The sequence below is a fragment of the Bidens hawaiensis genome, unplaced genomic scaffold (assembly GCF_021521415.1).
Source record: "Bidens hawaiensis isolate Kalapana, Puna unplaced genomic scaffold, B.hawaiensis_p1.1 tig00037272_1, whole genome shotgun sequence".
Taxonomy (NCBI): Eukaryota; Viridiplantae; Streptophyta; class Magnoliopsida; order Asterales; family Asteraceae; genus Bidens; species Bidens hawaiensis.
The window spans coordinates 1-72,089 of record NW_027496509.1 but is presented as its reverse complement, the minus strand read 5'-3'; the positions used below and the strand labels follow the sequence as shown (position 1 = coordinate 72,089).

Genomic DNA, 72,089 nt, shown 5'->3' with positions numbered 1-72,089 from the left:
CAAAATTTAGTTCAAGTTCAAGTTCAAAGTCAGAATCATCTGCTTAGCACTCAAAGGGAGACTCAAGCTCAAACTCAACTCATGATGGTCATGTGACTCTCAACATGGATGGTGATGTATGTTTCGTAGCTGCTGGAAATAATTCTTCAAAACCTCAACCACAACTGGTAACTTTTCATCAAATGCCCAAACCAACAAATACTCACAGATGCCCATGAGTGTTAAATCAGCTGAATAGCAGTTTGCCCTCTATGCATCTTTCATTGCATCTTATGAAAATTACATCAAAGGTAAAATAGTCGATCCCGCAAGTTTGGATGAAGACTATGATCAGATTGATGTTGATGATCTGGAAGAGATGGATCTGCAGTGGCAGATGGCGATGATAGTAAGAAGAGTTAAAAGGTTCATGAAGAAAACGGGTAGAAAGTTCGTTGGTGAAAGACCAGGGTTTGACAAGTCAAAGGTTCGATGCTATAACTGTCAACAAAATGGTCACTTTGCCAAGGAATGTACAAATGAGAGAGTCGAACGCAGCCAGAACAGGCCTGCACAACAGAATGGGGGAGATAGTGAGAATAAGGCTATGGTATCTAGACACAATAGTGGGTATAACTGGAATCTACAGGTTGAGGAAGTCTTCGAACAGACAAATTTAGTTAACATCGAAACTGGAGGAAGCGAGAGGGAGAAGGGGGAAAATCAAGCTTACATGGCAGAAGTGAATGATCAGCTTTCTGAGGTAAGTTCTGAACTCCCTTGTATGCAATGCGAAAATCTGTCTGAACAATGGAAAACAATAACTGATCAGTTTGTTAGTTTGGACGCCCAATTTAAAACGTTAAAAGAAGATCATCATTACACTAAAACTAGAGAAAACAGTTACTCAGTAAAAATAAAATCTAGTGAAAAAGATATCAGAAGTCTTAAAGCAAGTCTAGCTGAAAAAATACAAGTAATTGATCTTAGTTATGAAGTGTTAGAAGAAAAAACAAACTAATTGCTGACAGGGATAAACAGATAGCTGATTACCAGGAAAAAGTGGTGGAATTAAACAGAAAAATTGAACAATTTAGAAACTCCTCAGCAATGCTTGATCACATCGTAAGTGTTCAACGTTCCCTAGTTAAAAAAGGGGGAATTGGATATTCTGAAGTTCCACCACCATATAATCATAACTATACGTATAATCCTAGTAATCAGAAATCTGTTGATGATGAGATTAGTCAGACCGTTCCTGTCGTAGTTACGATTAAAGAACCTGAAGTTAGTCAAAGCGAAACAAGTAAGCCTGTTTCGAATGTTAAGATTTATGTTCCTAGTTCTGTCTCATCAAATTCGGACAAGACATCCGAATCTAGTGAGATAAAAGAAGAGGTAGTATTACTAAAACGTGGGGAGGAATATAAGCAAACTGAAAAGATTTCTCCCCTAAACCCGTTTGTCCCACCATATGTTAGACAAACGAATAGTAATGCAACCTCAACATCTGAAACAACTGTTGAGACGAAAGTTGAACACAGGAGTTGTTTCAGATGCAATCAAATCGGACACCTAATTGCTAATTGCCCTCTAAATCAGAGATTCAGAGGTATGAGGCCTCCGAAAACTGAGAATAAAACTAATAGTAATTACTATAATGGTAAGAATGCTAACTCTCCAAAATTTAGACATTGGACTAATCCAAGATTTCAAAGAAATCGATCTCAGTTTTTCCCAGTAAACAACCGAACCAACAATTATAATTCAGTTAATTCACTAAGGTTTGGATGGCCTCATAGTCAATTCTCAAGAAGGTATCCTTATAGAACTTATAGAAATTATTCTCAAACTGACTTTGAACAGCCAAAGTACGGGATGCCGTTTAACAGATTTAATCGACCCAAGACCAATAGGTCTTGGGTCCCCAGATTTTAATCCTTTGCTTTAATCGTGCAGGAACAGTTGAACAGGACTGTAAACAATCGGTGGGTTGTGGATAGTGGCTGTTCTCGGCACATGACTGGTAACAAGAATTTGTTAAATGAATGGAAACCTGTTCAAGGAGGAAGGGTTAGTTTCGCTGGAGAGAGCGGAGGTAGAATCACCGGTATTGGAACCGTTACAAATGGAAAAATGAAATTGGAAAAGGTGAATTTTGTAGAAGAGTTGAAGCATAATTTGTTGAGCGTATCTCAGATTTGTGACAAAGAGTACACAGTGCACTTTACTAAAGATGAAGCAATTGTTCTATATCCTGGTATCAAGATACCAGAGGCATGGGTGGTGATGAAAGCTCCAAGAGAAAAGAACACATACGTCATGGATATGAGGTCAACTGAGATGGCAACAGAAGAATCATGTCTTATGTCAAAGGCAACTGAATCGGAGTCTGAATTATGGCATCGAAGAATGGGGCATATACATCTTCGAAAAATGAACTACATTGTCAAGAATGGGCTGGTGCTTGGTGTCCCCTTGAAGAATTTCAACTTTGAAGACCAATGCTTCTCGTGCAAGAAGGGAAAGCAACACAAGAAACCTCATCACACCAAGAAGTTTAATTCAATTGTCGGTACCCTAGACCTGGTTCACATGGTTCTCTTCGGTCCCGTGAATGTAAAAAGTCTAGGTGGAACATCGTACTGCTTGGTAATAACCGATGATTACTCTCAATATTCTTGGGTATATTTCCTGAAGACAAAAGATGAGACGGTACAGTTGGTAATGAACTTGATTACCAAGGTTGAGAATATTATGGGGAGAAAGGTTAAGTATATCAGGACTGACAATGGGACAGAGTTCAAAAACTACCAGATGGAGATGTTTTGCTTACAGAAAAGGATAGACCACCAGTACAGCGCCCCGTATACTCCGCAACAAAAGGGGGTGGCTGAGAGGAAGAACAGGACGCTAATTGAAGGAGCCAGAACCATGCTGGCTGATGCTAAACTTCCCGTGGTGTTCTGGGCTGAAGCAGTTGCCACAGCCTGTTATATCCTTAATCATGTTTTAACTGTTAAAAGGCTAAATAAAACTTGTTATGAACTTATGCATGGTCGAAAGCTAAACTTGAATGGTCTCGAACCATTCGGGTCCCCATGTACGATATTAAAGACAAACTCTAAATTTGGTGAGAAAGCCGACGAAGGTATTTAGTCGGATATGTTGTTGGGACACCCAATAGAAGAGTCTTTAATTTATCGAACAGCAAGGTTGAAGTGGTATGTAACACCGACATCACGAGTTACAAACCACCAATGCCCAGCACGGGACCCGCTGAAGTTTTTGACTATGATAAACTGTTCAAATCCTTTAATATGCCTTACTTGGATTTTGCAGAAGTTGATGAGAAAATTGCTTCACAGATTTTGTATGATGAGGAGGAAAATATTGTGCAACTTCCACGATACGACGAAAGTCAACCTTCCACGTCAAGTGCCATTAATGCACCTGCCGCCTCTACTGAAGAAGAATTTTACAACCCTTTTCACTCTCAACAACAATCACCCATTGATGAACTCTCTTCGAACCTGGAAGACAATCTGCAAGTCAGTTCGGTTCCGACTACTGGAGTTCACAAAAATCACCCTTTAGAGAACGTGATAGGTGATCTGTCTGACGGTGTACAAACAAGACGAAGCTTGAATGAGCACACCTGTGTTTACGCAAGCATTAAAGAAACATGTATCATTAACGAGTGCTTGTACACCTACTTCATCAGCCAGATTGAACCAAAGAACTATCAAATGGCTCTAAAAGACAGCTCGTGGGTCGAAGCCATGCAAGAAGAGTTAGCCCAGTTCGAGAAGATGGAGGTATGGAAATTGGTTGCAAAACCGAAGAATGTGCATGCGATTGGCACTAAATGGGTTTTCAAATGTAAGAGAGATGAGAAAGGAATAATCATCAGGAACAAGGCGAGGCTGGTCGTAAAAGGGTTTAATCAGCAAGAAGGGATCGACTACAATGAAGTGTTTGCTCATATGGCAAGATTGGAAGCGATTCGTTTGTTTTTGGCATTTGCTGCACACAATGAGTTGAAGGTGTTCCAGTTAGATGTGAAAAGTGCGTTTCTTAATGGTAAAATCGATGAGGTTGTGTACGTTGAGCAACCTCCAGGTTTTCCTGACCCAGACTTTCCTGATCACGTGTACAAGTAAAGTAAAGCGCTATATGGACTACATCAGGCCCCTCGTGCCTGGTATGCAACCTTGTCTGATTACTTACTTAAGAATGGGTTCGAAAGAGGAAAGATCAACAGCACGCTGTTTGTCAAGAAAAAGGGGGGAGACTTTCTCCTAGTTCAAGTCTACGTGGACGACATCATCTTTGCTGCTTCAAAAGTCGCCATGTGTCAGGATTGCAGGTTGATCAGAAGAAGGAGGGTATGTTCATCCATCAAACTAAATATGTCCAAGACGTTCTCAAACGCTTCAAGATGGAGGACAGCACTCCATTTGATACTCCAGTTTGTGTCAACCACAAGCTGGGTGCTGATTCAGACAGTGACGCAGATGTGGACCCCACCCAATATCGAGCAATCATAGGTTCTTTAATGTATTTAACTGCATCTAGACCTGACATTATGTTTGCAGTTTGTCTCTGTGCTCGATTTCAGGCAAGCCCAAAGGAATCTCACATGAAGGGAGTGAAGAGAATACTGCGGTATCTCAAAGGCAAGCCTAAGCTGGGATTGTGGTACACGAAAGGAGGAAACTTGGATTTGGTCGCTTATACAATTCTGACTATGGAGGTTGCAATCAGAACAGGAAGTCGACGACCGGTGGATGTCAGTTTCTGGGAGGAAGATTGGTTTCATGACAGTGCAAGAAGCAGACCTCTGTAGCCATTTCTACCTGTGAAGCAGAATACATGGCAGCATCAAACTGCTGCTCCCAGGTTCTTTGGATACAACAGCAATTGCGCGATTACGGTCTGAATTTCACTCAAACTCCTATTTGTATTGATAACACTGCTGCAATCTCAGTAACTAACAATCCCGTAAAACATAGCAAAACTAAACACATTGACATTCGTCATCATTTTATACGGGATTGCGCTGAGAAGAAATTAATAGTGCTCGAAAAGGTTGATTCGTTAGATAATTTCGCTGATCTTTTTACTAAAGTGTTTGACAAAACTCGTTTTCAAAACCTTGTTGAGCTTTATGGGATGATCAATCCCGAGTAACCGTATTTTTCGTTTTTACTTAAAAAAAAACGTCACTATCGCTTAGAATTATGTCGGTTGCTTCAGTTTGAAGGACATATCTTCGATTGTGTTTGGTCCTCACTTCTACCAGTAGATTATGAGGATAGCCATTAATTAGATGACAGAAAGCGACTGGGGCGGTTTATGATGTGTTTTTATTCTGTCTCTAAAAAATAGTCGTTCATACTTAGTTAAAAGGACGCATATTCGTATGTAGTCGGTCCAGCTGATCCATTGGATCTTCAGGATAGCCGTTTACCTGATGACTTTGACTTGATCGGGGCGATAGAATTTTAATTCTTTTAGGGAAATGATATAATTTTTCAAGTCTACAACTTCGTAAGAAGTTTCTATACAATGTTTCTAAGAAAATTGATCCAACCTTGGAAAGTGATACTCAAACTATTTCTGTGTGCTTAACTAGTGAAGTTATTAGGCCTAAAAGACTCTAGAACAGTCATTGTATGTTATGGTAGCTTTTTATGGTGCGTAAAAGTAGAAGTGATACTAACTAAATCTTCTCGATTTAAAGGGACAACTCATTAAAAGTTGTGTATGTCTCCATATATATCTTTCCAAATGATAGGCAGAAAAGCGATTACCCAGTCATACACGAGCCCGTGAGTGTTCTGATTCCCGAGAAGATAGTGTGTCAAGAAACTGCAGTGATCCAGATTCGGGACTTGCAGTAGTCTACTGTTTGAAGCTATGTAAATCGTTATTAAAAAAAAATTATTAAGCCTTCTGAAGTCTATTATGTAATACTTATCAATCAAGAGGCAAGAACGAGAACAGGACGAAGACTATAAAAGATCATGATGTATTTACAGTTTAATCAGACACTACGGGTCGAGGTTAACTCGGGGTGACTTGGGGAAAGCCTAATACGCTTTGAGAATAGATAGGAGACATCACTTCTCTGATGTGTTGTACGTTTATATTTTGAGCTAAATTGAACCGAATCCGTATCACAGAAGCAATGAAAACCATACTAAGTTGTGTACATGCTTACAACCTGTTCTTTATGTCTTAATATAGCTGAACATGGATCTATGTGACAGATATTAAATTAGTATGATTCCTGTTCGGATCTTTTCTAAAACATGATGGTTCCTGACAAGACTGAAATTTGATCCCGTTTACTTTATTTCTAAAATTATCATTGCTTATGTCGTTTTTTGGTTCAAAACTTGGTTACTTGGTCTTTGATCATAACATTTAAATCTTTACAGGTAGTTTTAAAAGACTATTGCATAATGTTCAAATTTATAAGGGACTATTGTGTAAATTTGTAACACTAAGCGAAGTTGTTTAAAGGCGAACTTGTTAACAAGCGAAGTTAAGGGTTAAGCGAAGTTAACCCTAACTTCGCCTGTATAATTCTGCTCTATATAAGGGTCAACTTGGTCAAACTTTTTATTATTTTCCATAACCCAGCGAAGTTATAACGGCGAGGTTATCATCTCATAACCCTCGGCGAAGTTATATCTCGAATCAATTCGTGTTGTTAATCTCAATTTCAACCCTTGTTAAAGGTGTGTAGAGTCGGGATAACGTATAATTCGTGTCGATCATGCTAATCAGATGCCGTTTTGTCCGATTTGAGACCGCGTTCATGCAAACCTTAAACACCCGCTTTTCAAACTCGTTTTAACGTGGTCGTAACCAACTTGATCGTCTAGATATCCATAAAAACATGTCATTAGAGTTCACAATCATCAAATTCTCCAAATTACATCTCGTCTGGCCTTCTGAACTGCCGTCGTTTCAGTTCAGGCGAAGTTAAAGTTTAGGCGAAGTTGTGAACAACTTTGCCTTAGGCTTAACTTCGCCTGCTCCTTTATTTTTTATATAATCAGGGGCGAAGTTAGGGTTAGGCGAAGTTATCCTCAACTTCGCCTAATATTTAACTTCGCCTGATGATTTATTTTATTTAAATTTCTGATGTGTTATTAGACGAAGTTATTGTATAGGCGAAGTTGTGCTCAACTTCGCCCTATGTCTAACTTCGCCTGTACACTAAAGTTTATCTTAACTTCGCTCATGGTAATAGGCGAATTTATGATCTGCTTTTATGATTTTCTAACTTAGACCGTTTGTGATGCAGATATGGCAGCTGTAGCAGGAGCCGGTGGTGCTGGTGGTGACGAAGTTGGTGACAACAACCGCCAATTCTTTCAGGGGCACAATATGTACATAACACTAGACCCGGATGCTAGCGGTGTTGATGATTATCGCGAGATCATCACTTTTCTGATTCACTCGCGTATCTTCCATGCTATTACTACAACTCTGCCCATTTCTCTGCCGAACATAGAAGACTTCTGGCAGACGGTTGAGTATGATTGCAGAGTCGAGCCCCCAGTAATGAGCGCCACCGTTAACAATCAGGTGGTGCAGTTCTCTTCTGAGCAGATAAGGGTTGCCTTGCAGTTCGGGAACGAAACGAGAGATGATCCTACAGACTTTGTTGCTCCATTCAGAGACGGTGCTTTTTTAAGAATGGGCTATTCTGGTCCATTGGGTGATACTCAGAGACATAAAGGATTCTTGTTGGATCAATGGCGCTTTCTCATGCACGTGATGATCGTGTGCATGTCGAGTAGAAAGGCTGGTACGGACGGGATGGGTGCGACGATGCAGTCGGCAATGACAGCACTGACTTACAACAAGCGTTACAGCCTCAGTCAGATGGTGTTCTATGAAATAGACCGTCAGAGACGAGCGGTGGCTCGTGAAAGATTCTTGATGTATCCTCGGTTTTTACAAATGATCTTGAATCATGTAGCTCCTACGCTACCTCAGCGCCGTCCGATTCGTTATGTGGAGAGTGTCAGCAAGAGAATTTTTGCACAGTGCAGAGCGTCGAGTGCTAGAAGTAAACCAGAGCTTCGTCCTCGACATACTCCGCTATTTGGGTATTTGATAAACCCAGCGTATGTGCTCCTAGTGGAGACGAGTTTCGGGATCCGGCACCGCAACAGGATGCTGTTTCTCAACCACCACCTGTGGTACAGCAAGCACTACCTGCTGCTCCTGTTGTGGCACCGGAGGATCAAGTAGACCTTGAAGCTGCTTTTGGTGGCCAAGGATTTTTCGATATGGAACGTGTTGATCCTGAGGAAGAGGTTAAGGTTTCAGTTGCACAGGTTTCTAGTATGGATGTGCCGTTGGTAGCTACGTCAGTAGCTGATTCTGAAAGAACCGACTCTGACTCCTCAGCTGATGATGTTGCTGAAGCAAGACAAATACTGGTCGCTCAAGAAAGGATTCATGGGAAAAGAAAGAAAGATACAGATGACAGTGAATCTGATTTTGAGGAGGAGTTGGGTCGTTTGATTCGTCGATCTAAGAGGTCAAGAACGGGTGAAGGATCGGGAGCTGGTGAAAGCTCGAGGGTGGTTCGTTTCTCTCCACCTGCTCTATCTGGTATGACTATGGGCCCTGCATCGTTGCCTGTGACAGGACCGATCACCTCAGGTGCCCCCGTTTTGACAACATCATCTTCTTTTGGCATTCCACCTACCACATTTTAGCTTTCGGCGCCAGAAATTGTTTCCTTGCCACCTCCTACACTTACTCCATCGGAGGTGGTTGCTAGATTCGTTGAGTCGACGCTGGTTGCCACTGCAGGATTATCTGTTACAATACCACCTGCGGTTACTTTTCAACCTGTTTCAGATGTCCCGGCTACTTTGGGAATCCCTTCACCATATGCTCAAGACACCTCTCGTATGAGTTTTGATTTTGATGCAACCTTAACTGACTCGGACAGAATAGCAACTCTTGAAAGGGTCGTAGCAGAACATTTGAGAATAAATCTGATCCAGACTCACGCTATTCAGAGCCTTGTTGCAGAGAATCAGATTCAGTCGTCCCTCCTGATTGATCACGGTAAACTTTTTGACGCCTTGAAACAGTTCTTGGCATCTCAAGGGGAGACGAGCTGCAAAGGCGACGAGTTGAGGACGAAGAAGAGGAATGATCGAGACGATGATCCCAATGCATCGAAAGGTTCAGGTGGTGAGTTGCCAAGAACTGAACAAGCTCTTGGGACTTCCACATCTCAGGGGGGAGTCTACTGGTGCAACTGGTGAATCGGGGGGTGATGATGTAGTGGTAGTGGATGATATGGAAAGTTTGGATGTTGATATTGCAGGTGACGACGATGTGTTACCGATTGAAGAGATTGAAAAGATAGGGGCTGATATTGTAATTGATAGTGAGATTGAAGAGGGAGAGATTGTGGAAGAAAACGTTGAGCATGAAATTCCCGAAGTTGATAAGTCAGATATGGGCCAAGATATGGGAAGCGATGAGACTGAATGGGAAGAGCAGCCGAGATGGAAAGAAGGCTACGCTCAATGGTTCGTAAAGACAAAGAAACCGGCGGTTCCTACTATGTTCAAGAAGAGTTACAACATCAAAGGATATGCTGAATAGAAGAAGGGGATTATATGCTGGTTATATGATGAGCAGTTGAGGCTGTTTGTGATTAAACGTTTTGACGGAGTTCAGTATTTCAAGAGATTGTTGAGATCGTTGAATACCTTGCCGGAGTGTGAGGTGAAGGACTTAGCCAAATTGGGGTTGATAAACAGGAGTGATGATAATATGGCTAGGATTATTGGGAAGATCGTTTGGAAAGAAACTATAAAAGATAAAAAGTTCAAGTTATTAAAGCCGCAGAAAGGAAAGCTCATTGAAGATAAAGGAAGAGGTATGAGAGCTGATGGCAAACCTTGGATGATAATGAAGTATAAGCCGATCCGGTGTTTAAAAGAAGTACCGATGAAACCAATGCCCAAGGATGTCTTAAAGGAACTGAAATGGTGGTATGCCGATAGTGAAACAGCTGAAGTGGTAATGGAGGATGAAGATGAACAAGAGTTGCTGAGAGTGTATGATCCTATGCACTTGGTGAATTTGTCTCAAGCTGACTTGCAGGTGCTGAAAGAGAAAAAGATATTCTATATTCCGGCATGGAAAGAAGAAGCCAAGAAATATCATAGAGTAGTTTCCGTTTGTGTCAGAGAAGGAGTTCATGCTTGAAGACGGGTGACTTGAGTTTTGGGATTACAAGACACGTGATTGAAGTTAGAGATATGAAGCTACTGCCAAGGGGGAGTCTGTTGGTACATGATGTCAGTAGTTTGGTATCTAGTGTCTGTAATCGCGTTAGTTTGTTTTGGTTTTGGTTTGTAAAGGTTGTCCCACAAGTTCGCCTGTTATAAGCGAACTTGTGGAACAAGCAAAGTTATTGACAACTTCGCCTAGCATGTTAGGCGAAGTTGTCGAAGGGTATTTATGTTTAGGCTACGGCCTGTTTAGAAAACAGTGGTTCAGTAAGTGTAATTGTGATTTGGCTATCACGTGTAAAAGGAGTTGCAATACAACGTGTCTATTGAGTATTGTAACGTGTCTTTGTACTTGTGTTTAACGTATATCGTGTCTAACACTCGTATCGTCTTACGTAAGGATTCCGCACTTACGTAATACGAGATATTTCCGTGTAGATCCGGCTAGGAACCTACAGGATCCCATGCCATGGTGATCTCAGAGGTCGAATCTTAGATGAAGCTCATAAACCGAGAAACTCGATTCATCCTGGAGCTACAAAGACGTATCAAGATTTGAAAAGAGATTACTGGTGGCCTGGAATGAAGAACGATGTAATAGATTATGTTTGTAAGTGCTTAACTTGTTTACAAGTCAAAGCCGAACATCAGAAGCCTTATGGGAAAATGCAACCGCTTGAGATACCTGACTGTAAATGGGAACACATCACCATGGATTTCATAACTAAGCTACCTCGTACAGCTAAGCACCATGATACCATATGGGTGATTGTGGACCGTTTGACCAAGAGTGCTCACTTTCTGCCCATACGAGAGGCTATCTCGTCAGAAACGTTAGCAAGATTGTTCATCAAAGAGGTTGTAACCAAGCATGGAGTACCGTTATCAATCGTGTCTGATAGAGATACTCGGTTTACTTCGAGGATTTGGAAGAAGTTCCATGAATCTATGGGAATAATATTGAACATCGGCACGGCGTATCATCCTCAAACAGATGGGCAGTCTAAAAGGACAATCCAAACCCTTGAGGATATGCTACGTGCTTGTGTTTTAGACTTTGGTGGAAGTTGGGATGATCACCTGCATCTGGCAGAGTTCTCATATAACAACAGTTACCATTCAAGTATTGGTATGCCACCATTTGAGATGCTTTATGGAAGACGATGTAGGACTCCCGTGTGTTGGGGAGAGATTGGCTAGAAAGAAATGGGGAGTCTAGAAGTGGTTCAAGAGACATCTTCAAAGTTTGATCAGATTAAGGCAAGAATGAAAGCTGCTCAAGACAGACAAAAGTCGTATGCTGAGAAGTGGCGACGACCGATTGAGTTTAACATTGGCGACAATGTGATGCTCAAGGTCTCGCCTTGGAAAGGAATTATTCATTTTAGGAAGAGAGGGAAGTTGAGTCCGAGATACATTAGACCATTCAAAATTTTAGATCGAGTGGGTGAAGTAGCTTATAAGCTGGATTTGCCTGAAGAGTTAGAAGGAATTCAATCAACCTTCCATGTTTCTCACCTGAGAAAGTGTCTGGCTGATGACACGTCGCACGTGCCATTGATGGACATTGAGGTTGATGAACAGTTGAATTTTCAAGGAGGGAAGACCTGTAACATACCGAATTTTCAAATATTAATATTTTACATATTATTTTTATAATGGAAAGTTACTTGAGTAAATAGATAAATAGTAAAAAGGTAAAAAGGGAAAGATAGGGAGGTTAATTAAAGATATTTAATCATGGACTAAAAGGGAAAGATGGGCCTTAGGTCCATGGGCTTAAGGGAGTATAAATACCCCTTAAACCCTAAATCTTTCCATTTCCATCCATCTTATCCATCTTATTCTCCCTACACCTCCATAACACACACAAACCTTTTCCTTTTACGGCCGCGAGCTAGAGGAAGGCATTCAAGACCGAAATCAAGCCAAACATAGATTAGATCTTCATATACAAGATAGATACAAGATCATAGTTCATAAACAAGCTAACCCAAAGCCTAAATACGCTTAAAGGTATGTTCTTTACGTTAAAGGTTACATTTTTGTGAACGGTTTGCTATGAAACTTGACCCTAGAGTAGATTGGGTCCAGATACTTCATAAAAACGCAAACTTGATGATTAAAATGAACTCCATAGAACTATGGTTATGTACGGCTCATATATGCGCCCTAGATCTAGCCTAGAACGTTTTAAACCTATAAAGGTCCAACCTTTATGCCTAAAACGGGTTAGATCTAGAATGATATAGTGACAGTGAAAAACGGTTATGAATAATGTTATATAGGGGTTAAAGGTTCATGATTTGAACTATAGAACAGTTAATTGGGAGGTTAATTAAAGATAATTAATCATGGACTAAAAGGGAAAGATGGGCCTTAGGTCCATGGGCTTAAGGGAGTATAAATACCCCTTAAACCCTAAATCTTTCCATTTTCATCCATCTTATCCATCTTATTCTCCCTACACCTCCATAACACACACAAACCCTTTCCTTTTACGGCCGCGAGCTAGAGGAAGGCATTCAAGACCGAAATCAAGCCAAACATAGATAAGATCTTCATATACAAGATAGATACAAGATCATAGTTCATAAACAAGCTAACCCGAAGCCTAAATAAGCTTAAAGGTATGTTCTTTACGTTAAAGGTTACTTTTTTTTGAACGGTTTGCTATGAAACTTGACCCTAGAGTAGATTGGGTCCAGATACTTCATAAAAATGCAAACTTGATGATTAAAATGAACTCCATAGACCTATGGTTATGTACGGCTCATATATGAGCCCTAGATCTAGCCTAGAACGTTTTAAACCTATAAAGGTCCAACCTTTATGCCTAAAACGGGTTAGATCTAGATAATGATATAGTGATGAGTGAAAAATGGTTATGAATAATGTTATATATGGGCTAAAGCTTCATGATTTGAACCGTCGAACAGTTAATTGGGCTAAGAAGGAAATGAAAAAGATAGAAGGATGAACTGAGCTGGGGTACTCGGCCAGGATTGAGAATCCCTGGTCAAACCTTATGGTTCTCGGTCAAACCAGCAGTTCTCGGCCATGAGTTCTCTGTCTTGGGTTCTCGGCCAAGAAGGTTCTCGGTGACCAAGAGTTCTCGTTCACTTAAAGATTTCGGTGGCCATATGTTCTCGGTCAACATACGAGTTTTCGGTTACACCTCATGGGTTCTCTGCCTTGGGGTTCTCAGCCATTTAATGAATTAATATGGTCTGTGGGCTTGGCCCAGCTAGACCCAGAAGCCAAATGAACAGTGGGCCTCAAGCGAACTAGTTGGCCCATCTCGATAAGTTAAATAAATGAGCCCAATTTAGATAGTTGTTGGGTTAACTAAAATACCAACTTAAGTAATAATGCGGTTAATTAACAAAGGTAAATATATTCAACAGTTAGCCGTGCTCAATTAAAGAAGGGGATTACGATTAACGGCGTGTGCAACAGGATCCAGGTGAGTTTCTAGCCCCATTTCCTTGATATGTTTTCGGGGCTGTGTGCATACTCGATGTGATTAGTTAAGACACTTACCTTAAGTGGTAAGTGTATGCCTTATATGATTTATGTATGAATGAATGCTTGACGATGCATGAACGATCTTCGGATATTGCATGTGCCGTCAAGGGATAGTATAAAGATATGAAAGACATATATATGATGTATAGATGATGTTTGGACGTATAAATGTTTTAATCATGAATGTATAGAAAGGTACGAAAGGTATAGATAGAATGAGGGAACTGACCCTAATAATGTCGGCGAATGTAGGGAACCGACCCTAATAATATCGGCGAAGGTTATAGGGCGTAAGGCTCTTTAAAATGTATGTGTATGAATAAAAGTATGTATGTTAATATGAAAGAAAGAATGAAAGTACGTAAGTATGTAAGTATGTAAGTATGTAAGATAATAGGAAGGTATGTACCTTCGGGTGCATATATAGATATGAGAATGAATCATACGTTGCCTAATTAACTAGAACTCACTCAGCGTAGCTGACTTTTAGTATGCACGCAGGATAATCGACTGAGGTAGCTGGCTTGAGGGAAACACATGGCAAAATCTGGGGTCCTATCGCGGTATGCGACGAGTACCAAAGATCCCGTCGCGTAGCGCGACGTAGCCCAAATGAGTCACAATGTAGGTCTGCCACGTGTCGCCACGTGGCAGAAGCTGTGCCACGTGTTAACACGTGGCGGACGACGTGCCAAGTGTGGCCACGTGTCGGGACACGTGGCGACCGGTGTGCCACATGTGGACAAGTGTTGAAAAGGTGTCAGACGTGTCAGGCCACGTCATCGCGGTACGCGATGACGTAGGTTCAACAGCGATAGCGTATCGCCGTTGACCTCTTCTAGAATCTTTGACCGATGGGGCTTGTCTTTTGTCCCGTCGCTTAGCGCGAAAGGACAAGAAAACAAAATTTATATTTTCACCTTTGGAGTTTGGATTTTTAGCAGATTCGGTCCCTTAACTTTGAAAAGTTGACATTTTTGGCTCGAAATTTCCTTGATGTTACAGCAGTTATTCCTGAGGCTGCTGTTGATAATAAAGTTGCCTTTGCTTCTGCTGATAAACATGCTGATGCAGTTGGTGAGGTAGCTGTTGGTGACAAAGCGATACATCAGCCTGATGCAGATGGGGACAGCCAAAAACAAGGTAACAAAAACTTTCTATTTTCATCTAAAAAACTCTCTAATGTGTATTTCTTCTAATGATACATTTATAACATAACATCTATCAGGGATGGATGGTGGAAGCGAAACAGAAACAGATAATGCCGATCACAATGCCGAAGACGAATTTGATGATGATGATGATGATGATGATGATGATTATGATGATGATGAAATGCCATTGGGAACACACATGCAAGAGTTGGTTGACTTTTATCTACCCCCACCTCAACTATCTGGGATGTCTGCTTACCTACTACCAAAAGAAACGAAGGAAGAGAATGCGTTACATTTAATTTATTGAAAATATATTAAATCAGTCAATAACTATATTTTCATTTTACAGTCTTGGAATAAGGAAATAGATAAAAAGATGGAGAAATTTGAAAAACTTTGCTTAGAGATCAATGAATTGGTCCGTGAAGGAAAGAACAAGCATATATCTAATTACAAGATCATTGAAAGATGTTATGAATGGGAAGAAAGATTCAACATAAATGTGGTTCCCAAAACCCAAGAAGGCGAGACCATGAAAACACACTCCTTAATTTAGGTGAGGAAACAATCTAATTCTCTTTCAAATTTCAACCGTATGCACTTCTTTAAAAATATATATTTGTATATGTTTGAAAGTTCCCACTTCTTATACAACTGCAGTAATTGATTCAGTTCATTCAGATGTTGTAGTTGGTGATGCATTGGTTGGTAAAGAAGGTAGTGGTACTATTCTATACACTTCTACTATAAACGCTCAACAAACTCTGATCTAAAATTTTGAATCCAGATATTCCTGAAGTTTATAATCTATCTAAAGAAAATAAAAAATCTGGGGAAACTGTTGGTGATGCAGTGGTTATTGATGCCAGGGTTGCAAGGGTTGGTGATGCAGAGGTTGCTAATGCAAGGGTTGGTGATGGTGATGTAGGAGTTGGTAATGAGTTGGTAAATAAAGGGGTTAAGGAGGCTCAAAAAGGTATAAAACTTATTTTATACAACTTTAAAAGCTCAGCAAACGCTCAAATTATTATTTATATAACGGATGCAGCTGTCAATGGTAATGATTCTGAAGTAAACAATGATGAAGACATTATAGTAACTGAACTAGAAGGGAATAATAAACTTGACTCAGTTGTTACTACCGTACTTGCATGGGCTAAGGAAGGTATTAAACGCTCATCAAACGCTCATGTTAAAAAAAAGTTAAATTTATCTTCATAAAACTTGAACGCTCATCAAACGCTCATGTTAAAAATGTTTATATTTTTTACGAAAGATACACAAGTTGGATGAAAGAGGACAAGATGGTACACACTGTTGCAAAAAGTCCAGTGTGTACTGAAATTCCAAAAGAAGCTGAAGGTAAATAAATTTTATTTAATAAGATAAATAAAAATGCTTATTAAACGCTCACACGTTATTGCTTCACAGCTATCTCACTTGGAGCAGATATGGTGCATGTTCATACAAATGCTCAGGAGTCTAGTGAACAAAAAGGAGGTGAAACCAGAGATGATGTTAATCTCATAAACACTGATGGGACTCTAGAAGATATCATAGGTAAAGACACAAAAAAAATGCATTGGTTTATAAAAAATTTTTTAGTAAAATGCTACAGTCACTTGTCCTTATTGTTTTCCAGTTAGTAAATTAGAAGAGAAAAACCAGGAATCAAAAGCTAACACTGGTTTGTCACCAAGTGAAAATATTATAACACCGACATCAACTTCAAAGATGATACCCAAAATTACATCTCTAGTATCATTATTACAAGAAAATAAAGACAAAGAGTTGGTGAAAGAAGGAAGAAAGAGAAAGTTAGCTCCCGTGTTGAAATCACCATATCTTTTTAGAGAGGTTGAGATGGGCACAAATGTCACTGAGGATGAAAGAGTAATTTCAGAGTATATATTTTTTTGTCTTAAACACATATGGGAAGAGGTTTTCAAGTCTACTTACACAGATTCATTTAAAGTGATTTTTGAGAGTTTTTGTCCTGGTTTGTATTTAACAACAAATGCAATGGATGCATTCTGTGAACTGATGATTTATGAAGAGTAGAAAAAATCTGCGGAATATCCATTCCGGCTCTTCGGTACAAGCACACTACTGGTATGGTATAATCTAACTAATATCTTTAAACGCTTGTTAAACTCTTGAACATCTATTATTTGAAATCTACCTATTATCTTTAAACGCTTATTAAATGTTTGAAGATCAATAATTTGAATACTTATGCAGACAAGTGACCATTATAATGAGGCACTTGGTCACACAAACGAACAAAGACTCGAAGTGTTTACAGACAACATTGAAACACCAATAAAGAGGATTGGGCTCAAAACAATGAAGTAAGTTGCTATATTCCTCGTGCCAATTCTGCAAAAGGATCACTTCTATGTGATGGCTTTCAACCTTCAAACATGAGTGATAGAGTTGCTTGACAACAGTGTACATCAGGAAGTACCGGTTGATAAAAAGTTTAAAAAGCCAGAGCACAAAAAAGAAGTAATCAGAAGGCTTTTTGAAGAAAGATACAACAAGAATTCTCAAATCCTGGTAAACGCTTATCAAACTCTCAACAATGTCTATTATAAATTCGAGAAATACTTAAGTGCTTTTAATTTTTTTTAGAGAACCGTCTTATACATGTATCTTAAGAAAATTAATCACCCCATTGCTAATCAAATCCAAAAGGCTACAATCACAAGATTAAGGATGGCATGGAGAACAACCGAAAATGGGGTAGATTGTGGGGTTTTTTCTATGAGACACATGGAGAAATATGATGGGAAGAACTCGTGGACGGGCGGATTTTACAAGGAATGCCCTAAACAGGTGAATCAGCTAAAAAGGTTGGGGTCAAAATATTTGGGCAAAATCCTTCTGTCAGATATAAACAAGAACATAGATTCTCTTATCCAGAAGGCGCAGGAATTTAGTGAAAATAACGACACTACTTTTCTGAGGATGAGTTGATTGAAGAACTCCAAAAAAGGCAACAACTAATTTGAATTCTTCCAAAACTTTGTTATCTATTTTAATCAATGGCTTTATGTTAATGTAACTCAACTAACAAAACATTGGAAATTTATTATTAGCAAAGCACACAGAAAATACTACATGATAAAATTATTAAAAAAGCATTACAGACGCTCATCAAACTCTCAAATACATCATGACACTATCCACTACTCTAATAGTGAATTGAGAAAATCCAACTTAATTTTATTGAGCAGTTTAGTTCAAGAATAGCCTTTGATAATACTTTGAACTGTTCAAACTCATTCTTCCCTATATCAACCATAAACAAAACCACAAGATCTCGGATAGTACTAGCAGGCATTTTGACAAGAACATTCTTAATAAAATACCTGTAATCCATATTATTGTTAAGCATCACAAACTCATGTGTTAGCTTATCACGGCAAGCTTTGTCTGCGGCGACCTACTCCACAATCTTCATATTCAAAGCTTCCTTGAAAGATGATAATGATGATGATGATGATGATGATGATAATGATGATGATGATGATGATGCATCCATTGTAACTGATTTTGTAATGTGTGGATATAAGTGTAACAAAATATAGCATATATATATAAAAAGATCACGGACCAAATAGTAAAAAAATGACAAAAGGACAAAAAAGAACTGCAGGTTCACGGACCAAAAATAAATAAATACAAAACGCTTAAGCAACGCTCAAAAACTGTATACTCACGGGCGAACATAGAAACAGGGTGAGCACGTAGCTATTATACGCTCGTTATACACTCACATAGGGTTGTAATACGCTAGCCACTGTATCAGGTTAAAAACTAATTTTTAATCTAGTTTAATTACATTTATTACTACTCACCTGTCAAAAATTGGAAAAAGATTTTTGTAATGATAGCCTACATCAAATCAATTAAATTAAATTACACTATCTCAACTACCAAAAAAATTAGTAAGTATTAATACTACGCCTATCACACGCTTGTGTGATGATGATAGCCTACATCTAAATTAATATAACATTTGCATGATGATGATTGCCTACATCAAAATTATTATAACATTGAATAACTCTATCTCAACTACCCACAATTAATACAAAATTATGTCTATATATTTCACATCTCTTCTTGTTACTCAGATCACACAAAAAAACAATCATAAAACACACACAAAAATGTTTTCATGTGATAAAACTGTGAAAAGCATAGTGAAAGCCATGTTAGACCATGAGAAAGAAAAGGATGAGAAGTTTCTCACCGCCATTCAACACTCACAGGCCTACATGCTTCAAGAGAAATCAAAAACTCTTGATGCATATAAGGAACTCATGAAGCTACCAGACAGTGAGTTCAAGGCACAAACTGTTGAGTTCCTGAAACAACAGACTACATGCTACCACTCCGTGTATGGTATTTTCCTAGACACTGTTCCAAAAGTTTCAACCAACATGGAGCTCAAGGAAGATGGGCGTGAGATCATCAAGAAACAGGGAGTGATGGGGTCTGATGATGTTATATTTTTTTCTTTTATTTATCTTGTAAGTTTGCATGGTCTGATGATGATGGTGTCTGATGGTCTGATGATGATGGGTGTAACCCCGCATGTTTTAAAGATATAAATAAATAAAAATGTAACATCCTAAAATTTCAATAAATAATATTTTATATATTATCTCTTTTGATGGACAAGTTTACTTAAGGTGGTATATAAAATAACAATAATAGGAGGAAAGATAAGTAGTCTAATTAAATAGAATTAATCATGGACCAAAAAGGAAAGATGGGCCTTAGGTCCATGGACCTAAGGGAGTATAAACACCCCTTAAACCCTAAATCTTTCCATTTCCATCCATCTTATCCATAATATCCTCTACACCTCCATAACACACACAAACCCTTTCCATTTCGGCCGCAAACAAGAAAAAGAAACCGAGATCAAAAATCAAGCCTCCTATTGATAGATCTTTGGGGTGCAAGCTAAATACAAGGTCAAGGTTCATAGCTAAAGCAATCCGTAACCGAGAAACGTCAAAAAGGTACGTTCTTTACAATAAAGGTTACGTTTTTATGAAAGTTTTGCCACGAAACTTGACCCTAGAGTATATGGGATCTAGATACATCATAAAAATACAAACTTGATGATTAAAATGAACTCCATAGACCTATGGTTATGTACGGCTCATATATGAGCCCTAGATCTAGCCTAGAACGTTTTTAATCTATAAAGGTCCAAACTTTATGCCTAAAACGGGATAGATCTTGAAGCTGTGATAAGTAATGGGTGTTAACGGGTTTGAATGATGATGATAAAGGGTTAACAGTTCAGATTTGAACCATGAATCAAGTAATCTGGGCAAGGCAGAATCATAAGATAGAAAAAATGAGTGAGCTGGGTGTTCTCGGCCAAGATTGAGGGTTTTCGGCCAACCCATGTCCTGGGCCAGATACAGGATCTCGGTCAACGAGAGTTCTCGGTGACCTGGGTTCTCGGTGACTGGGGTTCTCAGTCAACGCGAGATCTTGGTCAAACCTGAGTTCTCGGTCAGACCATATTTCTCGGTCATGAGCTGGGTTCTCGGCTGGCCAGTTCTCGGTTGGGTTTTGGGCCCAACCCAGTTGGGCCCAGATGGACAGTTGGGCCCAGGTAGTGAACAGTTGGGCCTGAATTAACTAAATACATAAATGTTAAGCCCATTATCTTGGCTTGGTAAATAAGCCCAACTTAGAAGATAACTTAAAATTTTAATGGAAAATGTGTTAAGACAGCTTAACCCAGCCAGGGGCTCTGTCCCTTGGACCCCGCTAGGGGCTGCCGCCCCTAGAACTATGCTGCCAGGGGCGCTACCCCCGGACCCCCGTTCGTTGTGGGTTATATAAAGATAGAAATACAATATGAGTAGCGATAGTTAATTGATACATGTAAATATTATACCGTTAGCCGTGCATAACTCAAGAAAGGGATAACCATAAACGGTGAACGTAGCCGCATTCAGGTGAGTTTCTAGCCTCATTTTCTTGTTATGTTTTCGGGGTTGTGTGCATACTCGATGTGATATTTAATACACTTACCTTAACTGGTAAGTGTATGCCTGTATGTTTTATATATTATGTATGTATATCTTAAATGTAAATGAAAGCTTGTCGGATGTGAACGATCTTCAGATATTGTGCATGCTAACAAGGGAGGTATGCTTATGATAGATGAATGTGTATGATAGATATAAGTACAATATATGGATATGAATGAATAATTAAAGAAAGTATGTATGTTATGGGTATGTAAAGACAGTATGTACAAAGATGAAGAAAGAGGGACCAGACCCTAATAATATCTGAGATAGAGAAGTAAAAAGGGATCAGACCCTAATAATATCTGAGATAGACAAGAAAGGGACCCAACCCTAATAATATCTGAGATAGACAAAGGAAAGAGGAACCGGACCCTAATAATATCTGAGATAGAATGGACAGTAATTATATGAAAGTAATAAAGTATGAATGTATGTATGAAATTATGTAATGAAAATAAGTTAGTAAAGTAATTATTATGCATCCTCGGATGCATAATGGAAGGTAAGTGTATGTATTGTGTTATGTGTGATTAACTAGAACTCACTCAGCGTAGCTGACTTTTAGTATGCACGCAGGTGAGTAGAATGAGGCAGTTCGCTTGACGAGGACACATAGCATCGAATTGAAGACACTGGCATCTCAAGGAAATGTTATGATGTTTTAAAGACTATGTTTTGTTTTTAAATGACTATGAATGTTTGGTAAGACAAGAAATTGAAAGTTATGTAGTGTTTTATGGTTGAAGTCTTATATTCCGCGTAAAGTTTTAATTAACTCTGATATTTAGAACTGCGTTTATGAGTAAATCCAACACCAAAGTAGGGCTACCGGTAACGGGGCCTTACAAGTTGGTATCAGAGCAAAGTTCGAGAGATTTAAGCATCCTACATGCTTAGACTCGAACAGAGAATGGGATTTTAAGTAAGAAAAGAAAGAAGGTGCCAGTTCAGGAATGCCATGTGTTGCTCAAGCAAGCTCAGTAAAGGTAAGAGGTATGATTAAATGATGTATGTTAAATAATAATGGAAGGATATGTGAACGATAGGGATAGGATTAATTGATTGTTTTGATTGACTAACTGTTTAGGTAGAACCAGCACAAATAGACTCATAATGGGAAGTGTATAGGACACGGAAAGTAACGTGATCAGCTAATCACAGCTGGCCACTGTTATTACCTATTAGCCTTACTATCCTTGTACTAAATAGTTCCCTGAGTGATGATGTTTGTGTTTTCCCTTTTTAGAATACGATGGCTGGAACGGAAGGAAATGCGAGAGCGGGAGGAAATGTGGGAGCGGGAGGTCGCACTGGACGACGTGGCAGGCCTCGTCGTGCCCAGCAACCTTCGGTTGAGACAGCTTCCAATACCGGAGATGAAGGGAGTGCAGCTGGAGGAGGTCCGGTCAACAACGAAGGGGTTCAGCTGGATCCCGCAATTCAGGCAGCTATTATCCAAGATGTAGCCACTGCGGTGAAGAATATTACTCCGGGAGGGTCTGCTGGAAGCCGTGAAAGAACTGCTTGAGGGGCAGGTGGTGATGGTAGGAAAGATGAGGAAGAAGAGAGGGAGGCCTCGAGTGGGGTTAATTCTGTGAAATCCGGTGACAGGAAAAGAGGCCTAGGTGGGTGCATTTATAAGTCTTTCAAGGGTTGTGAGCCACCGAAGCTGACTGGTTTGGGAGACGCAATCGCTACCCTTCAATGGATAACTGCCATGGATAAAATTATCCGCATTAGCGAGTGTCGTCCCGATCAAGATGTCTGTTATGCCACTCAATCGTTTGAAGAGGAGGCGATGTATTGGTGGGAAAGTGTGGAGCAGAGGAAGACTCGGGAGGAGATTAAGGCCATGAATTGGGAGGATCTGAAGGAAATGGTTATAAAGAAATTATGTGCTGACGCCGAAGTTGAGAGGGCGGAGATGAAGTTCCTAAACTTGAAGGCTGGATCGATGACTCATCGTGAGTATACCACCGAGTTCAATCGAATGTCTAGGTTGGTACCCGATATGGTTAACACTGAGGCTAAGAGGATCAAGTGTTATGTGTGGGGACTACCACAGAAAGTCCGCACACTAGTCAGGACAAGTAAACCTACTACCTTTGGCTCTGCGGTCGAGCTCGCAGAGATGGTTTATGAAGACCTGGTTGCGGATGATATTGAGGTGGAAGAAGAGAAGAAATATAATAAGTGGGTCAATGTCAAACGACCCGGTACTCAGTTGTGGAACTAAAAGGAAAAGAAGCAGAAAGTGTGGGAGAAGAGACCGTGCAAGACGTGTGGTAAAATGCACGATGGTGAGTGCAAGTGGGGGGGATCTGATGTGTGCCATAAGTGTGGTAAGACTCATGGAGGAGAGTGCAGGCTAGGGTCGAATGCCTGTTATAAGTGTGAAAAAGCGGGACATTATGCCCCAGATTGTACCGACAAGCCCGCATGTTATAAGTGTGGTAAGACGGCCCACTTTGCTAGAGAATGCACCGAGGGTGAAGCTGAAGGTAGTGGGAAGAAGGATGTTGATCAAGCTAGGCCAATGACTAGAGCCTACATGCTGACCCAAGAACAAGCCAAGCAGATTCCCGATGTCGTCACAGGTACGTTTCTAGTAAATAGTATTTCTGCTTCAGTATTATTTGATTCAGGTGCAAACAAAAGTTTCGTAGCCACGCCATTTACTAAATTAGCTAAAATGAAATGTAGCCGAATGTCTGAAACTTTTATAATAGAAACCGCTAGTGACACTTCGGTTAAAATAATGAGAATGGTTAAGGACTGTAAGATAGAGTTAGAGGGACGTGAGTTCCCTGTTACCTTGTATGTTATGACCTTAGGAGGGTTCGATGTGGTTTTGGGAATGGATTGGCTGTCTGAGTATGAAACTCAGATAGTATGTAAGAGTAGGAAAATAAGGTTAAAGTCCTTGGATGGTAGTACGGTGTCGGTTTATGGTGATAAGAAAAGTTCTGGGCTTAACGTCATTTCGATTATAAAAGCCGAGGAATTATTGAGGCGAGGGTGCGGTGCCTACCTGGCGTATGTTGTCAACGCTACGGCTGAAACGAAAGAAATGAAAGATGTTCCTATAGTGCGTGATTACCCAGAAGTCTTCCCTGAGGATCTTCCGGGGTTGCCGCCGGAGCGAGAGATAGAATTTCAGATAGATTTAGTACCAGGAGCCCAACCCGTCGCGAAAGCACCTTACCGTCTAGCACCGTACGAGATGAAAGAACTAATGTCCCAATTGCAAGAACTCCTCGACAATGGTTTCATAAGACCAAGTGTTTCCCCGTGGGGCGCACCGGTGTTGTTCGTGAAAAAGAAGGATGGAAGTATGAGAATGTGCATAGACTATCGCGAGTTGAACAAACTTACGGTAAGAATAGATATCCTTCGCCAAGGATTGATGATCTATTTGACCAACTGCAAGGTTCAAGTTGGTTCTCACGGATAGATCTCAGATCAGGCTATCATCAGTTGAAGGTGAAAGAGGCAGGCATCCCTAAGACAGCGTTTCGAACGCGGTACGGGCACTACTAGTTCCTCGTAATGTCATTCGGTCTAACGAATGCTCCTGAAGCATTTATGGACATGATGAATAGGGTGTGTCGGCCAATGTTGGACAAGTCAGTTATCGTCTTCATCGATGATATATTGATTTATTCTAAGAACGAGTCTCATCATGCCGAGCATCTGAGGGAAGTATTGGAGACTCTGAAGAAAGAGAAGTTGTATGCTAATTTTTAGAAATGCGCGTTCTGGTTGCGGAAGTGCAATTCCTATGTCATGTGATTAACCCAGAAGGGATTATGGTGGACCCCGCAAAGATTGAAGCGATAACAAATTGGAAGGCTCCGCAGAATCCGACTGACATACGAAGCTTCCTAGGGTTAGCTGGCTACTATAGGAGATTCATCGAAGGTTTCTCTAAGATAGCCGCACCGCTGACCGGTATGACCCGAAAGTCGATAGTATTCAGTTGGGGTAAGTTTCAAGAAGAGGCTTTTCAGGAGCTAAAGAAGAGACTCATGCAATCCCCAATCCTTGCGTTACCCGATGGTGATGAGGATCTGGTTGTTTGTACCGATGCTTCGCATCGCGGGTTAGGTTGCGTGTTGATGCAGTGTGGAAAAGTGATAGCTTACGCATCTAGACAGTTGAAAGTCCACGAGAGTACTTATCCGACGCATGACTTAGAACTAGCAGCTGTAATGCATGCTCTTAAGATTTGGAGATATTACCAGTATGGTACTAAGTGTACCATCTATACAAATCATAAAAGCCTAAAGTACTTCTTCGAGCAGACAGAGCTGAAAATGAGGCAGAGAAGATGGCTGGAGTTGATTAAAGATTACGACTGCAATATTAAGTACTATCCTGGTAAAGCTAACGTGGTCGCTGACGCGCTAAGTCGTAAGAATGAGGAAGTTCTTGCAACAGTAAAGTCATACCAGCTGATTATGAATTCAAGTCTTTTCGAAGAAATCATCAAAGCATAGTTAGAGGTATTAGTAGATGAAGGGTTAGTGAAGAAAGAGAGAGTTTACGGCTAGCAAGATGAGCTGATGGAAAACACTCATGGTGTTAAGACTAGATTTGACCGCATGTGGATCCCACGCCATGGAAATCTTAGAGGTCGAATCTTAGATGAAGCTCACAAGTCAAGATACTCGATTCATCTAGGAGCTACAAAGATGTACCAAGACTTGAAAAGAGACTACTGGTGGCCAGGAATGAAGAATGATGTAGTAAATTATGTCAGTAAGTGCTTAACTTGCTTGCAAGTCAAAGCAGAGCACCAGAAGCCTTATGGGAAAATGCAACCGCTTGAGATACCAGAATGGAAATGGGAACACGTCACCATGGATTTCATAACTAAGCTGCCTCGTACAGCTAAGCAACATGATACCATCTGGGTGATAGTGGACCGTTTGACCAAAAGTGCTCACTTTCTGCCTATACGAGAGGCTATCTCGTCAAAAACGTTAGCAAGTTTGTTCATCAAAGAGGTTGTGTCCAAGCATGGAGTGCCGTTATCGATTGTGTCTGATAGGGATACTAGGTTTACTTCGAGGTTTTGGAAGAAGTCCCACGAAGCTATGAGAACAAGATTAAACATCAGTACGGCATATCATCCTCAAACCGATGGACAGTCTGAAAGGACAATCCAAACCCTTGAGGATATGCTACGTGGATGTTTTTTAGACTTTGGTGGGAGTTGGGATGATCATCTGCATCTAGCAGAGTTCTCCTATAACAACAGTTACCATTCGAGCATTGGTATGCCACCGTTTAAGACGCTTTACAGTAGACGATGTAGAACCCCGGTGTGTTGGGGTGAGATTGGACAGAAGGAGATGGTTAGCCTAGAGGTTGTGCAAGAAACCTCATCAAAGTTAGATCAGATCAAAGCAAGGATGAAAGCCTCTCAAGACAGACAAAAGTCGTATGCTGACAAGCGGCGACGACCGATCAAGTTTAACGTTGGTGACAATGTGATGCTCAAGGTCTCGCCTTGGAAGGGAATTATTCAAATTAGAAAGAGAGGGAAGTTGAGTCCAAGGTACATTGGACCGTTTAAAATCTTAGATCGTGTGGGTGAAGTAGCTTACAAGCTGGATTTACCCGATGAGTTAGAAGGAATTCATTCAACCTTCCATGTTTCTCACCTGAGAAAGTGTCTGGCTGATGACACTTCGCATGTGCCATTGATGGACATTAAGGTTGACGAACAGTTGAACTATATTGAACAACCGATCGAGATAGTGGACCGCAAAGAGAAGCAACTTCGTCATAAGGTTATACCCTAAGTAAAGGTGATATGGAAGCACCGCAAGGGATCTGATGCCACTTGGGAAGCTGAGGATGAGATGCGCAAGTTTTACCCTAATCTGTTTATGTAATAGTTAGGTTTCGGGGACGAAACCTCTTTAAGGAGGGAAGACTTGTAACATCCCAAAATTTCAATAAATAATATTTTATAAATTATCTCTTTTGATGTACAAGTTTACTTAAGGTGGTATATAAAATAACAATAATAGGAGGAAAGATAAGTAGTCTAATTAAATAGAATTAATCATGGACCAAAAAGGAAAGATGGGCCTTAGGTCCATGGGCTTAAGGGAGTATAAATACCCCTTAAACCCTAAATCTTTCCATTTCCATCCATCTTATCCATAATATCCCCTACACCTCCATAACACACACAAACCCTTTCCATTTCGACCGCAAACAAGAAAAAGAAACCGAGATAAAAAAATCAAGCCTCCTATTGATAGATCTTTGGGTTGCAAGCTAAATACAAGGTCAAGGTTCATAGCTAAAGCAAGCCGTAACCGAGAAACGTCAAAAAGGTATGTTCTTTACGATAAAGGTTTTTATGAACGCTTTGCCACGAAACTTGACCCTAGACTAGATGGGATCTAGATACATCATAAAAATACAAACTTGATGATTAAAATGAATTCTATAGACCTATGGTTATGTACGGCTCATATATGAGCCCTAGATCTAGCCTAGAACGTTTTTAATCTATAAAGGTCCAAACTTTATGCCTAAAACGAGATAGATCTTGAAGCTGTGATAAGTAATGGGTGTTAACGGGTATGAATGATGATGATAAAGGGTTAAAATTTCATATTTTAACCATGAATCAAGTAATCTGGGCAAGGCAGAATCATAAGACAGAAAAAATGAGTGAGCTGGGTGTTCTCGGCCAACCCATGTCCTCGGCCAGATACAGGATCTCGGTCAACGAGAGTTCTCGGTGACCTGGGTTCTTGGTGACTGGGGTTCTCGGTCAAAGCGAGATCTCGGTCAAACCTGAGTTCTCGGTCAGACCATATTTCTCGGTCATGAGCTGGGTTCTCGGCTGGCCAGTTCTCGGTTAGGTTTTGGTCCTGAATCCAGTTGGGCCCATATGGACAGTTGGGCCCAGGTAGTGAACAGTTGGGCCTGAATTAACTAAATCCATAAATGTTAAGCCTATTATCTTGGCTTAGTAAATAAGCCCAACTTAGAAGATAACTTAAAATGTTGAAAATGTGTTAAGACAGATTAACCCCAGCCAGGTGCTCTGCCCCTTGGACCCCACTAGGGGTTGCCGCCCCTAGAACCCCGCTGCCAGGGGCGCTGCCCCCGGACCCCCATTCGTTGTGGGTTATATAAAAATAAAAATACAATATGAGTAGCGATAGTTAATTGATACATGTAAATATTATACAGTTAGCCGTGCACAACTCAGGAAAGGGATAACCATAAACGGTGAACGTAACCGCATTCAGGTGAGTTTCTAGCCCCATTTTCTTGTTATGTTTTAGGGGCTATGTGCATACTCGATGTGATAGTTAATACACTTACCTTAACTGGTAAGTGTGTGCCTGTATGGTTTATATGTTATGTGTGTATATCATAAATGTGAATGAAATCTTGTCGGTATGTGAACGATCTTTGGATATTGCACATGCTAACAAGGGAGGTATGCTTATGATAGATGAATGTTTATGATAGATATACGTACAATATATGGATATGAATGAATAATTAATGAAAGTATGTATGTTATGGGTATGTAAAGACAGTATGTACGAAGATGAAGAAAGAGGGACCAGACCCTAATAATACCGTAAGTGGCACAACATTGATTCGTTGCTTACCGCAGCCAACACCGTTTCTTGGTCTTTCACTTTTAAAGGAAAAGTGTTGTTCTTTGACATGGGAATTTTACACACAATCTCCCCTGACTTTTTATACGTCATCACACAAGCATTATCATCAAATAACAGGGAGTATCAAGACCTCATTAACTGACCGACACTTAAGAGGTTATATCCTAACTCGGGTGAGTATTGAACATCATTGAGTATCTTATATTTCCCCATTTGAACTTCAATCTTGATCGGCCCTTTTCCTTCTATCCGAATAGCTTCTCCATTTCCCATTCGAACATTCAGTCTAGTGTTGTCCAGACTTTTGAATTTTGTATGTTAACCTGTCATGTGATTGGAACACCCACTATTCATGAACCTGGTTTCACTATCCTTGCCTTTCTTTTCCACTGGTTCCACATCATTGCCTTGAATTGCCATATATAGATTCCCTTCCTCTTCTTCTAGTTCGTGTTCATCACCCACTGCAGCTTAGGCTTGTGGTTCACTCCAACAGTCGGCTCGGACGTGGCCATATTTCTTGTAATTATGGCATTGTATTGTGGACCTACCACGACCTCTTCCACGTCCATACCCACGACCAAAGGAGAAACCCCGTCCTCTCCCATGATACACGCCTGAGTCTCATCTTCTTTGGCTTGAAGTGCTTGTTCTTCTTCTATTGGTTCAACCTTTCTATTGACACGAGGTTCATGGGCTTGAAGAGAACCCATTAACTAATCGAATGTCAATCTAGAGAGGTCCTTTGATTCTTCTATAGTTGTCACCACATGATCCCATCGAGGTGGTAAGCTTCTTAACACCTTTTCCACAACCAATTGATCTGAAACCTCCTCTCCATAAGCTCTCTTCTGGTTCACGTTCTTCATAACTTTTGACAAAAAAATCAGCTACACTCTCCCCTTCCTTCATCTGAAGTGTTTCAAACTCCCGTCGTAGGTTTTGCCATTTCACTTTTCTCACTTTGTACCCTCCTTGATATTCAGTCATTAAGAGAGTCCATGCTTGTTTAGCCGTTGAGGCTGCAGCAATTCTTGAGAACACATCATCGTGTACAACTTGCTGAATTATTGAAAGGGCTCTAGCATCTTTCTTCCTATTCCCCGTTAATCGTGGCTGATCGTTATCTTTCTCATTATACCCATTATGGACGGTATCCCATAAGTCATGTGAGATTAGAATAGTTTTCATTCTAATGTTCCAAAATTCATATCCCTCACCATTAAAGATAGGCAACGGGGCTGATGAAACATTTGCAGCGGCCGAAGTGCTTCCCATATGGAGTGACAGAGATCAAATACCAGCAAGAGTCTTGAATCAGATCAGATGGTGTGGCTCTGATACCACTTTGTTGGATCAGAGACCGATCAGAGGTAGGGTTTTAAGATTGTATCAGTGATTAGAAGGCTTGAGATGTAAAAAGATAAGAATGTTATTGTGATAGAGATAAGGAAAGAGATAAAAACTGCATACTTTATTGAGATACCAAATGGGCTTTAATAGCCAACACTTACAACGTTCAAGAAGGAATACTTCAACAATAATTAATAACGTAAACTACCAACTGAATGCTATAAACTTGGTCCAAGGTATGACCTGGTTTAAGCTTATTTAACACATGCATAATAACTTAAATAATAACTAGATTTGAATTATAAACTAACAGGTTGCATCCTGTGGACGTAGGTCAGTTTAGGCCGAACCACGTTAAATCCTCGTGTTCGTTATTGCTTTCGTGTGTTGTGTTCGGTTCGTGTGTGCGTTTAATCCTAACAAGTGGTATCTAGAGCTTATGTTTGTTACACACGGAGAACACAAAGAACCACCAGTCTTTTCATGGCCGTCACTAGCAGCCGCTAGGGTATTATCACCGCCGTTGAAGAAGGTTGATCGCTAGAATAAGGGTTCTGTCTTTACCCAGCCGCCGCCGATGATCGTTGGTTCTGTTTGAAAGTCGTTCGCGCATCGGCACGTGAATCTGTGCTAGTTTTCCACCCTCGAACATCGTCGTTTTATTATTCTCCTTTTTTTGTTTGGCTATTTGCGATTGATTATTGACTAGAGAGAAGAGTTTGCATTGTTTATATTTTTATTGGAGTGTGTGCCCTAAAAGAGAAAGAGAAGCAAACAATTATATTGTTGTTCTTAAGGTTTAAGGTTTGACCAGATCTTATTTGGAGCAAATTACTATCATCTTTGGGCTTTTAAATACAAGAGTAGTGGGCCTAGTGTGTTTAAGTTTGTGTGGGCCGAAAGTCTTGGTAGTTTAGCCCAAAAATAATTTGGGTCAAGTTCCTACTTTGCAAAAAACAAGCCAAGAATGCGTTAATCAAGATCATATTTTGGTTGAAGAACAGTCGTCAAATTAGAAGAAATTATTTAAAGAAACAGGTAACCAGTGCCAACCGCGTTTGTTAGGTTTTATCGTTTCAGTTTAAAGTTTCAGTTTCTGATTTACAGTTCGTTATTCCGTTGCGTTTAAATAGGTTTATTATTTAACAGAGTTCAGTAGAACAACCGCTAAGTTCGAGCTCGTGCCATTGTTGTGTTTGTCTTTGTTTTCTTTTATCTATGTTTCAATTTAGTCATTGTCATGGCAGAAGACTGAAAGGTTATGATACCATAAGTTTGAAGTTAAAGACTTTAGTTGGTGGAAAATGCAAATGGAGGATTTGATGGTTCAGAGGATTTGGACACGGTATTGGGTGAAAGACCGGAGAAGATAAAACCAGCTGAGTGGGAGATTCGGATAAGAAAGCCAAGGCATTTATTAGATTGTCGTTATCGAAGGATGTTGCGTTCAACATCTTGAAGGAAACCACAACGCGTGGGATAATGAATGCTTTGTCTAATATGTATGAAAAGCCTTCGGCAGCTAATATGGTTTTCCTAATTCGTGAACTGGTGAACACGAAGATGAAAGAAGGAAGTTCAGTTAGAGTGCACATCAACAAATTAAACTCGAATTTGTCAAGACTTGGGTCAGTTAGTATCAAATTCGAGGATGAGGTTCAGGCTCTACTATTGTTATAGTCCTTGCCTGATAGATGGTCAGGTACTGTTACAGCGATTACTAGTTCTACCAGTGACTTCACTTTTGATGGGATTCAGGATCTTATTTTAGGCGAACACGTCAGACTAAGAAATTCAGGTGAATCATCAAGTGATTTAGTGTATGTTGGCAGAGGAAGGAAAAATAATAGAGGTAGTGGGAGCTGGAACAGGAAAAGGAGTCAGTCTAGGACTTGGAAGGATGTGGTATGTTGGAACTGCAATGAAGCGAGACACTTTAAGAAAAATGAAAAGAAAGAAGTCAACACTGCAGAAGAATGCTCAAAGGATGAATTTTTAGTACTTAGTGTTGAGGATAATGTTGATTCCTGGGTCATGGATTCTGGTGCTTCATTTCATGCTACCCACGGCAGTGAAGCATTGCAGAATTTGAAGGAATGAGATTTTGGTGAGGTTAGGCTAGCGAACAATGTTGTTCTTGATGTTACGGGCATGAGTGACATGAATTTAGTTACTTCAGCCGGTTCATGGACCTTGAAGGGCGTTAGAGTGATTCCAAGCTTAAAGAAAAAGTTGAATTCGGTCGGCTAGTTGGATGAACAGGGACATGAGGTTAAATTTGGGAACGAGCAGTGGAAAGTTGTAAAGGGAAATCTTGTCATCGCTCGAGGAAGAAAGAGGGGTTCAATTGTATATGGTTAGTTTATCGTCTGATAGAGTGACCGGCCCAGTTCAGAAGAAGACAACCCATAGCCACATATCAGATTCAGGTTGAGCATGCTAGAAGAGGTTCATAGAAACCAATTAGGGGTTTTCGTGGCAGTCGAAGCACTGGCAATCAGTCAGTCAAAGCTTTAGTCATAGTTACCAGACAGTGGGTTAAGAGAACCAGTATTTCAGTGTTTAAAGTCTCCCAAGAAGATTACCTGCTTAATATGGAGAGTGTTGGTTGTTCTCAAGGTATTCCAGGATTTGGCAGTTCGTGTAAGTGGGAGCCGGTAGGGACAGAGAACGAGTCACTATCAGTGGTAGTCATGACTTATGTGTTGGAGCTCGGGGGAGCTTCAACGGGCGTTCAAGTTAACTGATGAGAAGGCAAATGCAATCAAGAAGACGAGGAAGATTACAATAGGTACAAGCAATCATCGGTAGGCAGTTTGAAGATTATCAAGCCTCCAAGTGGGAGACTGTTGGGTTAAATGTGGAGGCTCGATTGTTTTGGGTCCGGTTCAAGAGAACTATGAAGAAGGAAATTAGAAGATCAAATTGGTTGGCCCACTTTGTTTTAATTAAAGTCATATTAGTTGTCTTGGTGAAAAAGTAGAAAACCCTACTATTGTATTTATATATATTTAGCCTTGTACTTGTAATTCCTCATCACGAGTGCGGCAGAGAGCAATAATAAAAGTATCCTTGTTGCAGCCTGTGGACGTAGGTCAGTGTAGACCGAACCACGTTAAATCCTCGTGTTCATTATTGCTTTCGTGTGTTGTGTCAGGTTCGTGTGTTCGTTTAATTAATAATTAATACGATTTAAGCATTTATATCCATTCCTTGTCTTTTTGTCATCTTTTATTATCATTATTAATTAAAATAAAGTTTTTTTTATTATTTAAATAGATTTTCTTTTCCTTTTTTTTGTATATTAAAATATTTTTTTTGATTTTTTAAATAACAAAAATTGTTTATGTAAAACACGTTTTTTAAATTAATAAGAAAAAAAAAACAGTTTTTTTCTATAAATATTTTATACTTTTAGGGTGTGTTTTTTTAAATAATTTTTACATTTTTTATCAATAAAATAGATTAAACAACATAAGACTTGATCAACACGTTGGTTTTTTCTCATGTGACATAAATTTCATGCATTCAAACCTATCAAACAATATTTATAAAGGCATGTTATATCATTCTTTTTTAAATACATTTTATAATGATAATAAATATTATTTTGATAACGAACGTACAATACGAACAAAAAGATAGAAAATGAAAAAATTATAAAAAAAAATTAACTTTATAGTACTTGATTTGATATTTTGATGGAGACTTGAAATGACTAAAATATTAGAGGGTAGTAATATGTTAAATATAATTGTTGAAGGAACTGAAAGTCTAAGAGAGGAGGTATGACAAGTACATAAGGAGGGTACGCTTAGCCTAACCCTAGTAACTTAAGCAGCCCACAGTACATGTTAACCTAAGCCCAAACTAACCTACAAATAACAATTATGCCCTAACTAAGGCAACTCAATATTATTATTATTATTATTATTAGAGAAAATTACCTAAATAGCCCTTTTTAAGAGAGAGAAATTGAAAACTAGCCAGTGAGATTTCATTTTCCCAAAATAGCCCACCAAATCCAACATCCACGTGACATTGGGATATTCCCCGTGAGTTTTCGTGGAACAATTAAGATCTGTCATGTGTTTTCCATTCCCACCTACCACGCTAGTATTCATCCCAAATCCCAAATCTGTCTGAATCGTTACTTTTATAACCTGAAGAAAACCAAACTTTAACGTGATGTTTCAAGTTGTTTTCATCGGCAACGTGAGTTTTCAAATTTATGGTTTTTAAAGTTTCTTTGAAATTCATCTCCATAGATGAATTTCAACCTCGGAGTCTAATTTCAATTAAAGTTCATTTTCTTTCTCTATTGTAAACCTTTTTCAAACCTTTTGTTTGTTTTTTCATATCCTTCACAACCATGTACTTCTTCTCCCACTCCCGTATGAAGCTGTTCGGGTTGGGTTGTTCATCTACTTCTAGGTCGTGAAAATTTGGTGGCCTTCTAAACCTTGCGTAAATCTGAATCTGAATTTGATTTCTTGAATTCGGTGGCCTTCTAGGTCGTGAATTCTTGGATTGTTATTATTTTCAATTAGTTCTGAATGAGTTACATATTTTCAATGAAGTGTTAATTTCTTGATATTTGTTTTCAGATGGTTGGGTTAGGTATCTCATGCATAATCAATTGGAAGCTTTTAATAGTTTTACATTGGTCTATCATTCCTCCATGTATTACAGAAGCACCAGACTCCATAGATCCAAATCTTGTTAACGGCGAGGATCCGTGATTTCCTCCATTTGGAACGTAGATGTGGTAAGTTTAATTTTTTTTATTTTTGTTGTTTACAATAATTTGTGAGTAATTAGTTGTTTTTTTAATAAATTTTAGGTTTTTGTTCCAATATGTGTTGAACCAAAGTCTATTAACTTCCGACGTCATATGGCGAACGAAATTTATTGCTAACGTTCTTTTTAAGTTTTTGTCTTTAGTTGTTATGGTTGTTTAGTTAATAATCTTAATTTTAGTAGATGTATCGTCGAACGTATGATGAAATTGAATTATAGGAAAACAGGTTTAACTTATCATTGAACGAATGATGAAATTAAATTATAACGGACTAGATAATTTTGGCCCACATTTTTATTTTCAACATATATTTGGGAAACACTTTAACGTACAACATATAAACCGGGTATAATTTAACGTTGAACATATTTTTGGGACATATTTTAACGTTTAACATAAATTTGCTTCTAATTTTATCGGTCCAGCCAATAATTGACTTGCAACATATATTTGGGAAACACTTTAACGTACAACATATAAACCAGGTATAGTTTAACGTTGAACATATTTTTGGGACATATTTTAACGTATAACATAAATTTGGTTCTAATTTTATCAGTCCAGCCAATAATTAACTTGCAACATATATTTGGGAACAAGTTTAACGTTCAACATACAAACTGGGTATAATTTAACCTAGAACATATTTTTTGTCCACATTGTAACGTATAACATAAATTTGGTACAAATTTTATAGGTTCATCCAATAATGGACTTGCAACATATATTTGGGAAAAACTTTAACGTTCAATATACAAACCGGGTATAATTTAACATAGAACATATTTTTGGGCCACATTGTAACGTACAACATATATTTGGTTCAAAATTTATCGGTCCTGCCATAATTCATATTTAAAATCTTTTATTTTAAATACACAACAATTTTTTCCTAAACTTGCCTAAACTCATTACAATGGCAAAACCGATCTTCAACGATCCAGAAACACGTCTTCTCCCTGATGTTGATAAGTTCGACGACATTGAAACCTTCATACAATTTTTTGAAGAGATGAACGTCGAAGGAAAGAAGGTTTTGCCCCACCCGAAGTCATGGAAACAACAGATGATCCCTTTGCCATATGGGATGGTGATGACTTTGACATAGATGCAGCTTGGGAGGAAGAATTTAGTGGATTGACGATCCATGAAAATCAGGTTGGAAATAAAAGAGAAGCTGATTCAAAGAAAGAAAAACAAGAAGACGAAAAGTGTGTTGATTACATTGAAGTCGATTGATGTATAACTTTAAAATTGTAATATTCATTTCGTTTCTTGTAAAAATGTAGTTTGATGAGATTAGTTTATGTTGTTTTCTTGGCTAATCTTGTTTATATTTGGTTAACACAACATACACATAAAACACTAAATACCTTAAAAACATACCATAATATTACACAGAAACACTAAGTTGAAAACTTAGTGTTAAACATTACATGCATTATGCCCTTACATTGAACCACAACAACAAAACAAAATATGTTTCAACTACACCACACCAAGGATTACACAAACTTGCACAAACTATTACACCATAAAACTACCCAAACTTACACAAACTTCAACTACTCCAAACACTATTCAGTTACAAGAGTACACCCAAACCTCATTTGCAGCATCCCAGTCCTGATGAACACAAGTGTCAGTAAACGGGTAAATGATATCCTGATTCGTGCTGTCAAAATGGACAAGATACTCGGTTTCTCCAATTTTCCTAATAATACGACCAACCCACCAAACACCATTTGCAAACACATCCACTTTCTCACCAAGATCAAAGCCACTAACAAGAACATCAGCAGGTTTCGGCCTTATTTTATCGTCCTTCACAAATTCTCTTAACAAACCGGATTGATCAGCTTCAAGTAGTGTCCGGAAAATCATGATGTATGTCTCCTTCCCAACCCGTGAGATTATGTTTCCATCATAAAACGAACCCATGAAACCCGGACCCATATCAACAACTTCAATCGGATCACCTCGCTTAAACTTCATTCTTCAAGATGATATCACCTAGATTTTTGTTGGTTTATGAGAAATGAAATGAAAATACACGTTATAAGTAATGTATGAACAAAAGTTTAAAGTCCATTGAAAATCATCTTGGCAGTTGAATTGTAATAAAAAATCGTCTCCGATGTTGAAATTTATTTGAAATTCATCTCTGGAGATGAATTTCAAAATAACTCAAAAATCATCTTATTTGAAAACTCACGTTGCCGATGAAAATAGCTTGAAACATCACGTTATAGTTGGTTTTCTTCAGGTTATATTTGATGTCAAAAGTAACGTTTCAGATAGATTTAGGATGAATACTAGCGTGGTAGGTGGGAATGAAAAACACATGACAGTTTTTGATTGGTCCACGAAATATCACATCACGGGGAAATTCCCAATGTAACGTGAAAGTTGGATTTGAATGGCTATTTTGGAAAAATGAAATCTCACGGGCTATTTGATAGTTTCTCTCTCTTAAAAAGGGCTATTTAGGGACCATCACTGATAGATGGTGTTTGACCCCACAAAACACCATCTTTCTCCTTTCTTCTTTAGCATGTCTCATCCCTCTCCCTCACAAAAATATTCTTGATGCATTCTTCCACAAGAATCTCACAACACTCTCTCTCCTCAATGTCATACCATCTCTCATCCACGACACCATTTTTTCCTCAAAAACACCCCAAGAATTCTTTATTGTGAATGCTCTTAGTAAATATGAATCTCAACTCAACGATTTAAAGTCTGGAAAATCAAACTTCTGAAGATGGACCCAGAATACGAGGGAAAAAAAATCTTGAAAAATTAACTTTTCTTGTTACTAAGAGTTTTGCTAAGAGTTTCTTATAACATTTCTTGTTACTTTCAAATCTTTGCGTCACTCATGCAACTAAGCAATGAGGGTCTAATTTAGAGTAACGGACCCGACTAATCCGAGCCCTATAAACCGGAACCTTAATAGGGTCGGGTTGCTGTTTAGTTTAGTTTTTTAAAATCCTGAATAACCCAAAACCTGATCGGGTTGACCCAGTTAACACCCCTACCTCCATGCCATTGGAGTAGAAGGTCAATGACGAACTTCTCTGATTAATGATAACTTTTCCATGAACATCCCATAAATCTTGATTTGAAAACTTCATTTATATTTCTTTTTCTGTGCACATATATGATATATGTAATTACATTTTTATGATCAATCCTCTATAAAATTCTATATCCAAATCGGAACAAATTATCAACTCCATGCATTCTCCTACCTAACTGTTGCAGGCATACAATGCAAAATGTGGGATATGTGCAAATACAATAGAATAAGGATGTACAGTTATCGGCTTTGAAGAATTCACATATAACGGTTTCAATGAAGGTATTTCACCCTTTGAATTTACTCGCAATTCTTTGCTATTCAACATCATCACTTTACTATGCAGGTTTCCATCTTTTGCTGTCAAATGATATTCTTCTCGTGTTCGTTTTCTTGTTCCTCTCATCTTTGTATGTTTTGACTCTGAATGAGAAAGCTTTGTTTTATACTGATGGTGTGTATGAGATCTGTGTTTGTGTAGCCTCCAAATACTATTGACCGACAGTTTTGCATTAACGCTGGTGGTGTTGTTTAGATTCATCAATAGTATTGTTATTCCCTTCTGCAATATGTAATATCAAAGTGTCACAATTTGGTCCATTTTTATAAATAACAGTTGTGTTAAATGTGAGTACATAATTGATACTATTAAAATAATAATCTAATTTTTCTTAAACTAAGTATTACTTGAAACGTTCAACACATTAACTTGAGCCTTGCAGCTAAAATTTGCAAGGTGGGTTGATAACAAGTTCGGGCCGAAATGGGCCCGCTAAGTCGGGTTAGCCTGCAACTTTTCCCCACTTCTACAATAAATAAGTACTGTCTTGGTTACAACTACGGAACTCTATTATATAAAACACAACCCAAACCAACATGTTTATACATAACTGATTGAGGTCGTCACCTCTATGTTGTGATGAACTTACCGATTTTTTGGCACAATGTACATAAGCGCGTATTTTCTTGGTGCCCAAAAATCTTGTGGATAGAACTTTACTCCCCATTAACCGGTGCCAAAGAAGTGCACTGTTAAGAAATTAACATAATCTTATTTGGGGTTATGATCATTCAATGGTTTGACCTGAAAAAGTCATAGTTTAGTTATGAACCTGTAGTAGTCTGGATTTGGTTCAAAGGTAGTGGTATTAAGTAAGCCATAGTTTCCTCCTATCAAAGTTTGCCTGCAGTATGTTTTTGTGTCGTAGATAGATGACATCCCCAGCTGATCCAAGTACCTGGATTAGTGAAAATGCCAATTTTAACAGGTTCATGATGCATTCGGTTTTTAGGTTTTTGAAAACCTTTGGGTCCTGTTTTTTGGCTTTTACAATGGGCTCGGTTCGGTTTTGCCATTTGGGTTTAAAATTTAAGCGCCAAAAGAATGGACCAAGTTCAACAAAATAAGGAATTCACGCGTGAACCTTTGGTTCTAATTATTTTTTTAAATAATAATTAATTGATTACTATATACTTGGGTCTAACATTTTGAGGCTAAACACCAAATCTTTTCTTTCTTTCTTCTTCTTTTTTTTATAAAATTACATAACATTCAGAAAAAAAAATTATGATCCATAAATGCAATAACAAAAGTGGTTTTTCCGTTTCTACAGATTTAATTCGGTGTCAAAAGTCAGTTCATTTTTATGGTTCGGTCTTTCGGTTTCAGTACACATAAAACCGAAACATAACCAAAAACTCGGTTTTTGAATAAACATAAAACCAAACCGTCGGTTTTGGGTTAGGTTTGGTTATTCGGTTGCAAGTCAGTTTTTTTCAGTTACTTTAGCATTTTTAGTTGCCCCCTATATCCGTTGATGCTTGTACCATGTGCATTGATATTCAACACTCTTCTCGGTTTCATTTCTTTTGATATTTTAGTTATTAATATATATAATGTACATTCATGAAGAAGCTTACCAGAAACTGAACACAAATGCATTGGTAACAAGATTTTGGCCACTATTATAAGCCCCACCAGCCTCACTAACCCAAGCAGATGCTAAACTTGAAGAAGAGTTGATTGTGGATTCAAGTTGCTTGAATGTTTTCCCCGCCTCATCAAGATAAGATGGATCAAGAATTCTTTCGGTTAGGTTTCGATCCACCCCTGATAAGAATAATAGTGTAAAAATGTGAACTTTGGCAATTTGATCACCTTAGGGGTGTTTGGATATGTTTTTTGTAATAGATAACACAATAATGAATCATTAGCATCGGATAATAAATTGTGATAAAACAACATGTAGGAAATAGCTCATATAAAGTTTTACTGCTTATACAATAAGATAATTGTGTTTCTAGACAAATTTGAATTATATTATAGATTAATGTGAAACAGTAATAAATGGTCATCGAACACCCTTGAAGTTTGAGTTGCTTTGAAGAAAAGTTACCTGAGCCGAGACTATATATGTGGTGAGATACCACATTGAGGGTCTTGGATGTTCTGTTTAAAAATTTCATGAACCAGTTTTGATCAAAGAAACCTCCGGGTGCGATGATTAGCGGCTTAGGTTCAATAGCCTTGTAAAGACGGTGTACCATTTTGTGGAGGGTCATTGTGTCGTGGGCGTACTGTGATGCTGATATACTTGCTCCAATTCCATTTCCACTTAATTCATTCCCTATTAGTGTATATTGCAATAAATTATGGTACATATTGATGAAAGATGAAGATTTTAAGTTTCAAATCATTGATTCTTAGTAGATCAAGTTTGGTTACTTTATGATTAAAACAAGTCAAATGGGCCCACTAAAGATCCTTCGCTAAAAAAAGGAATGGCTAAATGGTTCAAAAATCAAGTTGACCCTTTCAAAAATCAATTTTGACTATTATCATTTTTTTTATCAATACACACCCCTCTAATCTTACTCCAAAATATACATTATTGTCCACCATGAGATTCGAAACATCAACCTCATAGAGAAGGGCATATATAACTATAATGCACCTTGATACCACTAGGCTATAAGCCCTTTGTTATATTACTATTATCTAGCCAGCCATTTTGTCACCTGTATTTCGGGTGAAATGATTGTCTGATAGGCTCATGAGACACACGTTGCCAACATGAATCAAGTTCAAGCATAGTTTTGTGAGCCAAGCCTAGCCTAACCTAGCCTAGCTGACGCATTTAACTTGCTACTTGACCCGATTATGGCCGTATGGCTTAAATTTTGTAGCTCAAGGGCGTATATGATCAGCATGATCCCAATGACCTAATCTAACAAGCTTATATCAGCCCTACGTGCACTAGTCATTTGGAGTAACTTATATTAAATTGGGTTCACCTACCAAGCTCCCAACCATAGGTTGTGTAATTCTTTTTAACCGTGTAACGCATTAAAGCTTCAGCATTGGTCGAGTCCCAAGCTCCAATGGTAGAACCATCGGCTAGCACTGTCTTTCCCATGAGAACGTTCAATCCAAATGTAACCATGGTCCTAAATGTAAAGAAAAAACATTTAAAGACCTATAAACATACACACCAAAAAAAACATATTAACAGAACCAATTGTTTGATTCGGTTACCTAGTTTCTTGGAAGAATCTATTGAGTTCATCCCATCTGGATAAAGACAAGCAACCGTTGGTGAAACCAAATAATTCTGTGGTGTTCTTCATGAAAGGGTTACATGGTTTATGGTGATTTTTGGTTTGGTAGATCACTCTATCTTGTAAAGTGCCTCCTAATCTGATCTTTAATGGAGAAAAAGCTACATAATATTTAAAAAAGCACAACTTATTTTAGATCGAGTTGATCAGAAGAATTGTATAATATATGAAGAAAAAGGTTCACCTTTGATGGCATTCTTGAAGATTTTGTTTTTAAGATCCTGTATAGAGCAAGATTAGAAATGTCCCCTTAATTAGACTACTATTTGTTACTAACTATTTCTATTAAACATAAATAGTTTCATTGACTAATTATAGTTTACATAACAATCGGGTTAGAGAAACAAATATATATCTAATATAGTCTGGATTGAAACACCATCTAAAGACAAATTAATACAAATCATAAGAGCCTGGATTGAATTGGATATGTTGTCTTACTTTTGTATTACATATATATCTTACTTATGTTGTAGGCTATAAACAACATAATTAATTACCACTCATATAGTGGAAGTAGGACATGATATATGAGAGCATATTTTAATTCAAATAAAATAAACACATTGTAGATCAGCATTCTAACAATTGTGATTAGGGCACTCACAACCCATTCTTCATCTTTGTCTATATATTTTAACTTAAAACATCACATTTCTCTAAATTTCGTTTATATTTATAGAAGATAAAAAATTTTACATCTCATTCTCTGTTTATGTCCATATCTTGTTGACAATCACTTATTTTATTGTTACTTTAATACTTCCCACCCATTCATATAATTACATAGAATGATAAATAGTTACCCTTTGTATATAGAGAGTTACTATTATGAAAAATGGCCGGAGTGTGGAAGCTAAATAAGTGAACAACAATATTTTCCTTCATTAAGTTGGAAAAAAGAAACAGCAAAAGTAAGTTAATTTTTAGTGATTTCAGATTATTTTTGTAATTAATAAATATCAAATTATAATTCCTATAACTATTTGCTATAATACTCTATCATGTATTTTATTTTCTAATAAAATTTGAATTGATATCTTAATTTCATTTCTAAAACCACATTATATATATATAATTTTATAAAAAAATAAGTACCAACAGTTAAACAAACTGTAACGGCATTGTTTTAAGTAAAATATGTTGTTTTTAATTTCTAATTAGTCTTCCATTTCCACATGTAATGGCGATGTTTAAATAAAACATAAAAATTGCACATCTTTAAACAACAGACACACATAGTATTACATTATAGAAATTTTTTATATATAGAAATAACATGATTTAATCTTAAACAAATAACCGATAGGAAAGTTACCACTTACCACATTGAGGAGTGAAGAATGATCCCAGCTACAAGTACCATAATCACACTTCTCTGGTGGCCACCAATCCATTGTTGCACATATAAATTCATTATCTGTCTCTGCAATCCTACTCTTCCCATCAATCAAAACCCTCCCATTTTCACTTCTTGCATCCACAAAAATGAAGCTTATAAAACTAACCAATAACACCACCCATACACGCACACCCTTTTGCATTAACAAATAACTCATTTACAAAATCTTGTTTAATGGCAATATGTCAAGAACCCAAAAGATGAAACTTTTAAGGGTTCTTTCTTTTTACTATTGAAGAAAAGAAGGTGAAAGATTTTATTTTTGAAGACTTTGCTGGTGTTTGGGTTGTGGTTTTTGATGCAGAATTTAAAGATTGGGGGTGGGGGCGGTTGGTGGGGCCATGTGGTGTGTTGTTTGTGCTTTGCTTATGGAAAGTGTAAAAAGATTGCTGCATGTAGGGGAAAACGATGATGTGTTGTTCAGGTTTGTGTTTCAACTTTCAAGCGAATCTAGGATGGAACTAAAAGGTGTATTCTTGGAGTGGTGTTTTTGTGATTGTTCCATAACATAATATTTTTTTATTATTTGCTAGCATTTTTTTATAGATTAACTTTTTTTTTTTAAGATTATACACCTTTGTCACTAGACTAGGTCCATGGTTGACTTTATATATTCTTTTGTTTTTTTTTTAAATAATTATTTTTGGAAATACCCGGAGTTTTGTAAATATTAAAATTTTAAAATAATAATTTTTGTAGTAGGTGTTTCTTTTTTCCACTTAGTGAATTCTGCTTCATAGTGATAGAAAGAGTCAGTTATCCTTATAATACTCTTTCTGACACATCTAGCTTCAAATTCCAAACGTTTGACAATAAAACTATTGAGCTTTTTATAAAAATAGATATCTAAGCAAAGGGTTGGTATTCTCAAAAACAGTTTAGTGCTAGATGTGATGCCTAGTACAAATTTGGGTTTAACCTTCTTGTTATATGTAATAATAAAGTCCGGAGCTAAATTAAGTTGTATAAACAACTGATGGCTGAATGTAAATAATTGATGAAACTTCAGGGGTTAAAGTTGCAACTTTTGAAAATGCTTTAGCAGTTTAGCACTTGTTTTAGACGATTGTTGAGGTGTTCAATTTTTTGGTAATCATTTTCATCCTCATTTCTGTTGTTTGGTAATCAATAAAACATTTAAAACCCTAACGCCCTGTTCTTGAGTTTTTTTAAAGGAAAGAAAGGAAAGAAAAACTTAGGATAGTTAAAAAATAGGTGTTCTTGAATTTATTTTAGGATGGAAAGGAAAGAAGTAGGAGGAGTTAGGATGGATTAAATTAATGTATTTTCTCAAAAAATTATCCTCCCAAAAATGGGATGATTACTAAGGATAACTATTTTTTAACATAGTTATCCTTTCATTTTCTCTAATTTTTCTTCCAACTCAAGAACATACCTAATTAAAAAAAATTTCCTTCCCTCCCCTTCCCATTCTTATTCTTCCCTCTCCTTTCCTTTTCTTTTCTTGGTTAAAAAACTCGAGAACAAGACGTAAGCTAATTTGGGTTTTTGTTGATTAATTTATTGTATTCTTGCTCGATGTTATCATTTAATTTCCACGTATATGTGACATTTAAGATTCTAGTCTTCTAGTTGACAAGGTATATTTAGTGGCAGCGACGGATTATGGAATTTTTTTTCGATAGTTCGGGCAAAGTTCATTACATTATAAAAATACGATAAAATAATAAAAATGACACCGTTATTAGAATTAAAGAACACAAAATATAAATACAATATTCTTTACAAATTAGAAAAATACTTATAATTATTCCCTACGAGTCTTCATTTTTTTAAATCGTTGCATTACATCTTCAATTAAAACTAGTTGGAGGAATTCCATGTCAATGTAACAAAGGCAAGAATCATTCATGTATTCATCACCCATCCTATTACACAAATCCGTTTTCATATACTTCATTGAAGAAAGACATCTCTCAACACTTGTCGTTGCAGCCAGCAAAACTAATGATAACTTTATTAAACGATAGACCAACAGATAATCAATGTGTAATCTTGTTTTCATCATCATTTTGGCAAGATCACTTAACCCACTCAAGTTGTAAACCAATTATCTTCTTTAACATTAGTCATGTAGTGGCCAAGTTTATATACAAGGTTCTCTTTTTCATCAAAATGAAAATCATATGGATACATCTCCACCAACTTTAATTAACAAGTTTACTTTACTAAAGGCACTAAATTTGCAAGACGGGCTCAAAGAACTCATATCAGTAAGCAAGTTAATGGTTACCTCATTAAAGCGGTTTCCAAGTTCTTGAATCTGCATATCGAGAACCGTGTTGAAATTATTAACCACATAATGATGACGACTGTTGATGCCAATCTTCTTTCTTCAACATTTTGGGTCAACATACTCGGCTTTCTTACCAACCACTTGAATATCATATTTGTCATAAAAGAGTGTTGCATCTTCTAAAAGCGAGTCAAAACCTTCAAGTTGATAACTTTTGAGGCCTTCATCAGTTAAGCTAACTGGCTTAACTGCATTCAACAAATCTTGATCTTTTCTTTGAAGTGCTTGACACAATATGTTAGCAACACCCAAGATGTACTATATCAAACGTAAATAAAATACAAAACTAAAAGTTTTCATATATAACTGAAGTCCATGTGCTTCACTTCTGTGATATGAAAACTCTCCTAAATTTTCTATATATTCAAGCACGTCAATAATATTAGGATATAAAGAAAGCAAATAGAAATTTTTTTTTCATGAGAACTTCAAAGTGTATCCCCGACTCTTGCAAGTGATAGTTCTTGATTCTTTCCACTTTTGGTTTCAACTTCCGGATTCAATCACAATCTTTCTCTTTGACTTTCTTTTATTAAATCTATTCGTATACAAAATGCGCCAACAAAATTTACTAAATTTGATACTTCTTTATAAAATTTAGAAATCTCGTGATGTTTGGTTGCGAGGCCCATAACAACAAGTTCAAGTTGGTGAGCAAAACAATGAATATAATATGCTGAAGATTTGTTTTTTCAAAATTAAAACTTTCAAACCATTAAACCCACCATACATGTTGCTTGCACCATCATATCCTTGACCTTTAATGTCACACCCAACCTAAGGCGGTAATGCCGGGGTGCGAGTTGATTGCTCACAGCTCTCAAGGTAATATCATGCAATAATTAAAATGACAATATCTATTTAATTAACTAAAATATTCAAAACAAAATCCATATAATACAAGTACATCATTCATAAACAAAGAAAACAAGGAAATAAATAATCCAAATTAAATTTCAATCTTGATAATCCTTCTCTAGCATAGCAATTCCTAAGTTCTTCAGTAATCCTAATAATTCAAATCACACGATGACCTACATATATGTTGAAAATACAAAAAAAAATTTCAACACGAGGTTGAGTGAGTAAAACAGAAGTTAAGTGAAATATAATAAATAAAGAAAAATGCAAATTATTCATGTGAGATAAACAATTGAGTCATAGCACATAAACAATTCAACCAAATAATAAAGATAGGGCTAAACATTGCCAAGAGAATGGGGCATTGGTTACCAAAAATGAGTTGTCGGTAAAACCATTGTCATGCGATTGGACGCCGGCCACTACGATGATCGTATGATCATACTAAAATATGTTGGACATCTTCGAATGCGTTCAAATAGAGCAAATAAGCAAATAGCAAGTTAGACATAAACTGATATGCATACAAGGATACCAGTTGCTAATGTGGATAATATATAATAATAATAAAATATCTAGTAACGCATATGTCCCCAAAACAAATTAAAATGAGTAAAAGAGGGGCGTGAGATACTCACCTGATTAGATGAGCAAAGACAACGCAAATGATGATGATAGAATATTAACCTTCTGGATTCACCGACAAGGATTCCTAATTAAATAATTTAATATTATGAGTTATTAATAAATGAGATAACACGTATAATGGATTTGAGATTTTGATGTGAATTAAATTATGTTTAACGATTAGAATGTTTATTGATTAAACGACTGATCAATACGGATTATTTGTTATTACGAAAATAATATTGTTAGTCATCATTTAATTAAAAGAATCGTTTTTTATCATATAATCGAATTTATGAATAATTACTTTAAATAAATGAGTTGCGATATACTATAATAATAAACGTTTGAATAGTTAATTATAATAAAATTTATAATTTAGACTCTTTATCGAAACCCTGTGGTAAAAATATAGTTAATTAGTTTAACACGTTTAATACGTTTTATTATATTTTTATTTGGAAAGATTAATACATATATATATATATACACACACACACATAAGAAATTTGTAAAAATGATTAACGACGAGAAACGTCAATAATGTTGTTCGGGTTTTAATAAAATACAGTTCGTTTTATTATTAACATATACTTATTATTAACATATACATATAATACACACACACACACACATATATATATATATATATATAAACTTGGACGCGAAATTAATTTACATGAAACGTTAACCTACTAGTTTCGGTTTAGTAAAATAATGTTTATTTAATTATAATTTTTTATAACCATCAAAAACCATTGAAAAAAAAAATTAAAAAACTGGGCTCGGCTAGGACTCGAACCCGCGACAGGTGTCCAGCTCAAAGGGTTAACGTACACACACCCAGCAAACTGGGCTGGGTGTATCAGTTGGTAATACGTACAAAAATAAAACTTTATGAACAGAGACTGAAATAAACTAAACTATAAACCCTTGACTTCTGAATTGATGACTTTGTTTGTTGTTTGATTAATTAACCATAGGGTTAATGGAATAGGGTGATTAACGACCAAATTACACAAAACAGTTACCTGTAAAGACAACGTACTCATGGTGATCGGCCAAGGCTTCGTGACTCTGAACCTGTTAGCATGCTGAACGACTAAGTTTAATGAAATTGAGTTAGTGTTATTGTTGGAGACGTCCAGATGAAGGCGCATGCTCGCTTAATTGTGATATTAAAATATATAATTGTATATCCCCAATTTGTTAAATTTCGGTTTTCATTATTATGTTAAGTCGAATCCAACTCATCTGTTTTCCTAATTACAGTGATGGTGGGAGACGTTTTAAGCAATGTAAATGATTTACAAGATCTCTTTTGATTATACTCCGACAATTATAGTGCAAGAAAAATATACGGGTCACGCAGATTGGATCCAAATACGGGTCTTCGGGTTTGGTTTTAAGGATATGGTATAATAATATAATAATATATATCAGATTTTGCACTTTAGTCCTTATACTATAGAAGTGGATACATAAAGGGATTAAAGTAAAGTTGAGGGTATAAATTGTATATAAATGAAAGTTTATTTATATATATTACTAAATATTAGAAACAAATAAAAATAAGATAATAACTCGATAGATGCGATATAAAGATTATCCGAAAATAAAAACGGGTCGGGTATCGGTATTTAATATATTATACGAAAACCCGAGTTGTTACAATATCCCCTACTTTTGGGAATTTTGTCCCGAAATTAGAGAATACTAAAATAATGCTGAATTATTAAACTTGAGGAAAGAAAGAAAAACTTTAAAATTTAAAATTTATCATCACACGGAACTTCATGTAGTAGAAACAACGCTACAAATGGCAATCCGAGAAGGACACTTATATATAGGATGTACCGGCGGCGTATCAACCATGTCCTTATCATCTCAACATTTGTACCATTACTACAAACTACCTTCGGTTCTTGATTATGACACACGATAGTATGCACTATGATTTCCATGCGAGGATTTTGGTAATTACGTATGCATCCATAATTACTTAGATCGTTGGATGGTCAACATAACTCGTCCCATTGTGTGGGTTACAAAACATTTGGAAGGCATAACATGGTGAGAAAGGTTTTAATACATTTTGATTATAAACTACTAAATCATAGTTGTATAAAAGATTGCTAAAAATGATTTGAACTCTTGAGTTGTTTTAATATTAAAATTTCAAAACATCTTTTGATAGAATCATATAAATCTTGAAAATAAAAAAGGAAAGGATTCCTTATAGTTGATATTGGGATGAATTTTGATAGACGAGAATAAACGAATAAATTATAAGTGTAAGATCATAAGTAGTTGGAGGCACACTTTGCGAAGGTGATCAGGGTTTCCACCATTGAAGCAAGTACGTATAGCGAGTGTGTAGGGTTGAGCAAACGACAAAGCATGGGTTGTACGAGTAGCAACAAAGACCATTGCGAGATGGCTTGTGCACTAAGCGGTGTAGGGCAAGTGTTAATAAGGATGATCGAAGCGATTACATTGGATGCAAAAACGATAATGAGTTAATATTGATGTAAAGTTTTCTTGTTTGAGACATTATGATTTTGTTAAGATTGATTGTTGATTTGATTAATAGCATAATTTTAATGATTTGACTTGCGCTTTATTATTGTTGTTGTTGCTGTTAAGAGAACAAGTAGGGGTAAATGAATTGAAATTATTGGCAACGGAGTTAATGAACGAGATTGAATTGATTGTATTTTTGTTTTTGAAATTGAGCTTATGTTTTTGAGGTCGCATGAGCTATCCCCTTGACTATATATGTGGCTATAAGGTGGTCATTGAAAATAAATGATTGATGTTGTTTGGTGTTGAGACAACGTTCTATGATTAATAAAAATGATATTTAATGAGAAGATTGAATGGTTGTGTAGATTTCATATGAGTTATTGCGTAAACCGAAACATAAATATGTTATGCTGATTTTTATTCATAACTTAAGGATAAGTTAGAATTAAAATGAATTGATCAATGTGATGAGCTTTTATCAAAGCACAAGAGATTGAGATGTTTAACAAATTTCAAATTTGAGGTTAAACATTGAAAGCATGTTTAATAGTTTGTGAATATGATGGATTATCTGAAATATGTTTGATGGTTTGTTAATGTGCTAATATGAGTATAAGAAAAAAATTTGATTAATAGAATGTACTATAAAAAATCTTTCAATTATTCGATAGTTTGCTAATATGATGACGTGATAAGATTATTATGAGAAAAACCAATTCGATAAGGTGAAAATTGTTTAAGTTGCCTCGATAATAGCCGAGTCTTGATGAATGAGTGATTTGTGTCCAATCATGAGGATGGAAAATTTTTTTTGAGTATGAGAATAGATCGAACCAGTAAATCTTGATTCACATACAATTGAATAAATAAACCAAACCATAAATTGTTGTTTCAAATATAAACGAGTAAACAAATGAATAAACAAATAACGAAATTTCTTTGATGTGTTGGGTTTCCCATGAGCTTTCTATGGCATACCAAAACAAAACAAATGTGTGAGTTGGGTTTTCCATGAGCTTGTCCATGGAATTTTATTGGCCCCGATAAATAACATATCAACAATATAATTGAGTTTGTCGGCCCATGAGCGTTACATGGCGTTTTAACCGATCAAACTAAATAACGAATTAATGAACATAAACATGAGTAGTTGAAGCCTAACGTGTATCACCACGGATGATAATGCTCCAACAAAATATCGTAAATAAATGAATTGTGCGAATGAAAAGTTGGCGTGTCCATGGTGTCCCATGGTTTGCCACCCGACTAGACATTTTAATAACAATAAACACGATAAAAAGTGTAACCGTTTAGCCGATTACGTTAAACGCTTAAAGTGTCGATCGCGTAACAATTTCCCATCTTGATTTCTTACAACAATTTTCATTACATAATTTCGTTTATTTGGATATATTAAATTTTATTTTGTACAATTTGAATTCTCATGACAAAAAAAAATCATCATAAAATTTCAATCATTTTAAATTTTCTCATGAAAATTTTACTTAGATTTCTCACGTAATTCACATTGTATAATTTATAATTCTTTAATTTTTCTCATACAACATTTTCATAAAAGTTCTAGTTTGATGACAATCTTAATAATCTTGATTCCTCGTTTCACAAAAAAAAATTTAAATTCTCAAAATCGTTTTTAATACACAAAATATTATATAACCCTTATGGTAAAATTCTTGTTACGTAATTTTTTTCTCATAACGATTTTCATTATATATCTGGATACCTCATAAAAAACTGTAATATACAATATACTTATTTTGAACCCTCATGGTAAATTTTATTCCCACAAAGATTTTTGTTGAATTCTCATAACAATTTTGTTTTATTCTTTATGATAATATTCAATATACAGTTTTGTTCATTCTTTTCTAGTTTTTAATTTTATGATAAATTTCTCCCACTTAATTTTATCCAATTCATGGACTATTTATATTAAAAGGATTCATTAAATTCAAAATTTTCTCTTATAAAATTATTAAAGGCAAGGCAAGCATGACCCGAAGTTTTCATGGCAATACTTATTTTAGTGGGAATTGTTGAAGCAAGGAAATTGTAGTGATTCACTAACGTGTTTCTCAATCTTCCTATAAAAACCTATGTTTTAAAATTTTATCGATACCTCATATATATATATATATATATATATATATTCCTTTGTCTATAACATCTATATCGAAATATTCACGTTGTTTTTGAAATGCAAACAATCTATGGTGATTCACAAAGAGTTTTCAGTTTCGCATAATAATTTCAATTTCTAATTTGGTCCACAAAATTTCATAATTGTTTTAACCTTTTCAATTTAAATTTAGTGGTTTATAAATTATGATACATTCCATTTCAAACGTAATGTTGGTCAAGTTCCTTTAAAAGCGCAACCGCAAGTCACCGAACATCCTCGTTCGAACTATCACCACAATCAACCCGTCGTTACCACTATTATCATCGCTACAACTCCCTCCTTCCACTACCATATCGTCACACGCTATTGATTTTGCCCCAATCTCGAAAAGAAACGAAACCTAACTAACCCAAGTTATGCAATCACCAACTCAAACTCTATGCAAAACCAAGATGTACAAAATCAACCCAACAAAGGGCTCCAATACCGACACTTTTACCCTAAATAACACCTACCCATTTCACTATCCTACTACTATGAAATGCCGACAAGCATCACATAAACTCATTCCTTGGACCCACACCAACCGAAGTTTACCCAACTATGATTCAAACCTTTGACCCATGCTATGTCGAGCTATAAACCATGTTGTCATACCATTACCACCCAACCTTCTAGTTTTAGTACCACAATAGTCATCCGAACCATCTTCGCAAAATGCATATACGAACCGTATCCAAGCCCAAGCTAGTGAATATCAACTAACCCAACCCATCAAGCTCAAACAAACCCCACAATTACCAAACACAAGTAAACCTAGTTATACAAGACACTCGAGAACCCACTCATTCCTCAAAAGGTACCCAAACCATCAACCATTAAAGCCTAAACCTCTACATACACACGCAAGCCTCATTTCCCGTATTGAAATATTATTATATACACACACACACACATAAGTAATGCATTTAAAATGACTCCTCGTACTCAAATTTTCGTTTATAAACCTTTGTTTTCATGATAATGATTTACACTTATTCATAATGCTCCTTCCTTTTTAAATCATTTTTGTTTAAAAATGATATTTTCATAGCAACTGTACACACTCAAAATTTAATAATAGGTCTTGTTTTCAAAAATTTTCAACAACTATTTTATGTGTTTCGCGATATCGTCTTGCCGCAATACTTATTACACTTATGATTCCTTTTTTTTTATTAAAGTAGTAATACCATAATGACTTATACACACAAAGTTTCAACTCGAATGTTGTTTCAAGATTCATTCGATAACAGTTTACAAATTTCACTATTTCGCGTTGCCTCAATGTTCCTTTTCGTCTTACGAATCATTTTTTTGGATGCTCCCAAAACAACCTTATATACTCTATATATCGGTATGAAATTTGTTTATCCTGGATTATTCAATAACAATTTATGCATTTCATTACCTCACATTTTCACATGTTTTATTTCTTTTACGATTTATTTTAAATTGAAGCGATATTATCATAAGGTTTTATATACTCAATACTTTTCGTTTAAGAATTTAACCATCAAGATTTACTTGATTACATTTTATGAATTTCTCTAATTGCGCGTTACCACGATGAACAATTATTATATTTCGTTTGTTGGATGGATATAACCACTTTACTCGAAGCTTTGTTTTAAATTTTATTTTTCGATGATTTACGATATGCGATTTATATACTTCACCATTATCCCAAGTCTCATTTCTTATGATGTTCTTTACATTTTAACGAGATATTTCCATAACAACTCTATGTACTCGATATTCCATTTTTTTGTTTCGATTATTCATGACCGGATCCAGATTATTCGACAACAGTTTGTGTGTTTAGTATGCACTACTTCAAATTTTAGTTTCACTACAATTTCGTTTTATTTTAATCAATATTTCTATCACGCTAATATTGTTCATTTTAAACGATATTTTATGCATTTCGTTGCATGATCTTATTTACACAATTACCGTCCTACGCATGGCTGTCCACAGATTGTGGCACTATTGGAAGCCGTTTCTATAATCATGATTGCATGAAATGTTTCACAATAGAAGCCTATGCACAATTTATCACATTTCTTCGATGTTTTTTTAGTTAAACAATTGATATTTCATGTTTGATATGTGGTTACGCTACTCCATAAAACCCACTCCATCCTTATGATAATTAATCGTATTTCACGCAATCATATCCTCAAATGCTTATAACCTCATGTTTGGTTCACTTTTGAAACTCATAGTACAATGTTATTGTTAATTTTATCATTGTTTATCTCAACCTCAAGTTTCCACTTATTGGAGTTCTCATTAACATGTTTCACTTAACGATTTTATTCTTATAACTTTCGACTTTTGCTTATCCTCGGACTTCCTCTCTTCGACCAACTATATTTTTTAAGAGAAGTGTTGTTTTAACTCGGGTCATATAATGTGACTCATTAAATTTTTAGTTGTTTTAGTTATTTACCTCATTTTTTCTACTTATTTAAAAGCCAACCAAAAAGAGTTTTAATTGTTAGTATTGGTTGTCAAAATTGGTAAAAACTCAACATATTTTTTTTACATTTCTATTATTTAAGATTTCAAAATAAATATGTCTTTCAAAACCACACAATGGAACGAACTATGTGGACCATACGGCGACCTGAATAATTATGGGTGCACACTTAATTATCGAAATCCTCATATGGAAGCCATAGTAAGTGCGGTTGTGTGAGATAACTCTAACCCGAGAATGATAGAAAAAAACGGTATAAATGCAAGATGATAAAGGCATGGTGGATACGCCGTTGGTACATCCTATATATCAGTGCATTTATTATGTTTCTTATTTGTGGCGTTTTTCGAGTCATGTAAGGATTTGACGTTATTCTTCTTACTTCAAATTTTTCTTCTTACTATTTCTTTACTAAAAACAACACCCGTTAGTAATTGTCTCTTTTTCTTAAGTTTATTTTAATTTTGGGAAGAAATTTCCTAAGGTAGGGAAGACTGTGACATTCGTCATTTTTTATTTATTTCGTATTCGTATTTGTATTGTAAACCCGACCCATTTTGTATTTCGGATCCTTCATTATTAATAAAATATGGGGTTTTATGTTTCATTAATGTTATACAATTGTCGGATCAAGAAAACACCTTTTACGGTAATTTAAAACACTATTTTATGACTAAAAACGACTTAAAACGAACTTTAGAGACTAAACTCACCAAGGAACCAGAGCTAGAGACCAACCCCCCTCCCCATAGGCGCCATGCCGCGTGGACATGAAGGGCATGTCGGTTACGGGTGGCGGCCACCCACCTGCAGATGCACCGGCTCGTTTTTGGTTGTATTGTACCTTGTTTGACCCTCTAAACCAATCAAAATGCATGCAAATCCATTGATAGTGACATTATGGATAATCCTCACTTTTTCCTCTATAAAAGCAAGGCCAATACACCCATTTAAAGTTGCTCTTTCACATCAAACACTCGACATCTAAGTTCTAAGATCATCTTTCAAACTCTTTATAGTTTGACTTCTTAAGGTCAAACTAAAGCTAATATTTGATTCTAACTAATTCTTGGTTTAAAGCTTGTTATTATAGTTTGTTTAAAATATATTCCCCTTGTTTCCTTGGCTTTCCCTTCTCCGGCCATGGTCGGATTACGTGTATATCTATTATAAGGCAAGGCTGGACGGAGGGATATTATAGTCCTTGTTAACACTTTAATTTGTTTAAGCTTATTAATAATGTTTAGTTTCTAATTATTTTAGTTCATTTTAATAGTTCAATGGTATTTGGGTATGTGGTAACCATCCTCGATTTCATTCCGAGTCAAGGACCGAACCAAAACCGAACTTTTATTTTAATACTTTATTATTATAATGTTGCATGTAAGACTTGAGTATTATCATTTCTAAGTTTATTAATAGTTCAATGGTATTGGGTATGTGGTAACCAACCTCGGTCTCATACCGAGTCAAGGACCGAACCGAAATCGAACTCTCATTTAACTCTTTATTTAATTGTTTTAAAACAAGTTGTATGTTAGATTTAAGTGTTTAAGTTCTTTTATTTATATTTTTGTATTTTTTATTATAATATGGATATGTTGGACCCAAACTTGGTCACATACCAAGTCTTGAACCAACCAAACCAAACAAACTGAACTAAACTGAGTTCACTCGCTTAAAATACACTTGTTGTGTTTCGGGCCACCGAATCTCACATTTTCTTTTTAAGATCTTTTACAAACTAATTATAAATGTTTTCTTAAAGTACTTGATATGTCAGATCTAACTTGATCTTATAACAAGCTTGGACCGATAAAACCAAAAACTCGCTTAACATTGGTGTTTGGAGTTTCTCCTTAATAGAACTTCTAACATTAGTTAAGTTTCTGTTTTAAATACTATATCTCATGATATTTATCACTTTGTAATGTTGGGTTCGGACTTGAAAATTTATCAAGATCCGGACCGACTAAACCGAACACTCGTTAAAAATCCCGTTTTGGGATTTATCTAACAAGGGGTCGTGCTCTATTGTATTAAACCATTCCCCACATACTTAACAAATGTTAAGTAAAACTTATGGATAAAAACACCAAGACTCGATTTCGGGATAACTTCTTTTCAAAACCGTCACTTTAATTACTTAAGTTTTACACTTTAAACCCCAAAACTTTGTTTATATATTTTTACTTGCCTTTTACTTTACTTTAAGTTTTCTCAATACGTCCTACCAAGTTAAGGATATTTTTAACCTAGGACTCATACGTTAACTTTTGAGCTCGTTTTCCCGAAGCCTTCTCTTGAACAAATTTGTCACAAAAGTCTCATATCCCAAGTGAGTAATCACACTCTCTCTTTTTACGCTTTTATACTTTTGGGGGTGGCATGCGTACCATATTCAAACTTACTTATTTTTATATCCTCATTATTAAATCCACAATTCAACATTATGTGTTTATACGAATATTTGTTCGATCTTTGTTTATTCCTCAAATTGATTATGTGCACGAGTGTTTATTTTTATGTTGTTGGTAAGCCTCAATAAGTATGATCATACGCACCCTAACTACTTTAGCCTTGTGCTAGTAGAATAGGGCCTCATTATCTGAGTATGTTGGTCTACCAATTAGAAAGGATCCATGATTATTTACTTTACATTTACAATGGTTGTTGCATTATTCTATTTAAACATATGAATTGTGATTTTTGCCTCGTTATATACATATATCAAAAACTAGTGTATTTCTCACCAACATTCGTGTTGATCAAATCTATTTTTATGAATGCTACAAGTTTACTTTTAGATTGCTTGTGAAGATTGAAGATTCATCACTTAGATTATACCTTTAGGATACTTTATTGAATTTTGTGTTGATGAAATTGTTTGTATTTTATCTTGAACAAGTTGTATTTGTGATTATTGAATGAAATAAACGAGTTGAGTAAATATTGTCACTTTAATAGTGTCATAGTGTTCTTGAGCAATCCGTTGCACCCCGGCATGTTACGCTGCCTTTGGTAGGGGTGTGACAACTATCATGTTGGACCTCTCCGAATGCGTTCAAATAAAGCAAGTAAGCAAATAGCAAGTTAGGCACAAACTGATATATACCAAAGGATAACAATTGCTAATATGGATAATATATAATAATCAAATATCTAGTAACGCATATATCCCCAAAACAATTTAAAATGAGTAAAAGAGGGGAGTGAGATACTCACCTTATTAGATGAGCAAAGACAACGCTAATGATAATGATAGAATATTAAAAATTCGGGATTCATTGATAAGGATTCCTAATTAAATAATTTAATATTATGAGTTATTAATAAACGAGATAACACGTATAATGGATTTGAGATTTCGATGTGAACTAAATTATGTTTTGCGATTTGAAAATTTAATGATTGAACGATTAATCTCTACGGATTATTTGTTATTACGAAAACAATATTATTAATCATCATTTAATTAAAAGAATCGTTTGTTTATCATTTATTCGAATTTATGAATAATTAGTTTAATTAAATATGAGTTGCGATATACTATATTAATAAATGTTTAAATAGTTAATTATAATAAAATTATATTTTAGAATCTTTAAAGAAACCATATGGTGGTGGCGGCGGACGGTGGTGGTAGTGGGCGGTGGTTGTGGCCGACGGGGGTGGTGGCGGCGGACGGTGAGTGGTGGTGGCGGACAATAGTGGTGGGTGGTGGTAGTGGACGGTGTGGATGGTGGGTAGTGGGTGGTGGTGGCGGCGGACGGTAGATGGTGGTGGCGGGTAGGGGTGTTGTTGGAAATTGAGTGTTGGTAGGATGTTAAGAAGTGTGAATAAGTTTGAAGAAGTCTGAAGACGATAGATATTAGCTTATTTTTTAAGACCATAAAATCAGTTTTCTGATCTTTTTTTTAAAACAAACTGTCTTCAGAGGCTTATATCTGTGCGCCGACAAACATAAGCCTCTTGCAGATGTTTGAAGCAAAAACAAACACAACCTGAATGAGAGAGAATAAAACACACACAATTAAGGTCTTTTCTTGTTACTCATTGAATCAATCTATTACATGTTTACACGATATATATACAATTGCATCGCTTTGTTCATTACATGTACTATCGTATCTATGGTGACATCCCATAATGGGCCCTTATTTGGGGCCACAAGATGTCATTATCCATGAGACTTCTTTCTAATATTCGGGACCCGCTAATGATAGCGCCCAATAACTTCTTGGAACCACAAGTTGTCACTGTTGTTGTTTTCGGGGTGTTACCCTTACAATATTTAAATAGGTATTCTTCAAGTTATATGGATTGACCCGATCTGCCTAAGTGGGTCGACTACCAAGATTGATGGATAAGTATATTGACTCTTAATATGACATAACTCATAATATTAACAGTCTTAGCTATGTGGATCACTCAACCAGCTCTTCAGTCTACTTCTTATCAATGTGTCATGCACCTGCAACATTGCTAGTATCTTTGATTCTGAATCCACTTCATTGCATATTTTAAAACATAACCTTGCCATGCGACGCAAGGACGTTTTTCCACATTGACGGAATAAACGTTCAGTTTTCTCTAGTCTGCCAGAACTATCCATATGCTCTCCGGTTAGGACCTCCGCGAATACAAATTCATAGCCAGAGAGACTGGTCGTTAGCACTAAGGCCCCATCAATATCTGGAAAGTTTCTGTCATATCTACCTTGTACTATCAAACTAACATCATAATCTGAAAGCTTTGCAGTAAAGTCCTGCAAATTTGTGTATCATTTATAGGTTAAAATCTTCAGGAGGAGTTTAAGCGGTAGTCTAAACATAGCATAGTACTAATATGCTATTTGGAATGTAGGGAGTCAAATCTGGGTTGTTCTACTTGTTCATGTGTTATTTTCGGTAAAGAGTTTTAAATCAGAGCATTTAATTAAAATGTTAACTGTTATTATCTAAAACACATAATTAATATAATACGTTATCTAATATGGGGCTTATTGGATAATGAAGTCGATAAGTCATAGTTGATCATTGTCCCTATTTGAGTGCCAATATCATAAGAGCTCATGTTATACCTCATCCAGCAATATTTTATGTTTGTGAAGGTCTGACCCACTAGCTCTCGTCAGCCACGCTTCAAGAGACTGTGATATTGGGTTAAATTGTGGTTCTTGCAAGAAAACAATCCCTCGAGCAATCCCTACCACGATCTTCACCTTTGTAACCAATGGAAGCGCTGCTATAGATCCTACAACGCACAAATTCCAAATGTCTAGTTAAAAATGCATTATTTATGTGAAAGGTAAGTTTGATTTATGAGTGGAGTTATTTATATCGCTTACCGCTACAAAGGAGTTTGTTTAAGTTTCCTTTATGCATGAATTCATAGACAAGGAAAAGTTGTTCACCTTCCAAGCAGTATCCTATCAACTTAACAAGGTTGGGATGATGAAACTTTTCCAAACTTTCCAGATGATCAAACTGCATTTAATAGTGACCATTAAAATTACATTTAAATATTCATAAGAATTTCCGGATCAAGCTGCATTGCAGGACTTACAACTTTGTAGTGATGAAGTTTCTTAACTACAACAGGCACGTCATGACTATTATCGACCCAAACTTTGTAAGTCTTTCCATACCTCCCCTCACCCAAAAATGTGTCATTTACAAATTGCCTCGTAAATAATATCAATTCTTCATAAGTGAACACTTTTACATATCTGGTCGGCTCCTCCTCGTGTTGATATGTATTGTTTACAAGACTCATTGGTGAACTTGGTCCGCATTGGTCTATGATCAAGAATAAAAAGGGTACACGCTTATGAGTCGAGAAAAGAAGTTAACATATGAATTCTATCAGTGAAAGAAAAGATGAAACAACTGATTTGTAAGAGTTGGAAAATTAAAGCAAAGGCTGTATGAGTTTATGAAGTTGTTTTCTTTTATATAAGGATTTTCTTTTCTTGTAAGAGTGTTAAACTAGTTATAGTACACAAATTTGCATATGCAGCACTAATGAAAGTTTGAGTATACCTGAGTTTGGTTTTGTCGCGAAAAAAAAATACTTATGCATCTTCCAAGTGAAACCTATTTTGCTGGATGACTCAGCAGAATGGTTAGATTTTTCCTGCAGTTCCAATAAAGCCTGTAGTGAGGTGACTATCTCAGCCATGGCAGGTCGTTCTTTCAAAACACTATGCACACAACGATGTGCAATTTGCGCAAACTGTTTTAAGCATTTGGGATAAATTGTTCCCTTGATATTAGAATCAACCAGCTGATCTAATTTTCTTTCCTTTACACATTTTTGAGCCCACCTTACCAAACTACATTGCTCCTCCCCATGGTTTTCGTCTACTGGAAGTCTTCCGGATAGTAATTCAAATAATACAACCCCAAATGCGTACACATCTGTTTTCCTTGTTAATTTTCTAGTATAGAAATACTCTGGATCTAGATACCCAAAAGTGCCTTTAACACTTGCATCAACATTAGAAATCAACTGGTTGATTGGGCCGGTTTTTGACAGCCCAAAATCAGAAATCAATGCTGCCCAGTTCTCATCTAACAGAATGTTTGAACTTTTCACGTCAAGATGAATGACTCCATGTTGGGTGCCTACACCGGTGTGTAGGTAGTCCAAACCACGTGCGGCACCTATGGCTATCTTGAGCCGTGTCAACCAATTCAAAGGATCATTACCTTTGTGTATATGATGGTAAAGGGTTCCATTCCGCATATATTCATAAACAAGGATCATCTCCTCATTTTCATGACAATAACCAATGAGAGACACCAAGTGACAGTGGCGCAACGTTGAAAGCATGTCAATTTCTGCCCTAAACTCAAGTTCTCCTTGATCGGACGTAGAATCCAACCGTTTAATGGCTACAACATGACCATCTTCTTCACCGGAAATTCGACCTTTGTATACCTTTCCATATCCACCATGTCCAATTACAAGTTCATCATCAAAGTTATTGGTTGCAGATTGAATTTCTGCAAGAGAGAAAAGTCGACATGAATGTGTTGATGTCATTTAGACGACTTTTCGCCTCTCCGGTTGCAGGGATCACTATCCTACTTAGTATTTAAGATACAAAAAATGGAGCAGGAGGTGACTATTTCAAGGAAATTCAACAAAGCCAGTTTTCAACTATGGTAGGTGAATCTATGACCAAGTCTTGAATAAAATGTTATATATGCCTAGCCGATTATTTTTGGAACATTGTCATCATCTTCTTAACACGTGCGCCTCACGCTATCATAACTCAAAAAGAAACTCGGAACCCTTAGCCGAGCATTTTCTTTTCATCACCAACAGTTTCTGTTCATCCAGCTCAGCAGCTGATTGGTTATCTTAAGTCGAGTATTCTGTATTCCAAAAAAGTAGATGTTTGTTATTATTTTACTTTAACATATTGTAATTATTTAAAAAGCTAGTATTTCCTCATTTTTGTTTAAGTGAAATATTAGAGAGCATTCATATTGTAGCCTCTATACATCTACTTTTTACATGGTATAGAGAAAAAAAATAAAGAAAGCATCTAAAACAACACCACTTAAGAGTGTCTATAATAGAGAAAATTTTAAAGAACAGTAAACTACAACTTTGATTTAGAACACTCACAATAGAGTCCCTAATACATACCCTTCCATATATACCCAAATTATAAGGATAATATATGATTTTGTTAATTTTTCACCCTTACATTGGCGTCCCCATATCCATAACACATACCACAAATTATATGGAATACTAAACTAAAACCCCATATTTGGGTGTTCACAGTCGCGTTTCATGAATCTACTAGGGGTTGGGACATTCACAATGTTAAACAAACCACGAACCAAATAATCTCAATTTATTTCAGTGAACAACGTTTATTCGATGACCATTTTGACCAATTAGGTGTATTCGCAACCTACTGAACTTCCGAACTGTTTATTATGTGGTGGATCTTTTGCTGAATGATCAAGTGGTGAATTCGATGTCAAAGACAATACGACTGGCAAACAATATTGGATAACTCTCAAAAGTCTATTAATCAAGAAATATAACTCGGTTTATATAGAATAACCCTAACTTATTAGTCAAGACTGTTATTAAAACACCAAAGAAACGATGAAATTGGCGTAAACGGAAGCTTTATTAACAACGACGATTACAAGAACGAAACGAATAACAAAATGAATTACAAAAATCAAGAATTCACATATCCAATGATCTAATTGGGTTGTATCAAAATCCTAATCCCCAATTCGCCATATAACAACTATTAACAAACTATAGAAAGTAATTAGGCACAAGTAGTCCCTGCATTTCCATATCTTGTCACTTAAAACCCAAAGCTACAATCTTTGTGTTATCAGTACATAACATCTTTAGCTTTCCTGACCTGACAGTTTAGATCTTACAATATTATTGACTAAGTTGACTTGTTACAATTTTGACTTTACCTTAACAATTCTCCACCTAAGTCACAGTTGACTCTAACCAAAGTTATTGGTTGCAGACTGAATTTCTGCAAGAGAGAAAAGTCGACATGAATGTGTTGATGTCATTTAGACGACTTTTTGCCTCTCCTGTTGCAGAGATCACTATCCTGCTTAGTATTTTAGATACAAAAAATGGAGCAGGAGGTGACTACTTCAAGGAGATTCAAGAACGCCAGTTTTCAACTATATGGTAGGTGAACTTATGACCAAGTCTTGAATAAAATGTCAACGGACACTTTTTTTCCTTTTATTTCTAGTTATATGCCTAGCCGATTATTTCTTGAACATTGTCATCACCCCCATTGACACGTGCGCCTCACACTAACATAAACTCTGTAATCTTAGCCGATCATTTGTCTTCCTTTCATCACCAACAGTTTCAATATATCCTGATCGGTTATCTAAATTTGAGTATGCCAAATTATTTTACTTATTTTAATAATTTAAAAGCGAGTATTTCCTTATTTTTTGTATTAGTAAAATATTAGAGAGCATTCATATTGAAGCGTCTGTACATCTACTTTTTACATTATATAGAGAAAAAAATAAAGAAAACATCTAAAACCACACCACTTGGGTTCTCTGTAATAGAGAAAATTTTAGAGAACAGTAAACTACACCTCTGATTTAGAGCACTCACTGTATAGTACCTAATATATACCCTTCCATATATACCCAAATTTGGAGGATAATTTATGATTTTGTTAATTTTCACCCTTACATTGGAGTCCCCATAGAAAGATGGATAAAATAGCTTGCCTTTTCTCATTAACTAAAGTCAATATATAATACATAGAATCCCCTATTTTAGGGATATATTTACGTATATTTGAATTATGAATAACAAGATAATTATCATTAATATTCAATACTATTACACCCCCACAGTCGAAGCGGGAGGTGATCGAATGCTGAGACCGGCTCGGAAGTCATCAAAAAGAATTTTCGGGAGTCCCTTCGTGAAGATATCTGCAATTTGATAGCGTGTCAGTACATGTACGTTTCGAACCTTTCCTCGTTGAACATGCTCACGAACAAAGTGTATATCTAGCTCGATGTGTTTCGTTCTTTGGTGTTGCACTGGATTACCCGATAAATATATCGCACTTATATTGTCACAGTACACTAAGGTCGCTACCAATAGTGGGCGATGTAGTTCCAAAAGTAAGTTTCGCAGCCAACAAATTTCCGCCACGACATTGGCTACACCCCGATACTCAGCCTCTGCGCTAGAACGAGATACGGTCGACTGGCGTTTGGACGACCAAGATAAAAGATTATCCCCAAGTAAACACAATAGCCGGATGTCGGATGTCGATCGTCGAGTGTCTGGGCAACCAGCCCAGTCCGCGTCAGTATATGCCCGTAGTGCAAGTGTCCGTGTTGGACCGACTGTGATTCCGAAATCCGAGGACCCTAGGAGGTATCGCAAAATCTGAAGTAACGCCTTCCAGTGAGAGACCTTGGGTGAGTGCATATGAATGCACACCTGCTGGACTGCGTAAGAAATATCAGGGCGGGTAAATGTAAGGTATTGTAGAGCCCCGACCAAGTTTCGGTAGAAAGTTGGGTCTTTGAAGTCGTACCCGTCGTTATCACTCAACTTCGGTTTTGTATCAACAGGAGTGGGTACCGATTTACATGTAGACATACCAGCTCTTTCCAAGATTTCATTCACATAATTACGTTGAGATAAGAACATAGAATCACCGTCTCGTTTGACCGAAATCCCAGAAAGAAACTAAGCGGACCAAGGTCTTTCATTGCAAATTCATAAGCAAGTTTGGCCATGATGTGAAGTCTTAGAGCTTATGAGGAGGTGGTGAGAATTATGTCATCAACGTAAATAAGAATATAGGTTCTCTCGAATCCCTGCTGAAACACAAAAAGTGAGTTATCACACCGGCTTTGGGTGAATCCGAGTGTGACAACGAAGTTTGTAAATATTTGGTACCACGCCCTCGGTGCTTATTTTAACCCGTATAAAGATTTCTTTAGTCGACATACATGGCCCGGATAATCGCGGTGACGAAACCCCATGGGTTGATGCATGTATACTGTCTCATGAAGCGTTCCGTGTAGAAACACATTCGTCACATCGAGTTGATGAATTGACCAAGATTGTGAAAGTGCCAACGATATTACCGTGCGAATAGTGGCTGGCTTTACGACTGGACTAAACGTTTCCCCACAATCGATACCTAGTTGTTGGTTTCTACCGTCAAAAACCAACCGCACCTTGTATCTTTCCAAGGACCCGTCTGACCGAAATTTATGCCGGAATAACCACATACTTCGTATTACATTCATCTGTGGTTGGCACGGGACTACTTCCCATGTTCCTTTTTTAATAAGGGCATTATATTCCATATGCATTGCTTGGCGCCATTCAGGTGTAGACAAGGCAATAGTTGGGTTACGGGGAATTGGGGCGATAGTGGTGGTATTTAGGTTAAATTTTTGTTTTGGCTTTGAAATTCCGTCCATGGATCTGGTACGGATGATGCGGGTAGTAGTAAGTGGGGTTTGCATGGTGGGTGGGTTGGGATTGTTCTCCACAATAGGGATAAGATCAATTGTTGGGTTTGGGTTGTGGTTAGTTTGGGCTGTAGTAAGTGTGGGATTAGTATGGGTGGGTTAGGACGTAGAGGTATTAGGTGTTGGGACTGAGTTTTGAGTTGTGTTAGGTGGTCGGCGACTATAAACTTGCAAGGGAGTTGGTACAGTAGCCGTAGGAGGTGGGGGAGCCGATCGGGTAGGTGTATTGTTGATGAGGGATTAGGTGAGGGAGTGTGGTCTGTGGTTAAGTGCCAATATTGTGGGTGTATTGGGTCGGTTAGAAAGGTGTAAGTTTGAAGTGTGGGTTTGATTATTGTTTTTAATGGGAATACGGTTTAATCGAATTTTACGTGTCTACAAATAATTATTTTATGTGTCGAGAGGTCAAGACACTTGTAACCACGATGTTGGGTAGGATAACCAAGAAAGACACAAGGTTTTGAGCGAGGCTCAAGTTTATGAATCTGGGTGTGAGGAATGAGCGGGTAGCATAGACAGCTCAACACTCGAAGGTGGTCGTAGGAAGGTGTCCGTTTGTAAAGTAAGTAAGTGGGGGTTTGAAAATTATTATTTTTACTTGGAATAATGTTGATTAAATAGGTAGCCACATCTAGCGCATGGTGCCAAAGGTTATTTGGTATGTTGGAGTGGGCTAGAAGGGTGCGAATGATGTTGTTTATTGAGCGGATTTTGCGTTTCGCTTTACCGTTTTGAGAAGAAGTGTACGGGCATGAAAAACGAAAGGTCATGCCGTTTTGGTTGCAAAATGATTGAAAGGAATTATTAGAGAATTCCTTTCCGTTATCACACTGAAACTGCTTAATTTGCGTTCCAACTGAGTTTCAATTAGTTTATAAAACGTTTCAAAAATAGTGTAAACTTGTAATTTGTTGCAAATGGGATAGGTCCATAGAAAATTTGTCACGTCATCAACAAACAATATATAATAACGATGACCACCGATGCTAATTATCGGTGATGTCCATAAATCACTGTGTATCAAATCAAATGGTAAATAAACATTAGAAGTAGATTGAACAAAAGGTAGTCTAGTACTTTTTCCCAAAACACATGGTTGGCAAAGTTTTGAATTAACCTTATTACATTGAATAGAACTAGATTTATTTAAAACATGCAATAAATATGCCCCCGGGTGTCCCAAGCATTGATGCCAAACATCTTGAGCGTGAGCAGTGAAGGAAGGAGAACATATTTTAGAGATGATTTGAGGTGTGAGCGGATAGAGGTCCCCGATACTATTGCTGCGTAGGATACGCGCCTTGGTCTTGTGGTCCTTCACAAGAAAACCAAAAGGGTAAAACTTAATATAAATTTGGTTATCCGTAGTTAAACGACGAACCGATAAAAGGTTTTTGATAATATTAGGTGCAAGGAGAACATTGTTTAGTTTTATGGGTGGGAACGGTGGTGTAGGGTTTGGTTGCCTTGTCCGACTATGGGAATGGTATTACCGTCACCAAAAATTATATGTCGTGAATTGCCATTATTAAAAAAAAGAATTGAAATTACCTGGGTTGTTGGTCATGTGGTTCGTGGCACCTGTATCCATGAACCATGGCTGCTCAGGAGGATTAAGGGCCATGGTATGAAGAGCATGTTCGATGTCGGTAGGAGTGTAGCCGGCGGTATAGGCCTGAGATGGTCTCGGACCAGGAACTCCATAGCCGGATGAGTTAGGCCGTGAATTTGTCGGGTATGGGCAAGGTAGAGACAACGCCCACTGCTGCCATTGAGACGCCCCTGCACCCGGGTTAGATCACATGCCGGGAAACGGCGCCCATGGATAATACCCGACCTGCAGGAAAGGCCCGCGACTAGCCATATTTCTCCCACGACCTCTGCCCCTGCCGCGTCTGCGGCTGTAACTGCTGTTTTTATACGTCCCCTGTCCATATTCTGGTCGTTTTTCGCTTCTGCACGTTGATCGGAGGGTGCGTATTTGCTGCCGTTAGAGCTGACCTGCGGGCAGTGGCTGCTGAGTTGGCGGCATGGAGTGCAAAGGCTGCTCTTTCAGTTTCTTCCTTGCATAGTTGCGAGCGGTAGTTGTTGAAATCCGGCAACGGTTCCTTATTACGGATCACGGTAGCAATGGTGGCATATTGTTCGGTTAGACCACTAAGTAATTTCAAAACCAATTGTGTTTGGGACATAGGGACATCAATGTTGTGAAGTTGGTCAGCAGGTATCTTAATCTCCTGGCAATATGCAGCCATGTCTTTGAAATTCTCGAGTCGTGTGTTGGTGAGCTTAGCCTGTAGATACAGAGCACGCGAACTCTTGTTGTCTTGAAAAAGGTTTTCGAGAGCGATCCACGTATCGTACGCCGTGGTGTTTCTCTTGAGAATGGTCTGAAGGAGGTCGGGGGAAATCGTCCCGTATATCCACTGTAGGACGATAGCATCCAATCTTTTCCAAGAGTCTTGTGTTGAGGCTGGGTCTTTTTCTTTGTCTTTGTTAGCATCCGCAGAGGAGGAAGACGATGATTTCTGTCTCGGCTCGAGATGGTCAGCGACAAGAAACGTTGTGCAGTGGATTTTGAATATTTCCGACCAGGTTACGTGCACTCTCGTTATCGAGAGTGATCGTAATGAAGTGCTTAATGTCAAGATAATTATCATTAATATACAATACTATTTTACCCATATCCATAACACATACCACAAATTATATGAAAAACTAAAGTAAAACCCCATATTTGGGTGTTCACAGTCGCGTTTCACGACTCTACTAGGGGTTGGGACATTCACAATGTTAAACAAACCCCGAACCAAAAAAGCTCAAATTTTTTTTAGTGAACAACGTTTATTCAATGATCATTTAGACCAATTAGGTGTTTCTGCAACCTATTAAACTTCCAAATTGTTTATTTTGTGGTGGATCTTTTGCTCAGTGATCAAGTAGTGAATTCGACGTCAAAGACAAAACTATTGGCAAACAATATTGGATAACTCTGAAATGTTTATTAATCAAGAAATATAACTCGGTTTATATAGAATAACCCTAATGTATTAGTCAAGACTATTATTAAAACACCAAAGAAACGATGAAATTGGTGTAACCGATAGCTTTATTAAAACAACGCCGATTACAAGAACGAAACGAAAACAAAAGGAATTACAAAAATAAGAAGTCAGCTATCCCATTGATCTAATTAGGCTATGTCAAAACCCTAATCCCCAATTCGACATATAGCAACTATTAACCAACTTTAGAAAATAATTAGGGACAAGTAGTCCCTGCATTTCCATCTTCTTGTCACTTAAAACCCAAAGTTATAATTCTTTGTGTTATCAGTATATAACAACTTTAGCTTTCATTACTTGGCAATTGATGCAGCGGTATAACAAGAATGAAGATCGAATCACGTTGATTCAGAGAATACCCATGATGAGCTTCGAAACTCCCAAATCCCACCCAATGGTTTATGATAATTATTAAAATTCAAGTCTGTCCATTCATATTACATAAGCAGCATATAAATAAAGAGTCTAATACGAAATGGGCCCAAAAAGGTCCATGGCCGAACACAAACCCAAAAATAAAAACATAAAAAGTGCTGAAAAACATAAAAAGGCCCAAAATTTATTTAGAAGGCGTTTTTGGGCTTAGGACAGGGGCAAAACCATCGTAGGCTTTCCACAATGTGCTCCTCGTCTCAAGCTTCGATTTGACTGGTAATAGGCCTGAAACAGAGCTTTGTGGGCCAAGTTATGCCCGTTTTCGTGGGTCACCTTTTATAGCGCGATCTTGGGCCTCCAAATACATAATAGCCCGGTCTTCAATACTTGGGCCCGCATCAGCAATTTAGATCCTCCAAACATGATTGATTGAGTTGACTTGTTACCATTTTGACTTTACCTTAACAATTGTCCACCTACAGTCACAATTGACTTTAACCAAGCCCAACATCTTGACACAATACTCCAATTTAGGCCCTGGAAGAGTTTCGGTAAACATATCTACAGGATTTTCATCTGTTTTCACCTGCAACACTTTTAACTTCCTTATTATTGACCACTTCTCTAATAAAGAGTGCATTTTAACATTTATGTATTTTGATCTTTCATGTAACATATTGTTCTTAGACAATTGAACAACCCCCTGATTATCACAAAACACTATTATATCATCCAAGTTAACTCCCAAATCTGATACAAATCCTTTTAACAAGAGTGCTTATTTAACTCTTTTTGTTAATGCAATATATTGTGACTCGGTTGTTGATAGTGCAACAACTTTCTGCAATGGAGCCTTCCAACTTACAATATTTCCAAACACCTGAAATGCATAGCCAGATATGGACCTTCCCCTATCCAGATCTTTAGCAATGTTTATCAATGTCTGAATCCACAAAGACAATTACCAAATTGCCCTTCTCTTCAGATCTTTGTCTAAACACTATGCCAACATTATTAGTACCTTTTAAATGTCTAAAAATCCATTTCAAAGCTTCACATTGACTTCTACCTAGATTGACTATTTATCTACTTACTAGGCTTACTGCATACCCTATGTCCGGCCTGGTATAAACCATTAGATACATAAGACTGTCAACAGCATTCCCATATGGTATTTTCTTCATATCAATCTTTTCAGCTTTATTCTTTGGTGAATCATTGGTAGAAAGTTTAAAATGTGCAGCTATAGGAGTAGTTTCCACTTTCACATTATTATATGGCATGCCATAATATGTCATAACCTTCCGCACATAAGAACTTTGTAAAAGTCTTAATAGCTTCATACTCTTATTCCTTTGAATTTCCACGCTTAAAATCTCTTTGGCATCTCCAAATTCTTTCTTATCAAATTCTCTCATAAGAATTTCCTTAGTAGCTTTAATCTCATCTTTATCTCTACAATCCACCAACATCTACATATAAAAGTAGATAGACAAATTTGCTCCTGCAGTATTCCCTATGATACACACAACTATCATAGGCACTTATTTGAACCCATTATTTATCATTTATCATCTCTTTTATACCACTACCTTGGGGATGTTAAGTCCATACAAAGATTTCTTCAATAAACATGTCTTTTCCTCATTACCCATCACCTCATACCCTTTAGGTTGCTTCATATAAATCCTTTCTTCTAAACTTCCATGAAGAAAGACTACCTTGACACCAAACTGATCTAGTTCCAAATCTAAAGAAGCAGTTAATGACAAAATTACCCTTATTGAAGAAGGCCTCACTGCATGTGAGAAAATATCATTGTATTCCACACCAGCCCTCCTTTGTGTAAACCCCTTGGCAACAAATCTGGCTTTATACCTTGGTTCTTCTCCAGGATTCAATTATGTGTTCATTTGTATATCCATTTGTAAGACACCATATTTTGATCTTTAGGCTTTTCCACCCGTTCCCATGTACCATTCTTGTATAACGAATCAATTTCTTCATCCATGGCCATACACCATTTATCTTTTATCTTTTGAACATATAGCCTCATTGTATGATAAGGGTTGAAAGATACTTTCATTCTCTACAGCTATAAAAGCTACTACAGATATGTCTTTAGTATCTCACCCCAAAGGAGGTATGATAGTTCTTATAGTCCTGTTTTTACCAAACTAGAACTATTTTCAATACTACCAGAACTAACCCCTTCCCTGATCTTCTTCAACATTCTTTAAGGCTAGCTCCACCTCAATCTGAACACCCCCTTGACTAAGAGAAATACCCTTAGATGTACCTTCACCAATGTTCATCACATTTCTATAAACCATGTCTTCATTAAACTTGACATCACTACTAGCAATAATTCTTTGACTATTCCCTTCTAGTCTCCACAACCTATACCCCTTCACACCATCAAGCTAATCTAGAAAAATACACTTCAATGCTCTAGGTTCTAACTTCCCTTGGATTATATGTGGATAAAGCAGTGACCCAAATACTCTAAGATCACTATAATCAAGCTTATGACCAGACCAATCTTCTATAGGTGTCTTCATGTATAAGGCTGAAGATGGCGATCTATTGATCAAATAGGCTGCAGTAGTCACATCCTTAGCAAAAAAAACTTTTTCGCAACCCAGAACTAACTAGTATACATCTCATTTTTATCTGTATTTCTATTAATTCTCTGAGCCAAAACCATTTTGCTGAGGAATTCTTGGTTCTTTCAAATGCCTAGCTACCCCACTAGACTTACACAATTGATCGAACTCCTTATTACAAAACTCTAAACCTTTAACTATTCTAAGTTTCTTAAGCTTCTTCTCAAAGTTTGTTTTTCTACTAATGTTTTCCATTCTTTAAGCTTCCTAAAGCATCATTTTTATTCTTAAGTATGTATACCCAAACCCTTCTAGAATAGTCATCTATGATTGAGAGATAGTATCTTGCACCACCCCATGAATCATGTTAGTGTACATAATCTAAGATACCTCTCGTGGGATGTTTACCTCTAATAACACTAACCCTTTTATGCTTCCCTAACACACAACTTTCACAAAAACTGATATCACAACTCCTTAACTTTCCAAGAACTTGTTGTTTGTTCAACTCAAGAATCCCTTGAATACAAATGTGACCTGGTCTTCTATGCCAAAGTAATGCATCATTATTAATACTACTTGATGCAACATTCACATATTCAGACTCTTTAACTCTTTAACCTTACCATATAAGAGAGAGAGATTATTATCCTTTCTAGATCATGTTAACACAATCACAGATCCTCTTACTAATCTAGACTTACCATCTTTTAAACTAACACGATACCCTTCATTTTCAAAAGTACCTAAAGATGAGAGACTTCTATTCAGATTAGTAATATACCTCATGTCACACCCCAACCTAATGGTAGAACATACCTGGACGCGACATAATTTGTATCATAGTTCAAAAGACACTAAATAATTGTAGTGACAATAACTAATTAATTTATTAACATCAAAGTACACTAGTGTTCACAAAATCAAAATAAACCAAAACTATACATCAAACTTAAAGCAAAATTAATTGTTTATTGTTTTTAATTCAAGTCCTAAGGTCCAACTAACTACTAAGCGTTCAACTTTATTTCAATAATCTCATGT

The 72,089-nt window shown here is 36.9% G+C and overlaps 2 protein-coding genes and 1 pseudogene across 2 annotated transcripts; all 3 read right to left on the bottom strand.

Annotated features, from left to right (window-relative positions):
• Positions 1–36,432: 36,432 nt before the first annotated feature.
• On the bottom strand, positions 36,433–36,846 carry LOC143589204 (protein AGENET DOMAIN (AGD)-CONTAINING P1-like). The gene has a single exon (XM_077070033.1). It carries the CDS (start codon positions 36,844–36,846, stop codon positions 36,433–36,435), a length of 414 nt encoding a protein of 137 aa, XP_076926148.1.
• Positions 36,847–37,880: 1,034 nt separating this feature from the next.
• LOC143589206 (heparanase-like protein 3) lies at positions 37,881–43,466 on the bottom strand. Its single transcript, XM_077070034.1, has 9 exons — positions 42,877–43,466; positions 41,736–41,772; positions 41,469–41,652; positions 41,232–41,380; positions 40,330–40,560; positions 39,854–40,043; positions 39,046–39,171; positions 38,863–38,962; positions 37,881–38,495 (listed from the first exon to the last, which is right to left on the bottom strand). The coding sequence occupies exons 1-9, from the start codon at positions 43,108–43,110 to the stop codon at positions 38,106–38,108; spliced, it is 1,641 nt and encodes a 546-aa protein (XP_076926149.1). The 5' UTR covers positions 43,111–43,466; the 3' UTR covers positions 37,881–38,105.
• Positions 43,467–58,219: 14,753 nt separating this feature from the next.
• LOC143589205 (receptor-like protein kinase FERONIA pseudogene) lies at positions 58,220–61,119 on the bottom strand (annotated as a pseudogene).
• Positions 61,120–72,089: the final 10,970 nt, after the last annotated feature.

What these genes read in the sequence shown, in the direction of transcription:
- LOC143589204 (XM_077070033.1), bottom strand. Translation starts at nt 36,846, where the DNA reads ATGAAGTTTAAGCGAGGTGATCCGATTGAAGTTGTTGATATGGGTCCG.
- LOC143589206 (XM_077070034.1), bottom strand. Translation starts at nt 43,110, where the DNA reads ATGAGTTATTTGTTAATGCAAAAGGGTGTGCGTGTATGGGTGGTGTTA. An exon ending in AACCTATGGTTGGGAGCTTG is followed by an intron (nt 40,561 to 41,231) that starts GTAGGTGAACCC and finishes ATACACTAATAG; the next exon opens with GGAATGAATTAAGTGGAAAT. An exon ending in CATATATAGTCTCGGCTCAG is followed by an intron (nt 40,044 to 40,329) that starts GTAACTTTTCTT and finishes TATTCTTATCAG; the next exon opens with GGGTGGATCGAAACCTAACC.